This window comes from Medicago truncatula, chromosome 7 (genome assembly GCF_003473485.1).
Source record: "Medicago truncatula cultivar Jemalong A17 chromosome 7, MtrunA17r5.0-ANR, whole genome shotgun sequence".
Lineage (NCBI taxonomy): Eukaryota > Viridiplantae > Streptophyta > Magnoliopsida > Fabales > Fabaceae > Medicago > Medicago truncatula.
Window position 1 is genome coordinate 26,396,214 of NC_053048.1, and position 71,209 is coordinate 26,467,422.

General features: G+C 34.4%; 7 protein-coding genes and 1 pseudogene across 12 annotated transcripts; 7 read left to right on the forward strand and 1 right to left on the reverse strand.

The window, feature by feature from the left end:
- The first annotated feature begins 4,380 nt into the window (after nucleotides 1-4,380).
- LOC120577041 (F-box/LRR-repeat protein At4g14103-like) lies at nucleotides 4,381-4,890 on the forward strand. Its single transcript, XM_039827941.1, has one exon. It carries the CDS (start codon nucleotides 4,381-4,383, stop codon nucleotides 4,888-4,890), a length of 510 nt encoding a protein of 169 aa, XP_039683875.1.
- LOC120577190 (putative F-box/FBD/LRR-repeat protein At5g62970) lies at nucleotides 4,891-6,028 on the forward strand. Its single transcript, XM_039828332.1, has 3 exons — nucleotides 4,891-5,116; nucleotides 5,306-5,452; nucleotides 5,540-6,028. Exons 2-3 carry the CDS (start codon nucleotides 5,351-5,353, stop codon nucleotides 5,825-5,827), a joined length of 390 nt encoding a protein of 129 aa, XP_039684266.1. The 5' UTR covers nucleotides 4,891-5,116; nucleotides 5,306-5,350; the 3' UTR covers nucleotides 5,828-6,028.
- A 512-nt stretch (nucleotides 6,029-6,540) lies between these two features.
- On the forward strand, nucleotides 6,541-9,848 carry LOC120576786 (G-type lectin S-receptor-like serine/threonine-protein kinase At1g11300; annotated as a pseudogene).
- On the forward strand, nucleotides 9,831-11,080 carry LOC120576787 (alpha carbonic anhydrase 8-like). The gene is made up of 2 exons (XM_039827250.1): nucleotides 9,831-9,986; nucleotides 10,280-11,080. Exons 1-2 carry the CDS (start codon nucleotides 9,899-9,901, stop codon nucleotides 10,801-10,803), a joined length of 612 nt encoding a protein of 203 aa, XP_039683184.1. The 5' UTR covers nucleotides 9,831-9,898; the 3' UTR covers nucleotides 10,804-11,080.
- Nucleotides 11,081-21,384: 10,304 nt separating this feature from the next.
- LOC112416383 (putative FBD-associated F-box protein At5g56430) lies at nucleotides 21,385-22,557 on the forward strand. The gene is made up of 3 exons (XM_024770050.2): nucleotides 21,385-21,645; nucleotides 21,835-21,981; nucleotides 22,069-22,557. Exons 2-3 carry the CDS (start codon nucleotides 21,880-21,882, stop codon nucleotides 22,354-22,356), a joined length of 390 nt encoding a protein of 129 aa, XP_024625818.2. The 5' UTR covers nucleotides 21,385-21,645; nucleotides 21,835-21,879; the 3' UTR covers nucleotides 22,357-22,557.
- A 520-nt stretch (nucleotides 22,558-23,077) lies between these two features.
- On the forward strand, nucleotides 23,078-26,619 carry LOC25498311 (G-type lectin S-receptor-like serine/threonine-protein kinase At1g11300). Its single transcript, XM_024770903.2, has 7 exons — nucleotides 23,078-24,424; nucleotides 24,513-24,623; nucleotides 24,852-25,003; nucleotides 25,079-25,289; nucleotides 25,535-25,772; nucleotides 25,870-26,017; nucleotides 26,102-26,619. The coding sequence occupies exons 1-7, from the start codon at nucleotides 23,125-23,127 to the stop codon at nucleotides 26,411-26,413; spliced, it is 2,472 nt and encodes an 823-aa protein (XP_024626671.1). The 5' UTR covers nucleotides 23,078-23,124; the 3' UTR covers nucleotides 26,414-26,619.
- A 2,199-nt stretch (nucleotides 26,620-28,818) lies between these two features.
- LOC25498312 (FBD-associated F-box protein At3g52670) lies at nucleotides 28,819-31,567 on the reverse strand. 6 transcript variants are annotated; one of them, XM_024770047.2, is made up of 7 exons: nucleotides 31,263-31,567; nucleotides 31,139-31,146; nucleotides 30,766-30,773; nucleotides 30,582-30,668; nucleotides 29,605-30,367; nucleotides 29,375-29,518; nucleotides 28,819-29,283 (listed from the first exon to the last, which is right to left on the reverse strand). In XM_024770047.2, exons 5-7 carry the CDS (start codon nucleotides 30,349-30,351, stop codon nucleotides 29,005-29,007), a joined length of 1,170 nt encoding a protein of 389 aa, XP_024625815.1. In that variant the 5' UTR covers nucleotides 30,352-30,367; nucleotides 30,582-30,668; nucleotides 30,766-30,773; nucleotides 31,139-31,146; nucleotides 31,263-31,567; the 3' UTR covers nucleotides 28,819-29,004. The 6 variants fall into 6 exon arrangements, with proteins under 6 accessions (XP_024625815.1, XP_039683182.1, XP_039683181.1 ...); XM_039827248.1 differs by having other exon boundaries at nucleotides 30,766-30,889; XM_039827247.1 differs by having other exon boundaries at nucleotides 30,766-31,012.
- A 729-nt stretch (nucleotides 31,568-32,296) lies between these two features.
- Nucleotides 32,297-33,520, forward strand: LOC120577042 (uncharacterized). The gene has a single exon (XM_039827942.1). The coding sequence runs from the start codon at nucleotides 32,297-32,299 to the stop codon at nucleotides 33,518-33,520; it is 1,224 nt and encodes a 407-aa protein (XP_039683876.1).
- Nucleotides 33,521-71,209: the final 37,689 nt, after the last annotated feature.

Here is a 71,209-nt window from a genome sequence, read left to right on the forward strand (position 1 = left end):
TGCTTGACTAAATGGTACAACAATTCTGATTGGTTTCTTTTCCATTAATTTGAATATCAGGTAACAATATAACCATTTAGGTTGCTAAGCTCTTTTATTAACACTATTCAAGAAAAGCAAATTGAGATGAAGAGACATGAACTAATCTTTGCTAAGATATTTTACTCTTATGATATATAACCTTCATTTATTGAGTTTTTGTTTGATTAATTCTAGGTGTAATTCAACTTAGTAATTGAATGCTGGTTTGGTATTTTTTCTGCGTTTATTATTTACTAAATTATGGCATTCTGTTTTGTACTAGTTTGCACTTTGCTATTGTCTATTGCTAGTATTTATAGCTTGTGTGACTAATAATAGTGCTTATAGTAGCCAGAGAAGACATATTCATATAAGACATTGTTACTTAACTGAAATTGGTATTATCTGGCTTGAGTATGTGAAAAATGAGAGAAATCATACAGATCCTTTAACAAAAGGATTGTCCTTGAGACGTCGAGGTCCGTGAATGGAGGAAAGTATGGTGGAGACATTATTAGTGGTCAAACAAAGCCCTGAGTACTTGTATGCACTTCATTTTTCATCTCTATGAAGTGTGGTAGTGCTTAATGTGAGGATTAGTTATTAGCTCTTAATAGGTACATAGTACTATAGAATTGAACATTTAGAATTAAAGGAGTTATTAAGCTATTTCATTGCAACACAAATGATCATGTAACTGACATCATAACAAAGCCTTTAAAGTTCACCTTTGAGCAAGTTCAAAGTAGAGTGAAAGTATGTAAAACAAAAGATTAAACTGATTGCAAAATTCAAATTCAGTTAAGGGATGATTTCCTTTTCTAAGTCTTAGTTGGGCCTCCCCTTGTGTCAATAGGCATGGCCTTAGTTTTGGAGACTAGTTTTGTTCTATGATACACAATTACTCCTAGGAGTAGGCTTGTCCTGGTTTCGGATACGTATCTGACATTGACACGATATCGACACATATAATTACATTGAATTATGTCATTTTATCAAATTATTGAGTATTGGTGTCGACGTGTCCATGTCGTGTCCGGTGTCCGTGTTTGAGCATGTGCTTCATAGGTTGTGTCTGGTGTGCTTTTGTGATCATTAGTTTGCTTTGTGATGGATGTTCTGCTTTTACCATTTTTCAGGAAATGCGGGTTGGTTTTTGTTCTCTAAATACAATATTGGCCTTGGTCGTTTTTAAGGATCTTGCAATCTTGTGGGCATAGCTTATGCAGTTATGCTTATTTATTTTGTTTGAATATATCATTTTGCTATTTGCCAAAAATAAAATTGAAGTACAATTTTCTATTTTCCATTAGTATCACATAGGTGTGTATGTGTGAATCTACAAAAAAAAAAAATGCAATAAAAGATAGGTGTCCACGTGTCCGTGTCATGTCCGGTATCTGTATGTTTTGTTTGTGACTTTGTTTGGAAATTAGTTGGTTGTGTCATGTGTGTATAGTTGCATAAAGTGAATCAATAGAATCCAGTTGGGGCTTTGTATGAATTCTGCTCTTTATCTAAATGGTTTTGCTCGTTCTCAAAGTAAATGACTAAAATACACATACGCATATTAACTCACGCTAATGCAATTGTCAACGTAAGTTAACACACGCTGCGTGAGTTAACTCACACTGAAAAACACACACTGAACTCGAGCGTAAGTTAACTCACGCTAGTTTTCTTACTTTTATTTAGCTTCCTTCAAAGCTTTATTATGAGTGTCGGCAATATTCTTTCTCTTACACTTTGGTTGCACATTTTTTAATATATTTTGAAGCAATCCTATCATAATAAAATAACTCTAGCCATAATAAAATACCTCTAGCCATATATTATGAAGCTAAATAGAGCAAATACCAATAAAGAAATGTCACTTCATTTGAAAGTAAGCATCACATTATAAATGACAACACTAGTGAAGAAGCTAAATAAAAATAAGAAAACCAACGTGAGTTAACTCACGTTATGTGAGTTAAGTCATGCAAATTTAACACTAGCGTGACTTAACTCACGCATAAGCAATATAAACATTTATTTTGGGAACAAGCAAAACAGTTTTGGTAAAGAGCAGAAATCCTTTGTACAGCTTTCCCTAAGGCTAAAGTGGTGTGTTTTTGTGATCATTAAGTTAGTTTGCTTTGCGATATCCAATTTTCAGGAAATTTGATCTTTACCAGCTTTGAGGGATTAGCATCCGCATCTGTGCATGGAGGATAGCTGATTTATGCGAAAAAAAGATTTAATTTTCATAAATAATGCTTTATACAAGTATTATTTGCTTGATTTGTAAAAATAAAAAAGTTATTATATAGGTAGTTTGTCAACAAAAAGAAAAAAAAAATCTTTGCTTGAGAAAATACCTTCTAACTCTTGAGGTAGCTAATATATTGATGTATTTAGCAGAAAATTCAATTTATTTTGACTAGTTCTATAGACACTACAATTTTAAAAGAGATGATGTGGTTTTTTAGTTAGTATATATTTTTTGAAATTTACCTTGTATAGGACGATCCTCTGTGAGTGTAACAAGGTCATTTGCAAAGGGCCTCAAAATTAGAGGGAATTCAATTATTATTTTTTTAAAAAGTTTAGAGAAAAACAATTTTACCATCAATTATGCACTGTGCATTTGTAAATGTAACATGTAAATAAATCATATTTATACTCCTACTCATATATTTTACCACAACATAATTGTCTGTCATTATATGTGTTGGATTTTAATTTTTATTCTTCAATTCTTTACAAATGAAAATAGTATAGTAGTAAATTCTAAAATAATATAAGCTCTAAATAAATATAAATTCAAAAAACGCAAAACTAATATAAATTCTACAATTTTTTATTGTTTTTTTTTACAAATTCTGAATATTTTGATAAGCTCAACATATTAAGCAAACGTTCAACTACTATCGAATATGTTTATAATGCTTGTCACATGTAAAAAGATACTAGAGGGAACAAGACAACGTTTATAAGTTACTCTCTCCGTCCTAATTTATAAGCAAAAAACACTAATTCACACTTATTAAGAAAACTAACACTTAGTGATTTGAGGTATGATTTTTTGTGTTCTCCTTGGAATAAGTTTCATGGAAAGATGTAAAAATAATTTTCATTGGTTAAAAATTATGGAGAAAATAAAAAGGAGAACAAATTAAATGCAACTTGCATTTAATTTTACATTGGAAAAGATGATTTGTTTGAAAAAACATAAAAATAGCATAAAAGTTTATCTTTTTTGCTTATATTTTGAGATAAAGAAAATGAAATTTTTTTGCTTATATTTTAGAACGGAGGGAGTACTAAGTGATGATTTAAGCTTTTTTAAAAAATAAAAAACAAAATTACATTAAAACCCTTTTTTAAAGGTTGTTTTAAAAAGAGATGGTGTGGTTTTTTAGTTAATATATATTTTTCTTTTTTGAAATTTACCTTTGTATACGTGGATCCTATGCAAATGTATCAATGTTCTTTGGAGAAGATCTGAAACTTAAAGTTAATGGTGTGTTTGGTTTAAAAGAGAAGTTCTAAAGAGAGAAATACGTGAAAGAGAAGTTAGTAAAAGAGTAAAAAATAAGAAATAGAATAAATTTGATGTATAATTTAGTATAAGAGAAAGAGAGAAGAAATAGAGAAAAGAGAATTGTTTATTATTTTTAAAAGTACTAAAATACCTCTGATTTTTTAAATCACAAATAATACAAGAAATTCATCAATACACTATTTCATCAATAAGTGCTATGTATCAGAGAAAAGGAAATAGATCCATTTCCTTACCGATGAAAACGTTAGTAAATTCTAAATTCTAAAATTATATAAATCCAAAAAAAAAATTATAATTTCAAAAATTGTAAAAATAATATAAATTCTCTAAGAGAAATGATATTTATACATTTTTGTATAACTTTTATACAATCTTCTCTCTCATACTCACATTATATTCTTATTTTCTTTTTTCATTTTTCTTTCTTTTTTGACCAACAAAAAGAGAGCACAACAAGATTGTTCTAAAAGTTGGTTCTTCAATTATATGTTTTCTTTACAAATTCCGAATATTTTTGTGAGCTCAACATCCCACACACCACCGACAGTATGTCCCATCCATCTTCTTTTTAAAGTCTCAAAAACACCAACAACACCATGAAACCCTCATATTCATATTCATTCTCAACTCTCATCTTGAATGATCTACAAAATGATTCAGCTCATCCATTTCATTTCTTCTAACCCTTTGCTCAATCGCTTTCTGGGTCCCTCCAAAAAGTGAGTCATGTTTCTCAATTTCTAAACACAGATCGGTTTTCTTTAGAACTCTGCTTTTGGATTAGGATTAGGGTTAGGGTTTTGAGTTTTGAAATGTCACGATCAATTTCAACTGAAGATAGGATTAGTGCTCTACCAGATCCAATTATATGGCACATCCTATCTTTTGTTCCAACCAAAACTGCTGCAATCACAAGCATTCTATCAAAGAGATGGAACCCATTATGGCTATCAGTTCTTATTCTTCACTTCGAAGACGAAACCTTTCAAAACATGGAATCCTTTAGCCATTTTATGTCCTCTGTTTTTCTCTTACGAGATATTACTTTACCCATTAGATCGTTCCACCTCAACCGTTCAAAACGTTATGGCATTGAGACACAGAATATCAATCGATTTGTTCACGCTATTGCACAACGTGGAATCGAGAACCTCAATCTTGAACTGTCCGGCAGTATAACATTACCTCGTAGCGTTTTCAGCTGTAGGACCCTCGTTGTTCTTCATTTGCAATGGATTACAGTGAAAGACCTTTCTCAACTGGTTGTGGATTTTCCTCTCCTAAAAACTTCACTTGTTTGGTGTACTTTTGGAACGTGCTGAATATATCATCCAGCTTCTATCTGGATGTCCCATTCTAGAGGAATTGCATGCTGAAAGTTTAATTGTCAGAAACAAGGAATGGCTTGTTTCACTGAATTTTGTACGACAAAAGTTTCCAAGCTTACCGAAGTTAATCACAGCAAACATTACTAAATCGTCCCATTCTTTGGCGCTTTTTCTCGCATTACTTTGCAGGGCAAAGTCTCAACTTCTGCGTGCAGAATTGGTAAGAATATTATGGTTAATTTTTTTTTTAATAAACTTTGTTAATTATAGTTTTGCCCTTCGATTATGATCTGTGTTACGAATTTGAGTTATGATATTGCACCTTAACCCTTTCTGATCCTAGGTAGGATCTAGTGTTTGAGTGATTAAAAGAAATAGGATTTGATTTCTAACTTTTGTAAATCGCCAGGACACAAGTCACCTCATACATCTTAAGTTTCGCAATCTAACTAACATGGAGCTTATCCTTAAGCATAATCATTGTGAGAAGTGGAACTGGTGGTTGCTAAAAGCGCTGAAACATTGTCCCAAACTTCAAAATCTTACCATTCATCAGGTTTTGTTGATGCCTAGCTTTTTCTTTTCTTTTTACCTCAGCACCTTTTCTCCAATTTTATATATAAAAAAATTGAATTGTTGACAGGATTTTGAGAATGAAGAGGAATTTGAGGAAGTTGTGGATAATTGGGTGTATCCAACAATTATTCCAGATTGCCTTTCAACACAACTCAAAACATGCTTGCTTAAAGGCTATGAATGCACAGATCGTGAGCTTCAATTTGCAAAATATATTATGCAGAATTCAGAAGTATTGAAGACCATGTCAATCAAGAGCGCCTCTTCCATAGATACAAATACCAAGCACCAAATTTGGATGAAACTTGCTTCGTGTACAAGGGCCTCATCAACATGTAAACTCTTGTTTGATTGATGAAAGTTAGGTCATAGTTGCTATAGTTCTTATATGTCTACTTTTTATATTAGAATCTTTGTATTCAATGGTAACATCTGATGGTTTCAAAGGCATGGCCTCTGTTTCAATTTGACCTCTTATGTCATTTCAATTTTCAAATATGTATTGACTTTCACGTAACTAATTGATGCTAGATCCTCTCAACTTTTTCTTTTCTTACTGATGATTGTTTTTTTACTTGGGTTATATCAATGTCTGTAATTATTTGGTAGTCTTGTTGTGGACTTGTGGGAAGAAGTAATGGATGTCAAATTTTCCAACTACATAGACTGGTGTAGTAGAATGCCAACGTGCTTTTAATTGAAAACAGATATGTGTGCAAATTTTTTTTTTTTGAGGGAAATTCTTTCCTATTTTTCATTTTAAATAAATAAATAAATTATTTCTTTACCAATATACCTTTGATTATATTACATTTTTTCTTCAAGCTATAATAAATACAGTTATATGTTAGAAACATAAGTCAATTTTCTATCATGAGTATAGCAATGAAAGTCAACTCGAAAGAACATAAATTCATGCAAAATATAAAGAAATACAACATTGAATAAGTGGTCCATCTCCATGATAATGTGAACCATACATTACATAGCATGAAAATTTCAATACGCAGCTGCAAAGTCACATCAAAACGTGTTGTTGACTATTAGCATGCCAGGAAAATTAGTCACTTATGAAAAATAAAATTCATAATTTATCATAACTAGAAGCAATCATCTCAGTAATGAATTTCAACAATTACAAAAATATGTTCATGTTCTTCATTTTGACCATGCTGTGTTTTAATTTTCTAGATGTTAGTGATGCCATAGACACCATTACATCAACTCAGTTTATCAAGGACCCTGAAACTCTAAGCTCCAAGAGTGGTAACTTCACCTTAGGCTTTTTTAGTCCTGAAAATTCTACGAATCGTTATGTTGGAATTTGGTGGCAGCCTCATTTCACAATCCTATGGGTGCTTAACAGAGACCAACCTCTCAAAGATTCTTCTGGTGTTGTTAAAATATCTGATAATGGTAATGATCTCGTGGTATTGAACGGAAAGAAAGAGGTGATTTGGACATCCAACGCACCGAATGTTGCAACCAATTCAAGTTCGAAGCTTTTAGATTCAGGGAACCTTGTACTACTTGAAGGCACAACAGAAAGAACCATGTGGGAGAGTTTCCAGCATCCTTCAAATGTAATGCTGCCAAACATGAAACTTACTAGCAACAAAATAACAGGTGAGAAAGTAAAACAAACATCATGGAAAACACCTTATGATCCATCCATTGGAAGCTTCTCTTTGAGTGTTGAAAGGCTTACTATACCTGAAGTGTTCATATGGAATGAAAATCAACCATATTGGCGAACTGGTCCGTGGAATGGTAAGATTTTTACAGGGCTTCCATATATGACAACTCATTATCTCGGTGGTTTACATGTTGGAGATGATGGAGAAGGAAATGTTTCATTCTTTCAAATAACATCAGATACAGTTGGTCTTATAATCTATAATTTGAGTTCAGAAGGAAATTGTGAAGAGAAATGGTGGGATGAAAAGAAGAAAGAATGGAAAGTAACATGGAATAGTCATGAAATGGAATGTGATGTTTATGGTGTATGTGGACATTTTGCAAGCTGTAATTCACAAAGCTCACCAATATGTAGCTGTTTGAAAGGGTTTGAGCCAAGGAACAAAGAGGAATGGAATAAACAAAATTGGACCGAAGGATGTGTTAGGAGGACACCTCTTCAACAGTGCGAAAGATACAGAAATCAAAACACAAGTGAAGACAGTAACGCTGATGGTTTTTTGAAACTGCCGATGGTCAAAGTTCCCGATTTTGCAGACGGATCATCTCTCACACTGTCATCAGAAACATGCAAAAGTCAATGTCTGGAGAATTGCTCTTGTGTTGCATATTCTTATGATGCTGACATTGGTTGTATGTCTTGGACTGGGAACCTAGTTGACATACAAAAATTCTCAAATGGAGGACTTGACTTGTATATTCGTGTAGCACACACAGAACTTGGTAAACATTGTATGCTAGTTGTTATTTGATCTACTAATTGAATTCACCTGTTAGGGTTTTTAAAAATTTCAACTTTCCTCGGCTACAGATAAAGAGAAAAACATGAAAGTCATCATCATTACTATAACAGTGCTAACAGGAACTGTCATAGTTCTTGCTTGTGCGTATATCATGTGGAGAAGGAGAACTAACCACCATGGTAATATATCATCTTATTGGATTCAAATTATACTATAAACGAGTTTTCTACATATTAGTAAAGTTAATTCAAATCATATACAATCTGAATTTTGATAAAATCAATCTCATTACAGTAGCTAGTTTCTGTTTTCTTTAATTTAACAATTTCAAATCACAATCACCGTCAATTTTTTAATTGTTTCATGCTTCTTTCCAACCACTAATTCATGATTTTCAAATAAATCAGCAACCATCCGAAGTGACAATGCGATTGGAGAACTGTCACAAGTTAAACTCCAAGAGCTATTACTATTTAATTTTGGCAAGCTTGCAACTGCAACCAACAACTTTCACTCATCCAACAAACTTGGGCAGGGAGGTTTCGGACCGGTATACAAGGTAAACTAAATTCAGCAAGTTTAATGATATTTAAGCTCATTATCAATATTAGCTATATCTTTATTTCTCTTCTAGGGGACAATGCATGATGGTCAGGAAATAGCAGTTAAAAGACTTTCTAAAGCATCTGGACAAGGTCTAAAAGAATTCATGAATGAAGTGGCGGTCATTTCTAAGCTTCAACACCGCAATCTTGTAAAACTTCTTGGCTGCTGTGTTGACGGAGAGGAAAAGATGTTGATATATGAGTACATGCCAAATAAAAGTTTGGATGCTTTTCTCTTTGGTTAGTCTTTGACACTCCTTTTCCTATTTCTCCATACCCAATTCAAGCTGAGGTTAAACTTTATTCGTCATATATGAAAATGTTTCGTAGCAATGAACAATTGCTAAACAGCTATGATGTCTTGGAACGTGCTAATTATATTTTCAATGCGTGGAGTCCAATCTTGAGTTTTAGATGACACAATTTACCTTGTAATAATGCTACATTTAAATTAAAGTAACAAAGCTTTACCTTTGATTTATTAGATGCCTCGAAAAGTAAAATCCTTGATTGGAGGAAACGCTTTAGCATAATAGAAGGAATAGCTCGAGGATTGTTGTATCTGCACAGAGATTCCAGACTAAAAATTATACATAGAGATTTGAAGCCAAGTAATATCTTGCTAGATAATGAGCTTAATCCAAAAATATCAGACTTTGGTATGGCCAGAATCTTTGGAGGGAGTGAAGATCAAGAAAATACAAGAAGAGTTGTTGGTACTTAGTAAGTACACCAATACACCTTTTCCTTTGTTCAAAACTATGGTAGCATACTTGGATTGGATATTCAATTTCAATTATCTAATTGCACTTCAATGCAGTGGTTATATGTCTCCAGAATATGCAATGCAAGGACTGTTTTCTGATAAATCTGATGTCTTTAGCTTTGGAGTTTACTTCTTGAGATTATTAGTGGAAGAAGAAATTCAAGCTTTTATGACTGCGACTCTCTTACCCTTTTAGGATTTGTAAGTCTCTTAAATTCTCATCTAACTCAATTTTGGATGTTCTAAAGTTTTCTCAAATGTTTGACATTTGTTTTGTCAATTTAGGTATGGATTCAATGGCAAGAAGGCAATATTCTACCACTGATAGATCCAGAAATATATGATCATATCCATCATAAATATATTACGAGGTCCATACACATAGGGCTTCTATGTGTACAGGAATTTTCCATAGACAGACCTACCATGGCGGCTGTAATTTCTATGCTGAACAGTGACATTGTAGATCTTCCTCCTCCAAAGAAACCTGCATTCATCCTGAAGCAGAATATGCTGAGCTCGGTGTCGCCTGAAGAAAACAACGATGACTTCTAGTAATTACCATTAAATTAAATGCTTGAATTTTGATTAAGCAACTTTCTTTTCTTGAACTTATGCAGGTTGCTATAATGAGACTCAAGGTTGACCTTCAATGTAGAAAATGCTGTAAGAAAGTCAAGAAGATCCTTTGCAAATACCCTCGTGAGTCTTTCAATAATAATTCTTTTACTCTCATATTTTATTATTTTTCCTTATACATATTTTTGTATGGTGGTGTTAATATATTATTAGGCTATAGTTCCCATTAAATATAGACTTTGTATTGAAAATTGACAAAATTATATCAACAAGTATTTTTTTTCCTATTCAATTTCACCTAATTTTAGTTTCTTGATTTTTTTTTTAAACCTTCTTAATTTGTTTATTTTTACAATACCTTCTTAATTTTTTAGTATTTGCGTTGTTTATGTTGTTGCAATTTTCATGAATGAAAGAAATTCGAGATCAAATATATGATGAGAAGAATGGTATAGTGACCATAAGAGTGGTGTGCTGCAGCCCAGAGAAGGTAAGAGACAATATTTGTTGTCAAGGGGGTGGTACCATCAAAAGCATAGAAATAGTTGAACCACCAAAACCCAAGCCAGCACCTGAGAAGCCCAAAGAGCCAGAAAAAAAGCCCGTGCCCGAGGCAAAGCCGATTGCACAACCTGGCCCGCCTAAACAAAATCCAAGTCCAGCTCCAGCTCCGGCACCAGCTCCGGCTCAGGCACCGGCTCCACTTCCTTCCGCGGCTGCACCAGCTGTAATGTTTCCTCAGACAGCGCCAATGTCCATTCTTGCATATCCTTCGCCAGTTGTTCCTTACGGGCATGTTTATGGTCCTGGACAAGGTGGCCCCCCACAGTTTTATGGGAGGCCCGTGTATGATAGTTATGGATGGAGTGGGCCTTGCTATGTAGGTCATCACCACGATTGCTTGCGCGAAGAAGAGGCGTCGACATGTACAATAAGTTGAAGGGTACTCGTGGAGGAGAATGGTTATGTAGGTGAAGAGATTTTATATAATAATAACTTTCTTTGATAAATAAAAAGTGTAATATATGAGGTGCGTTTCAAAATTCACCAAAACTAAGGAAGCATCAAAGTTTAGAGAGCGTTTATCGATTATTTGTCAACATGGTCTTGTCAAAATTCACCATATCCCATGTTTATAGTACAATTTTATATCTTGAACTAAATGTTGTGTAAATGAGATCAATATCTTGAACTAAATGTTGTGTAAATGAGATAAATAAAGTTTCTTCTCTAAGTTTTATTTTTTGCTTTACAAGTCTTTTAAGCATTTCCATACACACAAAAAAAAGGTCTTTTCAGCATTGTTTGGTTCAGTGCTAAAGGGAAGGAAAAAAAAAGGTATGGAAATTGGAAGGAAAATAAAGATATTTTATTATTTGGCAACGAGGAGATTGGTTGAAGATATATAATAAAAGAAGAATAACGAGTACCTCAATGTGGAGCAATTAAATATATTACATTTCGTTCCAAATAGCTCAGTTGGCAGGGACATGCATTATTATATGCAGAAGTGAGAGTTCGAATCCCATATACCCCACTTATTCACCTTAAAAAAAGTGAATTCTAGCCACTGCCATGTATATATATATATATATATATATATATATATATATATATATATATATATATATATATATATATATATATATATATATATATAAAGTAAGGTTTTATATGTCATGTGTCACTTCCACGTTTATTCTCAATATTTTATTATTTTTCTATTTTTTAAAACTAATATTTAATTTGGCATAATATCTCAACAAATTTTTGATCTTATCTATTATATATTTTAGGCCAAATACTATTTTTGGTCTTTTTAGTTTGACAGAATTTCCAAGTTACTCCTTCAAGTTTCGAAAGTTTCAATTAGATCCTTTTAGTTTGACACAATTTCCAATTAGTCCTTTAAGTTTCAAAAATATCAAATAGGACCTTTTAGTTTAACAGAATTTCCAAGTTAGTCCTTTAAGTTTAAACTAAAAAGACCTATTTGAAACTTTTGAAACAGTGATGGTGAAATAGTTTATCAACTGAAAGGACCTATTTGAAACTTTTGAAACTTAAAGGACTAACTTGGGAATTCTGTCAAACTAAAAGGATCTAATTAAAACTTTCGCAACTTAAAGGACTAAGTTGGGAATTTTGTCAAACTAAAAGAACCAAAAGTGGTATTTAACATATAACTTTTTATTGAATTTCGAATATTTTATGTTTAATTTTTATTTTATTTTAGACTTTTAGGAAAAACGGGAGTAAAACACACCCAGTAATAATTCAAAACTAATAATTAACGTTGTTATTCATAAAGTTCAACAACTTCAAATCAGGTATTCACAAATTACTAATTAGACAAAATTATTAATTAGAAAATTGAGTAACATTATGTTTCATGAAGAGAAGATAATTTTTCAAGTAACACAACAACAATTGTATAATTTTATTAATTTAATAACGGGTACGGATTTATGCGAGTCCTGAAAACTTAAAAAAAGATAATTTTATTCTGTGTTAATATTTTTAGTAAATTTAGTTAATTTTATTTGTCTGCGCATCTATAAATTTACGAGTATTTATAATATGGTATATTTTGTTCTATTCGCGTGTACCTATTAAGATATTCGTCCCATAACGATCCTTTAAAATTTTTATTTGCGGATACTTTACATAATTCTTTTTTTTCTTCTTAAATATGTGTAACCCAAGCAACGCCGGGTAAATACTAGTTTTATAAAAAAGAAAAAAATATCATTAATAATATGTTTAAAACAATTATAAACGGAAGACGTGCGCGGCTTTTCGCTAATACTTTATAAAAATAAAAAACATATTTAAAACAATTGTAACTTGTAAGAAAAAAAAATAACAATATACTGAGTGAGAGTAAGTCGACTTAAACACCAACTCCTCACGTTATACGAAACCGTTTTCCCCCACTCCTATCTTCTTCTCAAACCATTCTCCACTCTCAGCACCAACAAAACCCTAAATTCATATTCCACTCTCAACCCACTGCACCTACCATGATTTCAACCCATCCAGAGGGTTCTAAATAGCGAATCGTTCTTCTCAATTTCTAAACACAGTTCGATTTTGTTTAAAACTCTGCTTTTGGATTAGTGTTTTGAAATTGAAATGTCGCGCTCAAATCCAAAAGAAGATAGGATCAGTGCTCTACCAAATCCAATTATATGGCACATCCTTTCTTTTCTTCCAACCAAAACTGCTGCGATCACAAGCATTCTCTCAAAGAGATGGAACCCATTATGGCTATCAGTTCTTATTCTTCACTTCGAAGACGAAACCTTTCAAAACATGGAATCCTTTAGCCATTTTATGTCCTCTGTCTTTCTTTTACGAGACATTACTTTACCCCTCCGATCATTCCACCTCAAATGTTCAAAAGCCTCTGGCATCCAGCCACAAGATATCAATCGATTTGTTCACGCCTATGAACAGTGGCGGAGCCACGTTCATTCCAGGGTGTGCACTTGCTACCCCTCAATATGTACAATCCCCACCTATTATTTTGTAATTTTTACTTATGAACCTCCTGAAAATATATGTTTGCACCAAATTGCACCAACAATTCCCTCTTGTTTACATTGTTATTATTGCTGTCCAAATCTCTTTGCTTGGGTAGATTAGTTGTTTTACCATTGGATTAGAATGCTAACACGTGAACAAAACATGTGCAGTGCAATTTATATTACAACCCGTAACATATATTTACAACTTTTTTTTTTGAGGGAATATATTTACAACATTTAATTCATATTTTAAATGTGTAAACTATGTCATTAGTTATATATGACTTAAAAAAAACTTTATACATTCCTATGAGCTTAACTTACTTGATAGAGACATTACATGATAAATGTAGGGATTTGAACCTCAAACTCCTCGTTTCTTCACATTTAAAATGTATAAGTTCAAGTCATTAGACTATCTAATTGACACCAAAAAAAACTCAATACTAATCTACGTGATTTAATTAATTTAACCGATGACGGTTATTGTAGAATCACTTGGTTAAAAATATATTCTTCAAATTTGATAATCTTTAATTTGTTTGATACTCTAGTATTCCGGAAAAAAATTAATCGATAGTTCAATGAACCGCCATGCTAGTTGATTCGATGAGTTGATTATTCGCCGATTTTAGGATATAAAACCGCGTAGAGGACAATCATGTGTAAGTTTGTACGTAAATTGTTTAGTATAATATACTTTTCTTTTTGAATATTTATTATATATATGCACACACACATATATATTTTAATTATTACTTGAAGTTGAAAAATTTGAACCTCGTGATCCGAGGTCCTAGCAACGCCACTGCCTATGAAGCCTCGATACCTGACACGATACCGATACCGCAATACGGGAAAATTTTCAAAACTCCCGATACGATACGGACTCGATACGTTTTTAAAAAATTAAATTTAAAATTAATAGTATAAGTGTACAATGTATAAACATAACTAAAAATGATGATAAACAAACATTCACATTAATGAAATGATCAAAACAAGTGACAATTACATATTTTTTCCGCACAAATTAGATAGAATATAGCTAAACATCATTAGTATCATCCAAAGAGAACATCATAAGTACTATAAAAAAAGAACATCTTTATCTAATGTTGACTACTTAACAGTTATCACTAATTTATATCGAAAACAAACAGCAGAAGAAACATAACATTAGAGAGAAGAGAAACAGAGTAGAATTCAATCAGTGGTAATGGTTAGAAGAGAGAATAGCTATTGCTATGTGGTGACGAGAAACCATATTTTTTTAGGTTAGAAGAGACTATGATTTTGATAGCGCTGCCAGACTTGATAAGTGTCAAGGTATAAGTAAGCTGTGTCGGAGTACAAGTTAGTCGTATTCAACACGTATCGGTCATTTTTTTCCTTCAAAAAATAAATATTAACTGTCTGATACTTCTCCGATACGCGTATCGGGACGTATCCGACACGTATCGGTCATTGTTTTTCAAAAAAATAAATATTAATTGCCCGATACCCGTATCGGGATGTATCGGAGCGTATCGGTATCGGATACGTGTCGGATACGATACTTCACCATTTTTGGAGTATCGGGGCTTTAGAGGTTCACGCTGCTGTACAACGTGGAATCGAGGACCTCAATCTTGAAATGCCTGGCAGGGTAACATTACCTCGTAGCATTTTCAGTTGTAGGACCCTTGTTTCTCTTCATTTGAAAGGGCTTAAAGTGAATGACATTTCTCACGGGGTTGTAGATTTCCCTCTGCTCAAAACTCTCCATTTGTCTAGTGTACTTTTCGAACGTTTTGAATATTTAGTAGAGATTCTATCAGGTTGTCCCATTCTCGAGGAATTGCAAGCAGAAGATTTAAGTGTAGACAATGTGGAGTGGGTTTTTATACAGGAAAATTCTGTTATAGTGAAAAAGTTTATAAGCTTACTACCAAATTTGATCAGAGTTAGCATTACAAAATCACCTTCTTATTTGATGAATCTGGTCACTCTCCTTTGCACAGAGGCTCAGATTCTGCGTGCAGAACTTGTAAGAATAATATTATGGTTATGAATTTTAATTAACTAACTTTATTTACTGTTGTGATTTGGAGATTTTTTTTCTTCCTCTATGAGTTTTCACTCTAGGTTTATAGGGTTTGACTAACTTTTCTAAATTGCAACAGGATAGGATTATCGGAAATAATAATCAGTTTCACAATCTAACCAACATAGAGCTTATCATTAAGCATAATCATCGTGATAAGTAGAAGTGGTTGATAGGAATGCTGAAACACTGTCCCAAACTTCAACATTTTACCATTCATGAGGTTCGGTTCGGTTCGGTTTGTGTCTTGGATTTTGTTTTATTTTACCTCACCACTTTTTGACCTATTTTTATAAAAAAAAAAAATGTGAATTGTTGATAGGATGTTGAGAATGAAGAGGAAGTTGTGGATAATTGGGTGGATCCAACGACTATTCCAAAATGCCTTTCAACACAACTCAAGACATGCTTGCTTAAAGGTTATAAATACACAGATTGTGAGCTTCAATTTGCAAAATATATTATGCAGAATTCAAAAGTATTGAAGACCATGTCAATCAAGAGTACCTCTTCCGTAGATACAAATGCCAAGCACCAAATTTTGAAGAAACTAGCTTCGTGCACAAGGGCCTCATCAACATGTAAACTCTTATTTGATTGATGAAAGTTATGTCATAGTTTACAATAGTTCTTATGTCTACTTTTTAAATTAGATTCTTCGTATGCAATGGTAAGATCTGATGCTTTCAAAGGCATGACCTCTGTTTCATTTTGACCTCTATAACATTTAAATTTTCAAATATGTATTGACTTTCACGTAATTAATTGATACTAGATCCTCTCAACTTTTTCATTTATTTTCTTATTGATGGTTCTTTTTTACTTGGGTTATATCGATGTCTGTCATTTTTTGGTAGTCTTGTTGTGGACTTGTGGGAAAGAGTAATGGATATCAAAATTTGCAACTGCATTGACTAGTGTTGTAGAACGACAACCTGCTTTTATTTGAAAACAGAGTGTGATATTAGTTTGTGCTCCACTCGTAAGTGTGATAAACAAGTATAATATCATTCTCATCTTGGTAGCCAGTTTCTAAATTATGACATCCACTTGCTTGACTAAATGGTACAACAATTCTGATTGGTTTCTTTTCCATTAATTTGAATATCAGGTAACAATATAACCATTTAGGTTGCTAAGCTCTTTTATTAACACTATTCAAGAAAAGCAAATTGAGATGAAGAGACATGAACTAATCTTTGCTAAGATATTTTACTCTTATGATATATAACCTTCATTTATTGAGTTTTTGTTTGATTAATTCTAGGTGTAATTCAACTTAGTAATTGAATGCTGGTTTGGTATTTTTTCTGCGTTTATTATTTACTAAATTATGGCATTCTGTTTTGTACTAGTTTGCACTTTGCTATTGTCTATTGCTAGTATTTATAGCTTGTGTGACTAATAATAGTGCTTATAGTAGCCAGAGAAGACATATTCATATAAGACATTGTTACTTAACTGAAATTGGTATTATCTGGCTTGAGTATGTGAAAAATGAGAGAAATCATACAGATCCTTTAACAAAAGGATTGTCCTTGAGACGTCGAGGTCCGTGAATGGAGGAAAGTATGGTGGAGACATTATTAGTGGTCAAACAAAGCCCTGAGTACTTGTATGCACTTCATTTTTCATCTCTATGAAGTGTGGTAGTGCTTAATGTGAGGATTAGTTATTAGCTCTTAATAGGTACATAGTACTATAGAATTGAACATTTAGAATTAAAGGAGTTATTAAGCTATTTCATTGCAACACAAATGATCATGTAACTGACATCATAACAAAGCCTTTAAAGTTCACCTTTGAGCAAGTTCAAAGTAGAGTGAAAGTATGTAAAACAAAAGATTAAACTGATTGCAAAATTCAAATTCAGTTAAGGGATGATTTCCTTTTCTAAGTCTTAGTTGGGCCTCCCCTTGTGTCAATAGGCATGGCCTTAGTTTTGGAGACTAGTTTTGTTCTATGATACACAATTACTCCTAGGAGTAGGCTTGTCCTGGTTTCGGATACGTATCTGACATTGACACGATATCGACACATATAATTACATTGAATTATGTCATTTTATCAAATTATTGAGTATTGGTGTCGACGTGTCCATGTCGTGTCCGGTGTCCGTGTTTGAGCATGTGCTTCATAGGTTGTGTCTGGTGTGCTTTTGTGATCATTAGTTTGCTTTGTGATGGATGTTCTGCTTTTACCATTTTTCAGGAAATGCGGGTTGGTTTTTGTTCTCTAAATACAATATTGGCCTTGGTCGTTTTTAAGGATCTTGCAATCTTGTGGGCATAGCTTATGCAGTTATGCTTATTTATTTTGTTTGAATATATCATTTTGCTATTTGCCAAAAATAAAATTGAAGTACAATTTTCTATTTTCCATTAGTATCACATAGGTGTGTATGTGTGAATCTACAAAAAAAAAAAATGCAATAAAAGATAGGTGTCCACGTGTCCGTGTCATGTCCGGTATCTGTATGTTTTGTTTGTGACTTTGTTTGGAAATTAGTTGGTTGTGTCATGTGTGTATAGTTGCATAAAGTGAATCAATAGAATCCAGTTGGGGCTTTGTATGAATTCTGCTCTTTATCTAAATGGTTTTGCTCGTTCTCAAAGTAAATGACTAAAATACACATACGCATATTAACTCACGCTAATGCAATTGTCAACGTAAGTTAACACACGCTGCGTGAGTTAACTCACACTGAAAAACACACACTGAACTCGAGCGTAAGTTAACTCACGCTAGTTTTCTTACTTTTATTTAGCTTCCTTCAAAGCTTTATTATGAGTGTCGGCAATATTCTTTCTCTTACACTTTGGTTGCACATTTTTTAATATATTTTGAAGCAATCCTATCATAATAAAATAACTCTAGCCATAATAAAATACCTCTAGCCATATATTATGAAGCTAAATAGAGCAAATACCAATAAAGAAATGTCACTTCATTTGAAAGTAAGCATCACATTATAAATGACAACACTAGTGAAGAAGCTAAATAAAAATAAGAAAACCAACGTGAGTTAACTCACGTTATGTGAGTTAAGTCATGCAAATTTAACACTAGCGTGACTTAACTCACGCATAAGCAATATAAACATTTATTTTGGGAACAAGCAAAACAGTTTTGGTAAAGAGCAGAAATCCTTTGTACAGCTTTCCCTAAGGCTAAAGTGGTGTGTTTTTGTGATCATTAAGTTAGTTTGCTTTGCGATATCCAATTTTCAGGAAATTTGATCTTTACCAGCTTTGAGGGATTAGCATCCGCATCTGTGCATGGAGGATAGCTGATTTATGCGAAAAAAAGATTTAATTTTCATAAATAATGCTTTATACAAGTATTATTTGCTTGATTTGTAAAAATAAAAAAGTTATTATATAGGTAGTTTGTCAACAAAAAGAAAAAAAAAATCTTTGCTTGAGAAAATACCTTCTAACTCTTGAGGTAGCTAATATATTGATGTATTTAGCAGAAAATTCAATTTATTTTGACTAGTTCTATAGACACTACAATTTTAAAAGAGATGATGTGGTTTTTTAGTTAGTATATATTTTTTGAAATTTACCTTGTATAGGACGATCCTCTGTGAGTGTAACAAGGTCATTTGCAAAGGGCCTCAAAATTAGAGGGAATTCAATTATTATTTTTTTAAAAAGTTTAGAGAAAAACAATTTTACCATCAATTATGCACTGTGCATTTGTAAATGTAACATGTAAATAAATCATATTTATACTCCTACTCATATATTTTACCACAACATAATTGTCTGTCATTATATGTGTTGGATTTTAATTTTTATTCTTCAATTCTTTACAAATGAAAATAGTATAGTAGTAAATTCTAAAATAATATAAGCTCTAAATAAATATAAATTCAAAAAACGCAAAACTAATATAAATTCTACAATTTTTTATTGTTTTTTTTTACAAATTCTGAATATTTTGATAAGCTCAACATATTAAGCAAACGTTCAACTACTATCGAATATGTTTATAATGCTTGTCACATGTAAAAAGATACTAGAGGGAACAAGACAACGTTTATAAGTTACTCTCTCCGTCCTAATTTATAAGCAAAAAACACTAATTCACACTTATTAAGAAAACTAACACTTAGTGATTTGAGGTATGATTTTTTGTGTTCTCCTTGGAATAAGTTTCATGGAAAGATGTAAAAATAATTTTCATTGGTTAAAAATTATGGAGAAAATAAAAAGGAGAACAAATTAAATGCAACTTGCATTTAATTTTACATTGGAAAAGATGATTTGTTTGAAAAAACATAAAAATAGCATAAAAGTTTATCTTTTTTGCTTATATTTTGAGATAAAGAAAATGAAATTTTTTTGCTTATATTTTAGAACGGAGGGAGTACTAAGTGATGATTTAAGCTTTTTTAAAAAATAAAAAACAAAATTACATTAAAACCCTTTTTTAAAGGTTGTTTTAAAAAGAGATGGTGTGGTTTTTTAGTTAATATATATTTTTCTTTTTTGAAATTTACCTTTGTATACGTGGATCCTATGCAAATGTATCAATGTTCTTTGGAGAAGATCTGAAACTTAAAGTTAATGGTGTGTTTGGTTTAAAAGAGAAGTTCTAAAGAGAGAAATACGTGAAAGAGAAGTTAGTAAAAGAGTAAAAAATAAGAAATAGAATAAATTTGATGTATAATTTAGTATAAGAGAAAGAGAGAAGAAATAGAGAAAAGAGAATTGTTTATTATTTTTAAAAGTACTAAAATACCTCTGATTTTTTAAATCACAAATAATACAAGAAATTCATCAATACACTATTTCATCAATAAGTGCTATGTATCAGAGAAAAGGAAATAGATCCATTTCCTTACCGATGAAAACGTTAGTAAATTCTAAATTCTAAAATTATATAAATCCAAAAAAAAATTATAATTTCAAAAATTGTAAAAATAATATAAATTCTCTAAGAGAAATGATATTTATACATTTTTGTATAACTTTTATACAATCTTCTCTCTCATACTCACATTATATTCTTATTTTCTTTTTTCATTTTTCTTTCTTTTTTGACCAACAAAAAGAGAGCACAACAAGATTGTTCTAAAAGTTGGTTCTTCAATTATATGTTTTCTTTACAAATTCCGAATATTTTTGTGAGCTCAACATCCCACACACCACCGACAGTATGTCCCATCCATCTTCTTTTTAAAGTCTCAAAAACACCAACAACACCATGAAACCCTCATATTCATATTCATTCTCAACTCTCATCTTGAATGATCTACAAAATGATTCAGCTCATCCATTTCATTTCTTCTAACCCTTTGCTCAATCGCTTTCTGGGTCCCTCCAAAAAGTGAGTCATGTTTCTCAATTTCTAAACACAGATCGGTTTTCTTTAGAACTCTGCTTTTGGATTAGGATTAGGGTTAGGGTTTTGAGTTTTGAAATGTCACGATCAATTTCAACTGAAGATAGGATTAGTGCTCTACCAGATCCAATTATATGGCACATCCTATCTTTTGTTCCAACCAAAACTGCTGCAATCACAAGCATTCTATCAAAGAGATGGAACCCATTATGGCTATCAGTTCTTATTCTTCACTTCGAAGACGAAACCTTTCAAAACATGGAATCCTTTAGCCATTTTATGTCCTCTGTTTTTCTCTTACGAGATATTACTTTACCCATTAGATCGTTCCACCTCAACCGTTCAAAACGTTATGGCATTGAGACACAGAATATCAATCGATTTGTTCACGCTATTGCACAACGTGGAATCGAGAACCTCAATCTTGAACTGTCCGGCAGTATAACATTACCTCGTAGCGTTTTCAGCTGTAGGACCCTCGTTGTTCTTCATTTGCAATGGATTACAGTGAAAGACCTTTCTCAACTGGTTGTGGATTTTCCTCTCCTAAAAACTTCACTTGTTTGGTGTACTTTTGGAACGTGCTGAATATATCATCCAGCTTCTATCTGGATGTCCCATTCTAGAGGAATTGCATGCTGAAAGTTTAATTGTCAGAAACAAGGAATGGCTTGTTTCACTGAATTTTGTACGACAAAAGTTTCCAAGCTTACCGAAGTTAATCACAGCAAACATTACTAAATCGTCCCATTCTTTGGCGCTTTTTCTCGCATTACTTTGCAGGGCAAAGTCTCAACTTCTGCGTGCAGAATTGGTAAGAATATTATGGTTAATTTTTTTTTTAATAAACTTTGTTAATTATAGTTTTGCCCTTCGATTATGATCTGTGTTACGAATTTGAGTTATGATATTGCACCTTAACCCTTTCTGATCCTAGGTAGGATCTAGTGTTTGAGTGATTAAAAGAAATAGGATTTGATTTCTAACTTTTGTAAATCGCCAGGACACAAGTCACCTCATACATCTTAAGTTTCGCAATCTAACTAACATGGAGCTTATCCTTAAGCATAATCATTGTGAGAAGTGGAACTGGTGGTTGCTAAAAGTGCTGAAACATTGTCCCAAACTTCAAAATCTTACCATTCATCAGGTTTTGTTGATGCCTAGCTTTTTCTTTTCTTTTTACCTCAGCACCTTTTCTCCAATTTTATATATAAAAAAATTGAATTGTTGACAGGATTTTGAGAATGAAGAGGAATTTGAGGAAGTTGTGGATAATTGGGTGTATCCAACAATTATTCCAGATTGCCTTTCAACACAACTCAAAACATGCTTGCTTAAAGGCTATGAATGCACAGATCGTGAGCTTCAATTTGCAAAATATATTATGCAGAATTCAGAAGTATTGAAGACCATGTCAATCAAGAGCGCCTCTTCCATAGATACAAATACCAAGCACCAAATTTGGATGAAACTTGCTTCGTGTACAAGGGCCTCATCAACATGTAAACTCTTGTTTGATTGATGAAAGTTAGGTCATAGTTGCTATAGTTCTTATATGTCTACTTTTTATATTAGAATCTTTGTATTCAATGGTAACATCTGATGGTTTCAAAGGCATGGCCTCTGTTTCAATTTGACCTCTTATGTCATTTCAATTTTCAAATATGTATTGACTTTCACGTAACTAATTGATGCTAGATCCTCTCAACTTTTTCTTTTCTTACTGATGATTGTTTTTTTACTTGGGTTATATCAATGTCTGTAATTATTTGGTAGTCTTGTTGTGGACTTGTGGGAAGAAGTAATGGATGTCAAATTTTCCAACTACATAGACTGGTGTAGTAGAATGCCAACGTGCTTTTAATTGAAAACAGATATGTGTGCAAATTTTTTTTTTTTTGAGGGAAATTCTTTCCTATTTTTCATTTTAAATAAATAAATAAATTATTTCTTTACCAATATACCTTTGATTATATTACATTTTTTTCTTCAAGCTATAATAAATACAGTTATATGTTAGAAACATAAGTCAATTTTCTATCATGAGTATAGCAATGAAAGTCAACTCGAAAGAACATAAATTCATGCAAAATATAAAGAAATACAACATTGAATAAGTGGTCCATCTCCATGATAATGTGAACCATACATTACATAGCATGAAAATTTCAATACGCAGCTGCAAAGTCACATCAAAACGTGTTGTTGACTATTAGCATGCCAGGAAAATTAGTCACTTATGAAAAATAAAATTCATAATTTATCATAACTAGAAGCAATCATCTCAGTAATGAATTTCAACAATTACAAAAATATGTTCATGTTCTTCATTTTGACCATGCTGTGTTTTAATTTTCTAGATGTTAGTGATGCCATAGACACCATTACATCAACTCAGTTTATCAAGGACCCTGAAACTCTAAGCTCCAAGAGTGGTAACTTCACCTTAGGCTTTTTTAGTCCTGAAAATTCTACGAATCGTTATGTTGGAATTTGGTGGCAGCCTCATTTCACAATCCTATGGGTGCTTAACAGAGACCAACCTCTCAAAGATTCTTCTGGTGTTGTTAAAATATCTGATAATGGTAATGATCTCGTGGTATTGAACGGAAAGAAAGAGGTGATTTGGACATCCAACGCACCGAATGTTGCAACCAATTCAAGTTCGAAGCTTTTAGATTCAGGGAACCTTGTACTACTTGAAGGCACAACAGAAAGAACCATGTGGGAGAGTTTCCAGCATCCTTCAAATGTAATGCTGCCAAACATGAAACTTACTAGCAACAAAATAACAGGTGAGAAAGTAAAACAAACATCATGGAAAACACCTTATGATCCATCCATTGGAAGCTTCTCTTTGAGTGTTGAAAGGCTTACTATACCTGAAGTGTTCATATGGAATGAAAATCAACCATATTGGCGAACTGGTCCGTGGAATGGTAAGATTTTTACAGGGCTTCCATATATGACAACTCATTATCTCGGTGGTTTACATGTTGGAGATGATGGAGAAGGAAATGTTTCATTCTTTCAAATAACATCAGATACAGTTGGTCTTATAATCTATAATTTGAGTTCAGAAGGAAATTGTGAAGAGAAATGGTGGGATGAAAAGAAGAAAGAATGGAAAGTAACATGGAATAGTCATGAAATGGAATGTGATGTTTATGGTGTATGTGGACATTTTGCAAGCTGTAATTCACAAAGCTCACCAATATGTAGCTGTTTGAAAGGGTTTGAGCCAAGGAACAAAGAGGAATGGAATAAACAAAATTGGACCGAAGGATGTGTTAGGAGGACACCTCTTCAACAGTGCGAAAGATACAGAAATCAAAACACAAGTGAAGACAGTAACGCTGATGGTTTTTTGAAACTGCCGATGGTCAAAGTTCCCGATTTTGCAGACGGATCATCTCTCACACTGTCATCAGAAACATGCAAAAGTCAATGTCTGGAGAATTGCTCTTGTGTTGCATATTCTTATGATGCTGACATTGGTTGTATGTCTTGGACTGGGAACCTAGTTGACATACAAAAATTCTCAAATGGAGGACTTGACTTGTATATTCGTGTAGCACACACAGAACTTGGTAAACATTGTATGCTAGTTGTTATTTGATCTACTAATTGAATTCACCTGTTAGGGTTTTTAAAAATTTCAACTTTCCTCGGCTACAGATAAAGAGAAAAACATGAAAGTCATCATCATTACTATAACAGTGCTAACAGGAACTGTCATAGTTCTTGCTTGTGCGTATATCATGTGGAGAAGGAGAACTAACCACCATGGTAATATATCATCTTATTGGATTCAAATTATACTATAAACGAGTTTTCTACATATTAGTAAAGTTAATTCAAATCATATACAATCTGAATTTTGATAAAATCAATCTCATTACAGTAGCTAGTTTCTGTTTTCTTTAATTTAACAATTTCAAATCACAATCACCGTCAATTTTTTAATTGTTTCATGCTTCTTTCCAACCACTAATTCATGATTTTCAAATAAATCAGCAACCATCCGAAGTGACAATGCGATTGGAGAACTGTCACAAGTTAAACTCCAAGAGCTATTACTATTTAATTTTGGCAAGCTTGCAACTGCAACCAACAACTTTCACTCATCCAACAAACTTGGGCAGGGAGGTTTCGGACCGGTATACAAGGTAAACTAAATTCAGCAAGTTTAATGATATTTAAGCTCATTATCAATATTAGCTATATCTTTATTTCTCTTCTAGGGGACAATGCATGATGGTCAGGAAATAGCAGTTAAAAGACTTTCTAAAGCATCTGGACAAGGTCTAAAAGAATTCATGAATGAAGTGGCGGTCATTTCTAAGCTTCAACACCGCAATCTTGTAAAACTTCTTGGCTGCTGTGTTGACGGAGAGGAAAAGATGTTGATATATGAGTACATGCCAAATAAAAGTTTGGATGCTTTTCTCTTTGGTTAGTCTTTGACACTCCTTTTCCTATTTCTCCATACCCAATTCAAGCTGAGGTTAAACTTTATTCGTCATATATGAAAATGTTTCGTAGCAATGAACAATTGCTAAACAGCTATGATGTCTTGGAACGTGCTAATTATATTTTCAATGCGTGGAGTCCAATCTTGAGTTTTAGATGACACAATTTACCTTGTAATAATGCTACATTTAAATTAAAGTAACAAAGCTTTACCTTTGATTTATTAGATGCCTCGAAAAGTAAAATCCTTGATTGGAGGAAACGCTTTAGCATAATAGAAGGAATAGCTCGAGGATTGTTGTATCTGCACAGAGATTCCAGACTAAAAATTATACATAGAGATTTGAAGCCAAGTAATATCTTGCTAGATAATGAGCTTAATCCAAAAATATCAGACTTTGGTATGGCCAGAATCTTTGGAGGGAGTGAAGATCAAGAAAATACAAGAAGAGTTGTTGGTACTTAGTAAGTACACCAATACACCTTTTCCTTTGTTCAAAACTATGGTAGCATACTTGGATTGGATATTCAATTTCAATTATCTAATTGCACTTCAATGCAGTGGTTATATGTCTCCAGAATATGCAATGCAAGGACTGTTTTCTGATAAATCTGATGTCTTTAGCTTTGGAGTTTTACTTCTTGAGATTATTAGTGGAAGAAGAAATTCAAGCTTTTATGACTGCGACTCTCTTACCCTTTTAGGATTTGTAAGTCTCTTAAATTCTCATCTAACTCAATTTTGGATGTTCTAAAGTTTTCTCAAATGTTTGACATTTGTTTTGTCAATTTAGGTATGGATTCAATGGCAAGAAGGCAATATTCTACCACTGATAGATCCAGAAATATATGATCATATCCATCATAAATATATTACGAGGTCCATACACATAGGGCTTCTATGTGTACAGGAATTTTCCATAGACAGACCTACCATGGCGGCTGTAATTTCTATGCTGAACAGTGACATTGTAGATCTTCCTCCTCCAAAGAAACCTGCATTCATCCTGAAGCAGAATATGCTGAGCTCGGTGTCGCCTGAAGAAAACAACGATGACTTTTACTCTGTCAACTTGGTCAGTATTTCAGACATCCATGGTAGATAGCAACTAAGAATAGTATATTTTCTCTAAGAGGCAATGCTGGCTGGTAATTTTTTTTTTTAAATCGTAATCTTATGGTAATTCTTTTATAAATTGTAATCTTATGGTAGTTTAAAACATTTTTTTTTATCGTAGTTTACAGCCAAATTGCAAACCCATTCATTCATTTACTCCACTTCGTTTGAATATTATAGTTTACGTTTCTCATATTTTCTACCAATTTCGTGTGATAGATAAATGGTACTTAAATCGTGGGTCTTAAAATCAGTATTGTTAACAGAGTCTAATAACAGCTTTGCACAGTTGCCCCTGACCGGTATAGGACAAGTAAAAGCAGTGACGGAGCTGTTTAGTGTAGCGGTTACTATAGCATCGCGCCTCAAAATTGGCAAAATGTAATATTTTAGACAGGCAAATGTAATTTTGGCACTTTTTAAGTGAAATCAATCCCTTAGCACAAAACAGAACCTTAGCACAGAAGGAACACAAGTAAAACAAATCTTAACAGTAGAGCTTGTAGATATGTAAGCTAAAAATAGCAGTTTGCAAAAACTATGTTATGCTACAGTGCTGTAGTGTTTGTTAGTGCCATTATAGCCGTTATTTGACCAACACTGGTCAACTCAGTTTCGTTCAGCATTGGTTTCTCAATTATGAGAAGCCACCTTCAGAGATTTCAGTGGTCTGTTCAAATTTTCACCAGGTATGACAGCCCCTTATTCTACTAGTTTGATATAGGTCTCATGTGCCAGCTGCCAGAGTACTAAATCCCAATCCAAAATCGATTAGATAATTATACTTTCCTGATTGACTATCATTCTGTTCATTCCGTCCCTCATCACATTTTTGCAAGCAAAGACACAAGTTACAATCACTCACCATGTTATATTGAAGATCAAATGAGACAAAAGGTTGCAGGATTGGGAGAAGAGACTTACAAATAAAAGATTAACATTATGAAGGAAATCTACTCACCTAATTAGAGTGTTACAAGAACAATGTTCATACAATTCTGGGAAAGAGGTTTCAAAGCATAAAATTTAGCTTAATAAACAGCAACATTTATCTAAGATCACCCTGTTTGAACATGATAACAAACTTATTATTCCACCCGAAAGCAAACGGAGTTCTACATAATGACACTGAGGTTCTTATTAAATATTGTATTATTTGTTCAATATGATAATGTTTCTTTTTATGCTTGGGAATGAAGTGATGCTATCAATATTAGAGCTAGTATTCCTTCAAAAAAAAAAAATATATTAGAGCTAGTAAATGCGTTTTCTCAAAACATGGTTGATCAAAGCATGAAGAAATTATAATAAGCTTCAGTTACCAACATTAAAGCAGACATATCCAATCACAAAATAACTATCAGAGTAACGGATTTAATCATCAGAGCAAATATTTAAAAACCAATATATTCATTAGACGATAGAGCCCTAAGATGACATATTTCAAATCATCAAAGATTGAGTGAGATATCAGAGCAAAAGCACTGTCAATATCAGAGAAAAAATAGGCAAACAAGAACGAACTCTGACAAGCATGATGAAAGTGATCGAGAGACCAATTGCATCTCCTCCCTTATTATTATTATTAACCACACAAAACCAGTATGCAATAAATACTAGCAAATCAAGATCCAGACCAAATGCAAACCAGTATGTATAGAAAACAGTATGAAATCAGTAACAGGAATAGAATATGCGAACCAAAATGCAATAAATCCACAAGTATACAAAACAGTATGCAGTTAGCAAACAGGAAGTCAGGAATATCAAATGCAAATCAAATAGCAATAGCAAAATGCAAAATTTTGAGGATAGCCAGCCTCCCAAGGCCCAAAGGGACAAAACCTTCGACACAATCTTTTTGCATAGCTCCTACAGTCCTACTCACCCTTGTCTAAACATTTTCTAGCTCCCCAAAATTAAATTTTCTGTTTCGTCTGCCGTTTTTCACTGCCGTATAGGCATTCTATTATCATGCAACTGAATATTCCTCTTTCTATCAACCCTAACAATATGCGTTGATTCTCTATTTCCCATGCCCTGCCTCATTTCATATCATAAGCCATGGTAGTTGTACAATGTGATTGATAAGAAAGACTATATAATTTGGTTAATTACGAAAACAAATAGAATTCATTTTAGGCATTCTATTAAAGTGCTTTTGTACCAAAGAATTCATTTTATAGAATTTTATTAAATAAACTAATTTCTATTTTAAAAATGAATCACAAAAACTAGTGGAAAAAAAAAAAGAGTCTCAATTGCCTTAGGCCTCGATTCCAATTACTATAGCAAGTTGATGACAGAATTCAAAAGAAGCAAATAGTGATTAAATTCTAAGAGCTAATGATGATGGTGTAGATGTAAACAACCATCAATGAGATAAGATAGGACTCGGTTGAAAGGATCTGACATACCTTTAATACATGAAAGCCAATACATATTTGAAAATCTAAATGACAGAGTCAAAATGAAACAGATCTCATGCCTTTGAAAACCATTAAATCTTAGCATTGCATATGTTAGAATCTAATACAAAAAGCACACATAAGAACTAATGCAGCGATGCCCTAGCTGTCATCAATCAAATAAGAGTTTACATGTTGTTGAGGCCCTTGTCGATGAAGCAAATTTTGTTTTCATTTGGTGCTTGGTATTTGTATCTATGTAAGATGCACTCTTAATTGTCATGGTGTTCAATACTTTCGCATTCTGCATAATATAGTATGCAAATTGAACCTCACATTTCATGCTGTTACAACCTTTAAGCATGCACGTTCTGAGTTGTGTTGAAAGGCATTCTGGAGCAACTGTTGGATCCATCCAATTATCCCCAACTTCATTTCCATTCGGAGAATCCTGTCCATGATTGAAATAGTTTTGTTATAAAATAAAATATGTAAAAATTTGTTAAGGTAAAATAAAAGAAAATCTTAGACAAGAACAAAACCTGACGAATGGTAAGATTTTGAAGTTTGGGACAACGTCTCAACACTTCTATCACCCAATTCCACTTCCCACGGCAGTCACGGTTAAGGATAAGTTCCATGTGGATTAGATTTAGAAATACAGGGAAATGGTTGTTACAATTGCCCTGCAGTGAAATACAAAAGTTAGAAATGAAATAAACCCTAATTTATTATTTTAAACATTTATTGGATAGTCATATAATATTCTTACCAGGTCTAAATACAGAATCTTTGCCTTGCAAATCAAAGTAAACACAGCATCCGCGGTAGACCACAAGTCAGAAATGTTTGCTCTAATAAAATTCGGTAAGCATTGAAAATTCTCCGGTAAAGCAGGTGACTGGTTGTAATTCACCACAGATGTCCATTCTAATTGCAATTCCTCTAGAATGGGACATCCTGATAGAAGCTTTATGATATAATCATGACATTCGAATCCCACATAACATAGGCGAAGAGTTTTTAGGAGAGGGAAATCTACAACCAAGTGAGAAAGGACATTCACTTTTAACTTAGACAACCGAAGAACGACAAGGGTCCTACAACCGAAAATACTAGGAGGTATATCGACTCTAACGAAATTCATGGTAGGTAATTCGAGATTGAGGTTCTCGATTCCTCCTCGTTGCGCTGCGGCGTAGACAAATCGATTGACATCGTGGAAGTGATGGATAGAAGCATGTGAAGATTTGAGGTGGAATGATCGGATGGATAACTTGATGTCTAGTGAGAGAAAGACGGAGGACACAAATCTGTAAAAGGAGTCGTAGTTTGGGAAGGATCTGTCGTCGAATTGGAGATTGGGAACTGAGAGCCATAGTGGTTTCCATCTCTTTGAAAGGATGCTTGTGGCGGCAGATTTTTTGGTTGGTAGAAATGAAAGTATGTCATGTATAATGGGATCTGGTAATGCGCTAATCCTATCTTCAGTATCTTCAGTTGGGATTGATTGTGACATTTTCAAAATCAGAGTTCTAAACAAAATCGAAAACGATTCAGAAAAGGGTTAGAAGGAAGGTAGGTCAGCAAACATGAGCATAAACGACTCAGCAGCCATAGGCATTAAAAATCATGCATAAATTTAACAAAGTGTGCATCAAAGCCATGAATAAACTCAACAAGCATGAGCATCAACATTTCGGCAGCCATACAATATACACAAATGACAAGGCAACATAATATACTTACAATGCTCTCCTTGCTCATTAACTCCTCCACTTGCTAGAGTCCTTGCACCTGGGCTTTGAATGCTATTAACCTCTTGATTCATCTTTCCTAGACATAATATCAAAAGATAAGTTAGCGGTGAAATAGAAGATACATAGAGAAATCTTTATTATCGGGTTAAAACATGGGACAAAACTATATGTACCTTCAAATCTTCAGCAGATGCATAAGCAGCAGAGATGATATTGAAACAAAAAAATAAATAAATGTTCGAAGCATTAAGTGAAAAAATCAAAGCTCAAAATATGAAAAATGTAACAAAAACCAACCTTCAGATTTGAAGCATGTGCGGGGCAGAGATTATGTGAATCATGACAAAAACAAAAGCAAATAGTCAGAAACACTAAATCAAAGGTTATAAAAATACAAACATAAAAAACAGCAGATCTTACCTTTAAATTTGAAGCATATGCAGAGCATGGATGTGAATCATGAAACAAAAACAAAAGCACGTGGTCGAAAATCATAAACCCTAAATAAAAATAAAAATTACGAAAATTAAAAACAAAATATCTAACCTTTGAATCTGAAGCATATGTAGAGCAGAGACGTGATTCATGAAACAAAAAATAAAAAAAGTCACACCCCTAAATCGAACAAAAATAAGAAAAAATGACAAACATTAAAAAGAGAAAATCTAACCTTTGATTTGAGCGTAGTAACACAGAGAAAGTCAACAAGATCAAGATCTGGGTTCGTGGATGATTCAAGTTTGATTGTCACTTAAATCCTTTGTTTTAAATGACAGCGAAAGGCGTAAAACAAAGTGAATCAAGTTGGAAAGTGGTGATTCATGTTGGTAGGAGGATTTGATGGTGAGGTTGTTGGGGTTAGAAGCGGCGGCGGCGGCGGCGACGGCGGCACTAGGGTTTGAAGAGGAAGGTGAAAGAGTGTGTGTGTGAGGCGAGAGAAGAAATGAAATGAAGAATGAGTCTTCTAGGGTTAGTCTCCCCACTCTTCAATATTAAAACGACGTGGTTTTAATAATTAAATACGGGCGGGTTCGGGTACCCGCGGGTGAAGGTCTGTTACCCGCCTACACCCATGTATACCCTTGTGAATCCGGGTTTATGACCCGTCTGACCCGCGGACCCGCTTTAACCCACTCAGCTCGGGTTTTTTTTTCGGTTTTTTTCGGGTTGGGCCGGGTCGCGGGTCCTTGTCCAGCCCTAGGTAGGTGTTTTGTTTTGAGAGTTGAGAGTGGCGAATGAAAGAAGGAGGGTTCTCGAAGAGAGCAATAATCAGTGGCGGAGGCTTGTATGGGCTGAGGTGGGCCATGGTCCACCCCCAAATATTGGGAAATTACGAAAATACCCTTAGCTTATTTTGTTTTTCCAAGTGACCCACATCATTCTCACTTCAGACTTTTCCCCTTCCACTTCCTCTGTTACAGCACACACTTCTTCTCATTCTTTGAAGCGCGACCGCCACACTTCTTCCCCTTCCGACCGCGTGACCGCCGGCACTTCTTCCTCTTCCGACCGCCGGCACTCCCTTCTCTCTCATTCAAAAAAGATCAAACAAAAACCCTTTTTCTTTTCACTCTGTTTTTCCTATCCAAATGGAAAGGTAATTTTTTGACTATTGTTGATTTTCTTTTTGATTTTAGAATTTAAAGGTGTTTGTTTGTTGTTGTTTGCTACTAAGATTGGTTGTTGTTTGATAATTTTTGATTGATGATTGTTATTATTACTAAGTTTGCATCAAGAGAAGTCAAACCAATTCATAAATTCTTTGAGAAACTGACTTTTATTGTCAATGCTGTTTGTTCTTCTCCTAAGAGACATGATGAGTTACAAGCTGCCCAACTAAAAGAAAATGAATATTTGTTGGAAATTGAAGAGATTGTACCTAGTAAAGGTGCAAACCAAATTGGTACTGTGAAACGGGCAACAGATACTCGATGGGGATCACATTTCAGTTCTATTTGTAGCTTGATCCGCATGTATGAAGCAACTTGTTTTGTTTTAAAAAAAATTGCAAAGGAAGCAACAAATTATTCTACAAGTGGGAATGCTGACAGTGCTTACAATTACTTGAAGTCATTTGATTTTATATTTATCTTGCATTTGATGAAAGAAATTATGGGGATAACAGATGTGCTTTGTCAAGCCTTGCAACTACAAGCTCAAGATGTAGTTAATGCTATGTTTCTGGTTCGTAACACAAAAACTCTTATTCAACAATTGAGAGAAGATGGTTGGGATAAATTACTTGCTAATGTGAGATATTTTTGTGTAAGACATGCTATTGAGATTCCTGATCTCGATGATTTGCATTCAACAACAAGATTTGGACGCTCTCGTCTCGAAGAGAACCAGGTAACAATAGAGCACTATTTTAGAGTTGAAATATTTTTTACTACCATTGATAAACAATTACAAGAGTTGAATAGTAGATTTAGTGAGGAGGCAATGGATTTGTTAACTCTAAGTTGTGCTTTGACTCCTAAGGATAGTTATAAAGCTTTTGATGTTGATACTATTTGCACTCTTGTTGATAAATACTATCCCATGGATTTCAATGATCAAGAGAAGATTCACTTGTGTTATCAACTCGAGCAATTCATTGTTAATGCCCGCAAAGAACCATGTTTGAAGAATTTATCAACTATTCAAGAATTATGCTCGTGTTTGGTTGCAACTGAGAGGAATAAAATTTACTTCTTGATTGATAGACTACTCCGCCTTATCATGACTCTTCCAGTTTCTACAGCCACAACTGAGAGATCTTTTTCAGCAATGAAGATTATCAAGACTAGGTTGAGAAACAAGATGGGAAGTGGGTTTCTAAATGATACCATGACAGTTTATATCGAAAGGGAAATTAGTGCAAGTATTAGTTCTGAGTCAGTTATTGATGATTTCAAGTTAGTTGGATCGCGTAACGACTTATTTTAATTTCCTAAGGTATGTAGTTTACTTTTTTGATTAAACTTTGTGTTTAGCGTTTATTTCAACTGAAAAATTTATATTTTATATATTAGAGTATATTTTGTTGGCCCACCCCCGATATTTTTTCTAGCTCCGCCACTGGCAATAATGATATTTGAACATTACAACCATAGTTTTAAAACTCGGCTCGGTCATCGACTCGGCAGGGGTACTGGGTCACTGGTCGAAGCACTGAGTCACTGGTTGAACCGCATGATTGAATCAGATTAAGCCGGATAACTCGGTTAGGTGACTCGGTCTTAAAGATTAAATTTTTTATAAATATTTAACTAAATTAAAAATATATATCAAACTAAATTTATACTTTATTTGTTATTTGTTGAAGTTGTAGAACATAAAGATAGAAGAAATTATCTTATATCTATCAAAAAAGTTATTTTATAAAAATTTAATGTTAATTTCCAATTTTTAAAAACATAACATTGCCCTTTAAAATAATATAATTATCCAAAAAAAAAAAAGGTAAATAAATAACATTGCTTTGTAATTGCCGTGCAGGGTTGTTGAAACATTAAAATTGGGCTTATTTGACAAGCCCATCATATATATACCACCAAGTGAAAACCCTAAATAGCTATAGCACATCTCCATAAGCATTAGCCGCCGCACAGTGTGCAATTTTCTTTCTCATTCTCTGCTCATTTTTCTTTGTAAGTATTAAATGGATCTTCTACAAGGAATTCTGATACGGTTTCAGGCTTTAAGTTCTTTCTCTCCTTACATTGACAGAACGTCCCACAACCTTTATTCTTCTTCTTCTTCTTGTTTTTTTTTTTTTTTTTTTTTTTTTTTTTTTTTTTTTTTTTTTTTTTTTTTTTTAAGAATGCAAGCATTGAACCGGACGGTTCTATAAACCGGCCGAGTCGTCGGTTTTGACCAGTTTTAAACGAGCCATGCTGGTTTACACCGGTCTAACTGCATGATCGATCCAATGAGAAGCTCGAACCGGCCGGTCCGGTCCGGTTTTTTAAAACTATGATTACAACACCTTTGGTGTTACAACTTTGTTTTCCTCTTTTGATTGGTCAAAAACATTGGAGAGAGAAAAAAATGAAGAGAGATGTAATAAGATTATGAATATGAGAGAGAAAGTTGTAGCAAAATGTTGTACAAATATCATTTCTTTTTCGAAGAAGATGTAGGTAGGGGAAAACGGTGTCGTATGATGTCAATACCTGTACTCTCATTTGATAGAAACTCGTTCTAACGGGCCAAACGATGTCGTATAATTTGAGGAAAATTTCTTCATTGATTTTTTTTTTTTCTTTTTCCGGTCATTCCTGGTATATTTTGAGTTACATTTATACTCCCTCTAGTTATATTTATAAGAGAAAGTTAACTTTTTTAGATACATTGAATAATGTATGTATTTAGTCAAGAACCTAAACCAAATACATAAATTATTTAATGTATCTAAAAAGTAAATTGTTTATTGTAAATGGAACCGGAGGGAGTATTTATTTGGGTTAATAGGTCTTTACCCCCTGTAATATAAGTCATTTCTGGTTTTTCCTCGTGTAAAATTTTTATTTTGATTCACCCCTGTAAAATATTTTTGTTTTGATTTACCCCTTAATAGGCCAAACAAAAACGAATTTTTTTTGAAAAAAAAAATTGGTTTTTGTTTGGCCTATTAAGGGCGTAAATCAAAACAAAAACATATTTACAGGGGGCGAATCAAAATAAAATTTTTACAGGGGAAAAATAAAAAATGACATATATTATAGGGGGTAAAGACCTATTAACCCTATTTATTTTAAGCCTTAAATAGTCTTCCGTCCCTGCAAATATATATAGGTCATTTGAATTTTCATCCTGAAGTTACTAATCATTCCATTTTGCCGTTGCAAATATTAATCATTTGAAAAATGGTCATAATTACATCTGATTAGTAACTTCAAGGACGAAAATTCAAATGATCTATATTTGGAAGGACGAAAGACCTATTTAAGCGAACCACCTCGCCCAATCATCACTTGCCACATGGGCACCACATCGCTAATTGCAGTGGCAGATTGAAATGATTAGTAACTTCAAGGACAAAAATTCAAATGACTTATATTTGCAGTGATGAAAGACCTATTTAAACCTTTATTTTACAATAAAGTCAAAATTACTATTTCATATAAATTTTCTCAAATCCCCCGTTCATTGTTACTATAAACTTTCATCATTTTTTACCTACAAACTCAATCAATCTCAATGAAAGATTAAAGAGTAAATCAAAACTTCATTCATTCATAATCTATTTGCATATAAGTAAATGAATTTATTTTTTCAATGAAGTTGTGTTTATACTTTTTTCTTGTTGTTAAACGTGCTGATATGTTATGCACTCTAAAAGCTATGAGTATTTGTATGGTGCACCACACGTTAACGTTAATTAAATTTAAGTAAACATTTCAATTTAAGTAGATACATACAAACTTAGTTTACATTATTTACTTAAACATACATGTATCTACTTAAAATAAGATTACATATAATTGTTAAACAAGGTTGAGGAGGATATCACAAATTTCAGGTTAAGTATGTACTCATAAGGTTGAGGAGGTAACCACTCAGTGTCCTTCATAAACTAAGTTGATGTAATAGTGTATATGGCAACACTAACTTCTAGAAAATTAAAACATAGCAGGATCAAAATGAAGAACAGAAACATATTTGTGTAATTGCTGAAATCCATTACTAAGATGATTGCTTCTTGTTATGATAAATGGCCAAGTTTAGTTTTCATAGCAGGATGAATGCAAAACAAACCACTTTGGACTTTACAAAGAGAAAGCTATAAAAAGACAAAACTGTCACAACTAAATAAACTCCAAGATATACAATAAATCAATAAGTATACAAAACAATATGCAATTAGTAACAGGAATATCAAATGCAAACCAGTATCCAATCATTAATAGCAATAGCAAAATTCAAACCAATCCTTAACCTCACTACAAAATAGACACTTTTGAATATCGTTGAGGTTTGTTTCCCGAATCCCAACCTCCCCAGTCTAAAGGGACAAAATTTTCAACACAATTTTTTTTTAATAACACCCCTCTTTTCTGTTTGTCAAAACCGTGTAGGCATTTTATTATGGTGCAACTGAACATTCCTCATTCCATTAACAATATCTGCTGATTCTCTATTTCCCATACACTACGTTGCGGCATTGGCTTTTATAATTGTGAGGTGGAATGATCGGAGGGATAGTGTGATATCTCGTGAGAGAAAGACGGAGAAAGGAGAAGAAGTTTGGGATGGATTTGTCGTCGAAGTGGAGAATGGGAACTGAGAGCCATAATGGTTTCCATCTCTTTGAGAGGACGCTTGGGATCGCAGCGAGTTTGGTTGGGAGAAATGAAAGTATGTGATATATAATGGGATCCGGTAATGCGCTGATCCTATCTTCGGTTGGGATTGATCGTTTAGAAATTGAGGTTGGAAACAATTTTATAGCTAAATCATGAAATCATGGAAAGCGATTGTCAAAAAGGGTCAGAAGAACTTAGAAGGAATGTGAGTGTTTTGTTTTGTAAGTTGAGATGGTGAATGAACGAGGGTTTCTGAAGAAGATTGAGGGGAAAACGTAGTATGTTGTGATGGAGGCCAAAACCCTAATGTTACAATCAAAAAACCTCATCAATTACTATGCCAAATAATTACTGAATATAGTAAGATATTTTTTATTCTTGGATTATTATTTTCTAAAACTAATATTTTATTTTCTTTAAAAAAATAAATATTTTATTTGGCATAAATATTTCAACAAACTTTATATATTATTTTGATTTTTTTTTTGAAAGAATATATTATTTTGATCTTATCAACTAAATATTTTATTTAGAACTATATTTTATTTTCATTACTTTGGTTTTTTTTCTTTTCTTTTTTCTGTTATGTCCGGGGTTCAAACCCCGCACTTTGCATATATTATTCATTGTCCTTAACAACTGAGCTAAGACATTACTTTGGTTAATATATTTCATTTTAGCTTCTTCAAAAAAAAAAAACCTTACTTTTAATATTTTTGTAGCATAAATATCTCAACAAACTACTCATTAGAGGTATATTTTAAACTTTTCTTTTTTGGTTATTGGTTACAATGCAAAAGGGAAGGAAAACGAGCAAAAGAAAAACAGAAAACAAACACAAAAAGAACTAATCTCTAAAAAAGAAAGTCCCAGCCGCGTTCATCCTAAGGAGATTCAAAAAGTCATTCGGAGGGGAGGAATGGTAGAACAACTCAGCATCCGAAGAGGCTCCAAGCTTGGCCATGAATCCCACACATTGATTACCTTTCCTAAGAGTGTGGTAAACAATGACATTATTTTGCTCCATCAAATCTTTCACATCTTGAATAAAAACCGCATAGACATGAAAATTCAAAATAGGACCCTTAAGGATGTTGATACAATGCAAAGAGTCGTTGTAGCAGACGAGATCATCAATGTTTAAGTTTCTTGCCAAAATTAGGCTTTGATAGATAGCATAAAACTCAACATATAAGATCCATCATCATTTCGAATGACACCACCAAAACCAGCTCTCAAGGGGGTGCCCAGACAACTACCATCAACATTAAGGATGACGCCATAATGGTTACCATTGTTCCACTTTATGAAAATATCATCAGACACGATTCTAGGATTAGTAGCAAAACAAGACATTATAGTATCAATCAATAGTATATCTTTTATTCTCTATTTTTTTTACCACCAAAAACATAATTTTGTGTCATCCTAATCATTTGACATTTGAGCATATTTTTACCTTTTTGTGCCTTTTGTAGCAAACTATCATATCTAGAGGAGAAAAAAAAAATTTGTCAAAAGATTAAAGTGCTTTTGTACCAAAGAATTCATTTTATAGAATTTTATTAAATAGACTAATTTCTATTTTAAAAATGAATCACAAAATATATTCTGATTGTTTATAAAATGTAAAAGAAAAAGCTTTAAATTATTGAGTGTCAGAAAATTAAGCTAGAAATAAAGGAACATGAGAAATTCAATTACATGCTATGATTGTTGGAAGTCAGAAATGCATGAGAAATTATTGTACAAACCTCTCAAAGAAGAAGAGTAAACGTGCAAGGATACTTGATTTTATTGTAGGTATGTTTGGGAGCATCAAGAAATAAATAATACACTAGTGAAAATTGGTCCAAGTATGTTTAATATGTCTAATCGAAATTGAAGAATCAAGTGTTCTAATTGAAGGTTTGGTCACCAATGAAATTATAAAAATACAACAAGGATAAGATGTCAATTAGAAATTTTTTTGTTAATTAGCTTAGTAAATTTACACAAAGGTATATCAATTAATCATCCAACCCACACACACTTCTCACGTCACTCTATTGTATTTCAGAATTTAGGTTTCCCAAACGTAAAAAACTTCAAAACCGCATATTTTTACCGAATTTTCGGGTCCGAAAGGAAGAGCGAGTGGTTAAGGGTAGTCTTAATCCATAGGATTTGGTACTACATTAGATTTTCCAAGACGATTAAAATTACTAAGCTAAAGTTTGAAAGGGACGATTTTGATGAGTGACATTAGATTTTTATATTATTGGGCCTAAGTAGTTTAGTGCGTGTATATAAATGATGCGACCCTATGGCTTTCTCATGCGTAATATTTTTTCCGAAATTACCATTTGTTCGGATTATATAATTCAAACATTGTTTCTTATTATATAATCAGAATTGGAGAAAAACTTAAGGAAGACAAAGCACTTTGTTGATGTTTCAACATATCTCAATATAACATACTGTTCGGAATAAATAATCTGAAACCTCTTAAAATAATTTGAATGATATAATCTGAAATGTGTCAAACACAATAGAAGACTAAGTTAGAGGCAACTTGTGATGTAGAAATATACATATTTCGGATTATATAATCCTAATAGTAAATAAACTGTTTACATTATATAATCTGAATTGTCTCAGCAAAGAAACAAAACAATGATTTTTTTCTTTTTGTTGAAACACATATTTTCATAAAATGGCAAATCTGATTGATTTAAACATGTTTTTAATCAAATTATAAGAAAATAGTTTAATGAAAACGGTACGAAATAACATAAGTTATGAGTGTGCAAAACATGAACATGTAGGTTAATAAACAAGCAATCAATTATTATTTATACATGTAACAAAGTCAAGTATCTTGCAAGATGTTTAGTCTTATAATAGGATCTATTATTTAGATGCTTGTACAAATGAGTTAGGGCAGCCGCTCTACATGAATAATTTCATGATACCGCTCCAAGTCTCTGAAGTAAAGCAGGTATAACACATCCATATATGTGGCACTCTTGTTAGTTAACATCATGATACCTACCAAATAAAGCAAATAGATGTGGAACGTCTGGTCTTGCTTCTCCTTCATCTCTGCATCATCACAATACTCCTAAAGACACTCCTTCAAAATCTCTCTCAACCGGCTAAAACGTGCATGAGCATCATTCGTCTTTCACCCCTGTTTATCAGCCTTGTCCACATCAGCCTCCAACAACTACACCATCATATCAACTCCATCAGGCCTGGACATCCCATTGTGGTCTATGAGTGTTCCTTGGATGGGGAGATGCAGCATACATGACACATTATCAAGTGTCATTATCATTTCCCTCATTGAAAGATGGAAGCTAGAGCTCTTCTCAGGAAGCAGTACTATCTAAATCAATTTTAGTCTTAAATTGTAAAAACGCTGTACTATTTAGTTCATTTGCAAGAGTTGATAGTACTGCTTTGTTGTATGTAGATTCATCAAAATAACAAAACGTAGTAATTGCATAACTTATTTGAACAAAAGAGAGAATTATGGATTTGGGGATTTCTAACTTAGCTTCATCTTTCACTTTAGTCCATGTCCTGCAATTTGGTTTGTTTTCTTTCACTTTAGTCCTTGCGACACATCATGCACCTTATCACACAAAACATTTGCCACCTCATCAGTTAACAAAAGTTTTTAACATCAGGGATTAAACTGGTAACGGAAATGCACATCTAAGGACTACTTTGTATTTAATCTCGAGTCATGGACCTTTGTGACAACTGTTGCAAATTCGGGGACCAAAGTGACTATTTACCCATAAATAATTGTACTCGCAATTATCCCCTAATAAAGATTTCCCTAGTTATAGAGTGGGTAACTTGTTGGAACAAAATGTGTTTCACAATGAACCTTAATGAGTTTTGATGATAACAAGGTATTAAAAATTGTCAATTGGTTATTACTAATTATTGTTCAAGTGTACAGGACCAAAGGCTAGTCAAGTAATTTCAACAGGTCTTGATAGAACAATGAAAGGCAAAAGAATTCCAAGCATCTGAAGAAAACTGCTCCTGAAGCTGAAGTGCTTCTGAAGAGATGACGTGATCAGAAGCAGAAGGTCATCAGAAGCAAGGTTTTCATCAGAAGCAATATCTTCACCCGAAGCTACATTTAATCAAGTTATTCAAAACTTAAGATCCAAAGTAGTTGTTTCTTAATTCAATCTTATCTAAGAGGAACGAAGAAATGAAAGGGAGGTATCAACGGTCATTTGGATAGCACTGAACATTTGTCCTTCGTTAACAGAGTTGACAAAGTACAAGTGTACAACCACTACCTCCACTACTCTGTTTTTGTCCACGCTACAAGACAAGACAACAACTATGCCTGCAGAATTTGTGCCTTCAAGATGGGAATGAATTTGAAGTTAATTCTTCAAAGGACTACACCCAAATCAGGCAAAGGATTACTGGTGGATGATCAAACGATTTCAAACGACTCTTTAGACGTGCTGATTATCTCAACGTCTCTTTCACGCCTCTATATAAAGGAGCGCCAAAACTCTGTCAAATTGATTCTACAAAGCACACTGAATTTCTGCACTGATTTGATACATCTTAGAAATTCAAAGTCCAGAGTCTTTACTGTATTGTATTGAGAACACCACTGATTGTATATCAAGTGTTCAAGTCAAACTCAATTCTCTGTATTTTTGTTTGATCAGAAGTCTCTTGCCTGCGTGCTTGAGCATTAGAAGTCTCTTGCTTAGTACTTGAGCATTGGAAGACTCTTGCGTGTGTGCTTGAGCATTTTTGTGAAGTCTCATACTTAGAAAGTATTGAGCATTTGTAATCTTTGTGATTATAGTGAAATCTCCTTGGAAGTGCAAGGGGGACTGGACTACTTCCGTGTTGTGGAAGGAACCAGGATAACTGCTTGTGTCTTTGTCTTTCTTTTCTCTGCTCTGTTCTTTTCCGTTGCATATCTAATTCTGATCATTTCATCAGAAGCACTTACATACTGCTTCTGAAGGTTTATCAGAAGAAGAATTTTTAAAAGAGAAAAAGAAAACACAATTCAACCCCCCTGTGCTCGTGATTTTCGGATATCAAACCATTAATTGATTTTGAATCGTCAATCTTTGAACTCTCAATTTTATTCGTGGGAGGGAAAAAATGAGTAAAAACCCTTAAGACTTTGGATTCGGGGGTTGGTTACGCGAAGGGAAGGTGTTAGCGCCCTAAGCGTCTACGGTACTCCGTAGGAACCTTTTACTTAATTTATCTTGTGCTAAATTGCTTTGCTTATTTGAAGAGATGAAAATAAAATTGGATGATGAGTTAAAACGAAAAAGAAAATTGATTTTTAGTTGAAAAGAAAGAAGATAATTGTTTTTAATTGATAAGAAAAAAGAAATTTGTTTTTTTAATTGAAAATTGAAAAGAAAGAAAAGAAAATTGTTTTTTAATTGATTTGGAAGGACAAGGTCCTCTGCCTACGTACCCGTGAGGGATCAAAACCTCGTAGTTCGGGGTAGAAATTGACGTTTGATTGGTTGAGTGTTTTTTATTAGATTTTGAAAAAAGGTTTTGAAAATAAAAAGCCAAGTGGCAAATGAGAATTGATTTGTGTTTTTTTTTTTATATTGAAAGAAATAGACTTGAAGTAAAATTAGAATTGATTTGAAATTTGATTAAGAAAGAAAATAAAAATAACGATCACTTGATTTGAGAATCAAGGTTTGTTATGAAAATGTTTTTTTGTAATTTTTTGATATTTGAATGCTTTTTGCTGTTTTTTTTAATAATGAGATTAAACTAAAAAAGCAATGAAATAAAAGTGCGTTAGTTCAATAATATGAATAGCATTTAATATATATATATATATATATATATATATATATATATATATATATATATATATATATATATATATATATATATATATGTATATATAGGACCAGAACACTCTGGAGAAATATAATGTTAACAATTAGTTTAGGACCAGAGCACTCTGGATTAATTTAATTAACAAGGACCAGAGCACTCTGGATTAATAGAGAGAAAATTAAAATGCATGAAAAAGAAATTAAAAATGCAGAGGACCAGAGCACTCTGGATTAATTTAAATTAAAAGAAATAATATTAACAGTTAATATAGGACCAGAGCACTCTGGATTAATAGAGAGAAAATTAAAATGCATGAAAAAGAAATAAAAAATGCAGGGGACCAGAGCACTCTGGATTAATAGAGAGAAAATTAAAATGCATGAAAAAGAAATTAAAAAAAAATGAGATGCTGGGGGTAAGCAAGGAATAAAAGGGGGTGCAGGAATTAGAAAAAAGACAGATTGGGCTTTGGATGAGATCAGGCGCGTGTGGGCCTCGTGGGCCGGTTTATGACGGTTCAGACCGATTCAAAGACTGAACCGGTTCGGCCTGATGTTATAAATAGGAATGGTGCCGGTTTATTTTCATTTTTAATCCTCTTCCTCTCTCTAACTTATTTTAGAGAGAGAAGCTCTCTTCTCTCTCCTTCCTTTCTTCATCTTCTCCGATGAGAAGAGTGGTGGCCGGAGGTGATTCCGGCGCGGTGGCCAGCGAGTTTTCGCGGCGGCGCCACCGCGCCGGAGTTAAAAATGTCTCCTTTTTTTTATTTTTTTTCGTCCTCTCTCCTTCTTTTCTCTCTCTCTTTCCGATTTTGCATACAAAAATTCTAAACAAAAGTTAAAACGTCCTAGATCTAAAAGGAAAGAAAATACTACTTTCTTTTCTTTTTGAACGGATTTGTTTGTGACGGTTCGTTGTTTATTGTTGTGAGAACAGTTTGTGTTCTTGTGACGTGTATATGGTGCGGTTTGGTTACTAGATCTGTGAGTTAGGGTTATGATTTATGTTCTTTTGGTGTATTTTCGGCTGCTTGGGTTGGCTGGAAAACTGTTTTCTCTTTGTGTTTCTGCAAGTTGGAAGATTGTTCTTTCTTTTCGTGTGTGTGGGGCCTCGTCTCTTTCTTTTGGCTGGTTGCAGATGGCTGTATTTATAGGGCTGGAATGAGACAACCGGTTTTGTTAAAGGACAGACAAAGTTTGCCTTGGCTTGGGAACAAGGGGACAGGACATGATGTATTAAGCTGGCGTGAGCTGTTTTTTTTGGATATTATCGGACAAAACTTTTAATTTTATGGATATAATAATAAAAGGAAATAGAAGAAGAGAAAAAAAATGAAATGAGATAAAATAATAATAATAAAAAAGATTAGAAAAACAAATTTAAAGTTAAATAAATAACAAATGGAAATTGAGAGAAGAGGGCCCGATTCGGAACCAAATATGAGGTATTTTAAAATACCTCCCTGTCGGAATTTCGTCTGAAATAACGAAAATTCTGGTTTTTTTTAAAAATACGAATAAAATTTGGTAAAAATAGAAAAAGTGGTCAAAATTTGGGGTATGACAGATGCCCCTATTTAAGTTTCTTCGTCACAGAGATTTAAAAAGAAATCTTTAAATCAACAGGTCGAAGAGACTTAAATATTAAGTACACCAATTTTGACCGGTTGGAATGCTAAGAATGCAACACCGACAAAAATAGAATGACTGAGGACCAAAATGACAAGTATCACTGGGGAGAAAGAAAAACTGCATATTACCTTTAAATTGGTAAAGACGACATTTCAAGAAAGTAAACACGTGTCTATTACCTCTAGAATTGATAAAGATGACATCACAAGAAAGATAAACATATGTCTGTTACCTTTAGAATTGGTAAAGACGACCCTGGAGGAAATAATCATGCCTATTACCGTGAATTAGGTAAAGACGAATACGCAAAAGAAATCATGCCTATTACCGTGAATTAGGTAAAGACGAATATGCAAAGAAATCATGTCTAATACCGTGAATTAGGTAAAGACGAATATGCAAAAGAAAGTAAATCATGCCTATTACCGTGAATTAGGTAAAGACGAATATACAAAAGAAAGTAAATCATGCCTATTACCGTGAATTAGGTAAAGACGAATATACAAGGAAAAGATCATGTCTATTACCGTGAATTAGGTAAAGACGAATATGCAAAAGAAATCATGTCTATTACCGTGAATTAGGTAAAGACAAATATGCAAGAAAGTAAATCATGCCTATTACCGTGAATTAGGTAAAGGCGAATATGCAAAAGAGTTCATGTCTATTACCTTTAGAATTAGTAAAGACGAACATACCAAAGAAATACCGTCAGTTACCTTCACAGGGGTAACGACCAAACATACGAAAAGGAAATACTGTCAGTTACCTCAACATGGGTAACGACCAACGTACGAAAAGGAAACATTGTCAGTTACCTCAACATGGGTCACGACCAACAAGATAAAAGTCATCTGCTACCGGTACAAGGATAGCGTACATAAAGTACTGGGGAACTGAAAATGAATTGGTACAAAGGTAGATTTGGTGGGACCTGCCCCTTGGTAGCATTTCTGAATCAGACACATTGGGGATAACATCTTTACGAGATACACTGAAATAAGACACTGAGTAATGATGCAATCATGCATTTGTATGCATGCTATGTATGCATGATTGAATGAACATGTACGAGACACTCATGAGAGTAGAACGGAAGACTGTTGAGACAAGATTTGGACAGGTCCTAAAAGGAAGTAGCCCATCATCGCAGCACAAACACTCAAGAATCTTCAACGGGGATACCAATATAGGAGGTGAGCCAAACACTGACAGACCACTGATGGGGTGAAGCCCAAAATCAAACTACTGATGGAAGAACAACCCAATAATTAAACCAATGATAGGGATACGATCCAATAATCAAACCACTGATGGGGTGCAACCCGATATAATGTCTCAGTTGATGATTAAGTAATCATTCCTTGGGGATAAAGCCCACCGATCAGAAACCTGGCAGGAGTTACCATTTCTTATGATAAAATCCATCAATCAAACACTTTGGCAGAAGTCGCCGTTTCATCAAACTACTGGAAGAAATCGTCATTTCTCGGGATGAAACCCATCAATCAACCATTTGGCAAAAGTCTCCATCAATCAAAGTACATGCAAAACTCGCCATTTAAACAAATCACTGGCAGGAGTTGCCCTCAATCAAAGCATAGGCAGAATTCGCCATTTCATCAAACTACTGGAAGAAATCGTCATTTCTCGAGATGAAACCCATCAATCAACCATTTGGCAGAAGTCGCCATTTATTCAAACCACTGGTATAAGTCACCATTTGTATACCAGCATCAGATGCATTCTTCGAGTTAGCCCACTTGAACTATGATGCCTCTGTCTTTTCATTCATTTTTTATATTTTTTTTCTTGAATCCCTAATTTTTGCCTGGACCGCCCTTTCGGGTTTTCAGTCCACCGGGAATAAAAAATTTGTATGCCCCTAATTTTTGCTTGGCCTGCCCTTTCGGATTTTCAGTCCACCAGGACGCTCATTTTTGCCTAAGCCGCCCTTTCGGGTTTTTGACTTAGCGAGCTCTTTTTCATTCTCTTTTTTTTTTTACAGAGGCCATCTCACAGCTTTTGGTCATGCTTACCTTGCAGAGTTTAACTGTCCTTGAGACGGACGTTGATGTATCCTTCATCTACTCATGTGTTCAAAGAAGATGTACTTGTTGTTTATGTTTTTCAAAAGACATTTAGAAAAAGGTTAAAAAAAAAAATTTGCTTTCAGTATTAACATGAAAAAAATAGAAGAAAAATTTGCAAACAGAATCAAATGAGAATTTCAAATAAATGGGCACAAGCTCAAATTAATGTAAATGGAGTGGTGGCCCGCCAAAGGCGTGGCTCCGCAAATTTTAAAAAGTTTGGAAAATGGTAATTATATGGGAAAGGTACATTGAACACAATAACCACTGTTTTCCCTACCAACTTTGAATTCCCCTGTTTAGAGCCTTTGATTTGCATACGCTTCAGATCGGAAGCTCTTTAACAGCTAAGATGCCCCAGATGAATCATATCTGATTTGATGCAATTACCCTGCCATGAGTCGGAGGTCTTTTGATGGCTGAAATGCCCCAAGTGAGTTATGTCCGACCAGATGCAGTTACTTTGTCATAATCCTTAACTTTTGCATAGGTCACCCTTGCGGGTTCCAACCTATCAGGATAAACACATTTTTTATATCTCTAACTTTTGCATGGACCGCCCTTTCGGATTTTCAGTCCACCGAGACACTCCTTTTTGCCTAAGCCGCTTTTTTCAGGTTTGCGACTTATCGAGCTTTTTCATTTTAACAAAGTATTTCTTGACTGCATCGGTATTCACAGAACATACAAGTTTATAACCATCTTTTGTAATCAGGCATCCATTGCCCCTGGAATCTGGTTAAATCAGATAATATAACTTTGAGCACAAGACCATTCTCTTGACATTCATGGAGGTGAGCCTTTATATTGTATACTGAGGGATGGTGGGGGGGCTGCCCCTGCTGAATTGTGCATGAAGTACAATATCCCTGCAAGGCAGATGGTAGCATCTCGTGTCAATCTTTGTACATGAACGTCCTCTTCTGGACAATCTTTCTTGATATTTGCAGCTTCGACGACCAAGATGCCTAGTAGGCGAGAAATCTCTTTGGAACCTTCTTTATCATCCTCTTATTCAGCCTCAGATACAAGGAACTCAAGGTCGAGAGAGAGTACAAGGTTAAAGTGTTCAATGGGTTTATTAATGCATGATTTGATTGATATAAACATTATGATTATGCAGATATGTGAAAATGATTAAAGGGAAAGATTTTTTTGGTTTTTTTTTTTTTTTTTGTATTACCATTTTTCCATAAAAAAGCACAAAGTAAAAGCAAAGTCGGGATCGAGACGACCTTTAATTAATGATGAAAATACATAAAGCAAAAAAAAAAGCCCTAAACAAATTCACTTTCACCTCGGGTGGGACGAAAGGATTTTTTTTTATTTTTTATTTTTAAAAAAAACATAAAGCAACAAACAAACATATTAATTGACAAATGAGTAGTAGAAATAAACATCAGCAAAGACCCAATTACAACTAAACATTCCATGTGACCATAATATATACCAAGATCCGATAGCGGATTAACTTGCCTGTCAGAGTTCAATGCATATTGGCTGACATAGTGGCTGAGGCCTTTGCTGAACAAGTGGTGAATCCTTTGTAACCATCAATGAGGATACTAGGCCAGTTAACTTTTTCTACCTTAGCCCGAAGTGTTGTTACTTCTCCCCGAAGCTCGTGGACCTCTTGCTCAAGCCGATCCATTTTCCTGTATGCACGAGTGTCTGCATATGCGAACCGAACTAGGATGAAGATATCGAACCACTTTACCAGCGAACGGATTGACCTTTTACGAGTAGAAACAAAATATGAGACACGGACTAGAAACTATGAATGCAAAATGATGCATGATATGCTTATGCAAAAATAGATAATAATAATAATTTTTTTTGAAAGACTTATCAAAGTGAATTGTAAACATTGTAGAGGAACATGGTTTCATTTTGAACATTGTAAAGACGTCACAAACGGTTCCTTTTTCAAAAGGTAAGAACGAAACCAAGGAAAGAGTTCTTAACCTAAAGCTTAGTTAAGATTTTTGAATTTGCATCTCTTGGTGTTAATTCTTAAAAGGTCCATATTCGTAATGTTTACAAAAAACTTGTCTAAGTCCTTCAATTTTTTTATGGAAAAAGTTTTTTATGAATGAATGATGTATGCATGATTATGCTAAAAAACATAGAAAACATGGTGAGAGGTTAAGTCCATAATGTTGGAGTCAAGGGTAACAACGCCATTTGGTAAGGACTATGGTTTCCAATGTGCATGTATCACGGGTTCTACCAAGTTCCCAAAGTCTTTAACCACTTCCGAATATTTATCGGGTGACGGGAGTACTCCCATTCCAATTATATTCGTCGGAAAATCTCGTTTGGGTGTAGTATCGTGTATCAACTAATTCAAGAGTACTCTCGATTAGCCATCGCACTACGTCCTAAAAGGCCAAGATGGGTTAAAGGTGACTAAAGGTCCTCAACTTCAAGGGTCACTTGAAAGTAGCATGCCAAACATGAGTACTCACGTTGACAACATATACTTCCAAGATCCCTCCGTTGAGTGGGGTTATCACATGTGCCAATACCGAAGAGTACTCTTGGCATGGAACTATGATTATACCACCGTCCTATCTTAAGTTTCCCTCAAGCTCGGGTGTAGAGCTTATCTTACTACTCACGTAGTAAAGTAAACATGTAAGAAAATATTTACAAAGCGTAAACAAATAATAAAGCACAAAATAAGGAAAGTAAGGTGGGTTTAACCCGCGTAGAATTTAACTCCCCAGTGAAGTCGCCATTTCTGTGCTCGTGATTTTCGGATATCAAACCATTAATTGATTTTGAATCGTCAATCTTTGAACTCTCAATTTTATTCGTGGGAGGGAAAAAATGAGTAAAAACCCTTAAGACTTTGGATTCGGGGGTTGGTTACGCGAAGGGAAGGTGTTAGCGCCCTAAGCGTCTACGGTACTCCGTAGGAACCTTTTACTTAATTTATCTTGTGCTAAATTGCTTTGCTTATTTGAAGAGATGAAAATAAATTGGATGATGAGTTAAAACGAAAAAGAAAATTGATTTTAGTTGAAAAGAAAGAAGATAATTGTTTTTAATTGATAAGAAAAAAGAAATTTGTTTTTTAATTGAAAATTGAAAAGAAAGAAAAGAAAATTGTTTTTTAATTGATTTGGAAGGACAAGGTCCTCTGCCTACGTACCCGTGAGGGATCAAAACCTCGTAGTTCGGGGTAGAAATTGACGTTTGATTGGTTGAGTGTTTTTTATTAGATTTTGAAAAAGGTTTTGAAAATAAAAAGCCAAGTGGCAAATGAGAATTGATTTGTGTTTTTTTTTTTATATTGAAAGAAATAGACTTGAAGTAAAATTAGAATTGATTTGAAATTTGATTAAGAAAGAAAATAAAAATAACGATCACTTGATTTGAGAATCAAGGTTTGTTATGAAAATGTTTTTTTGTAATTTTTTGATATTTGAATGCTTTTTGCTGTTTTTTTTAATAATGAGATTAAACTAAAAAAGCAATGAAATAAAAGTGCGTTAGTTCAATAATATGAATAGCATTTAATATATATATATATATATATATATATATATATATATATATATATGTATATATAGGACCAGAACACTCTGGAGAAATATAATGTTAACAATTAGTTTAGGACCAGAGCACTCTGGATTAATTTAATTAACAAGGACCAGAGCACTCTGGATTAATAGAGAGAAAATTAAAATGCATGAAAAAGAAATTAAAAATGCAGAGGACCAGAGCACTCTGGATTAATTTAAATTAAAAGAAATAATATTAACAGTTAATATAGGACCAGAGCACTCTGGATTAATAGAGAGAAAATTAAAATGCATGAAAAAGAAATAAAAAATGCAGGGGACCAGAGCACTCTGGATTAATAGAGAGAAAATTAAAATGCATGAAAAAGAAATTAAAAAAAAATGAGATGCTGGGGGTAAGCAAGGAATAAAAGGGGGTGCAGGAATTAGAAAAAGACAGATTGGGCTTTGGATGAGATCAGGCGCGTGTGGGCTCGTGGGCCGGTTTATGACGGTTCAGACCGGTTCAAAGACTGAACCGGTTCGGCCTGATGTTATAAATAGGAATGGTGCCGGTTTATTTTCATTTTTAATCCTCTTCCTCTCTCTAACTTATTTTAGAGAGAGAAGCTCTCTTCTCTCTCCTTCCTTTCTTCATCTTCTCCGATGAGAAGAGTGGTGGCCGGAGGTGATTCCGGCGCGGTGGCCGGCGAGTTTTCGCGGCGGCGCCACCGCGCCGGAGTTAAAAATGTCTCCTTTTTTTATTTTTTTTCGTCCTCTCTCCTTCTTTTCTCTCTCTCTTTCCGATTTTGCATACAAAAATTCTAAACAAAAGTTAAAACGTCCTAGATCTAAAAGGAAAGAAAATACTACTTTCTTTTCTTTTTGAACGGATTTGTTTGTGACGGTTCGTTGTTTATTGTTGTGAGAACAGTTTGTGTTCTTGTGACGTGTATATGGTGCGGTTTGGTTACTAGATCTGTGAGTTAGGGTTATGATTTATGTTCTTTTGGTGTATTTTCGGCCTGCTTGGGTTGGCTGGAAAACTGTTTTCTCTTTGTGTTTCTGCAAGTTGGAAGATTGTTCTTTCTTTTCGTGTGTGTGGGGCCTCGTCTCTTTCTTTTGGCTGGTTGCAGATGGCTGTATTTATAGGGCTGGAATGAGACAACCGGTTTTGTTAAAGGACAGACAAAGTTTGCCTTGGCTTGGGAACAAGGGGACAGGACATGATGTATTAAGCTGGCGTGAGCTGTTTTTTTTTGGATATTATCGGACAAAACTTTTAATTTTATGGATATAATAATAAAAGGAAATAGAAGAAGAGAAAAAAAATGAAATGAGATAAAATAATAATAATAAAAAAGATTAGAAAAACAAATTTAAAGTTAAATAAATAACAAATGGAAATTGAGAGAAGAGGGCCCGATTCGGAACCAAATATGAGGTATTTTAAAATACCTCCCTGTCGGAATTTCGTCTGAAATAACGAAAATTCTGGTTTTTTTTAAAAATACGAATAAAATTTGGTAAAAATAGAAAAAGTGGTCAAAATTTGGGGTATGACACCCCCCTTCTTGTGTTTTTCTCACCTTCAATTGGTATCAGAGCTTGCTCTGTTATCATAGCACTTAACCGTGTTACAGTTCAAGATCCATTAGAAAAACATGTCTGAAGGAGAAGAATCAACTACTTCTTCAAAATACACAAGTGTCAAATATGACTATGATAATTCTGACAAGAAAACTGACTCTGGAAAAGCTCCAAAATTCAATGGAGATCCAGAAGAGTTCTCATGGTGGAAAACAAATATGTATAGCTTTATCATGGGTTTGGATGAAGAGCTATGGGACATATTGGAAGATGGAGTTGATGAATTGGATTTAGATGAAGAAGGAGCTGCTATAGACAGAAGAATACATACTCCTGGTCAGAAGAAGCTTTATAAGAAACACCACAAGATAAGAGGAATCATTGTGGCTTCTATACCTCGCACCGAATACATGAAGATGAGTGACAAATCCACTGCGAATGCTATGTTTGCGTCACTATGTGCTAACTTTGAAGGTAGCAAGAAGGTGAAAGAGGCTAAAGCTTTGATGCTAGTTCATCAGTATGAACTTTTCAGAATGAAGGATGATGAGAGTATTGAAGAAATGTACTCAAGATTTCAAACTTTGGTTTCTGGATTGCAAATACTGAAGAAAAGCTATGTTGCTTCTGATCATGTTAGTAAGATTTTGAGAAGCTTACCCTCAAGATGGAGACCCAAAGTAACTGCTATTTTGGAAGCTAAGGATCTAAACATTTTAAGTGTTGAAGATCTTGTCAGTTCACTCAAAGTGCATGAAATGAGTTTAAATGAGCATGAATCCTCTAAGAAGAGTAAATCCATTGCTTTACCATCAAAAGGGAAGTCTTCAAAATCTTCTAAAGCTTACAAAGCCAGTGAATCTGAAGAAGAATCACCTGATGGAGATTCTGATGAAGATCAATCTGTGAAGATGGCTATGTTGTCCAACAAGCTTGAGTATCTGGCAAGGAAGCAAAAGAAATTTCTGAGCAAGAGAGGTGGCTACAAGAACTCAAAGAAAGAAGATCAGAAGGGGTGCTTCAACTGCAAGAAGCCTGGTCATTTTATTGCTGATTGCCCTGATCTTCAGAAGGAGAAATCTAAAAGCAAATCCAAGAAATCAAGCTTCAGCTCCAGTAAATTTAGAAAGCAGATCAAAAGGAGCTTGATGGCAACCTGGGAAGATTTGGACAGTGAATCTGGTTCTGATAAAGAAGAAGCAGATGATGATGCAAAGACAGCCATGGGGTTAGTGGCAACAGTATCATCAGAAGCAGTATCAGAAGCTGAATCAGATTCAGAAGATGAAAACGAGGTATACTCCAAAATTCCTAGACAAGAACTTGTGGATTCTCTAAAAGAACTTTTATCACTGTTTGAGCACAGAACCAATGAGTTGACAGATTTAAAAGAAAAATATGTTGATTTAATGAAACAACAAAAGTCAACTCTATTGGAACTGAAAGCTTCTGAAGAAGAACTAAAAGGGTTTAACCTCATATCAACAACATATGAAGATAGACTCAAAATTCTTTGTCAGAAGTTACAAGAAAAATGTGATAAAGGTTCAGGCAATAAACATGAGGTTGCCTTGGATGATTTTATTATGGCTGGAATAGACAGAAGCAAAGTTGCTTCTATGATCTACAACACATACAAGAACAATGGCAAAGGGATTGGATATTCTGAGGAGAAATCCAAAGAATACAGTCTCAAGAGCTACTGTGATTGTATCAAGGATGGATTGAAATCCACCTTTGTGCCTGAAGGTACAAATGTTGTAACTGCTGTTCAGTCAGAACCTGAAGCTTCTGGTTCAAAGGCTAAGATCACATCAAAGCCAGAAAACCTTAAGATCAAGGTTATGACAAAATCTGATTCTAAGACTCAAAAGATTAAAATTCTGAAAAAATTAGAACCTGTTCCTCAGAGTCTGATTAAACCAGAATCTAAAATCCTAAAGCCAAAGAATCAGAAGAACAAAGCAGTTACTGCTTCTGAGAAAACAATACCTAAAGGTGTTAAACCTAAAGTATTGAGTGATCAGAAGCTACCCAGCATTCACCCCAAGGCACAAGGGAGGAAGAGTAAAACCTCCAGAACTAACCCAAAAGGACCCATGAAGATATGTGTACCTAAATCTGAATTGGCTAAAAATGCATGTGTGCCTAAGGGCAAGGGAGAAGCAAAGATCATGGTACCTAGACAGCGGGTGCTCAAGACACATGACTGGAGAGAAAGCTTTGTTCCTTACCCTTACAATGAAAGATGGAGGAGAAGTGAAGTTTGGTGGCAACCAAACTGGGAAAATCATTGGTACAGGTACTATTGGTAATTCCTCCATCTCAATTAATAATGTGTGGCTTGTAGATGGTCTGAAGCATAACCTATTGAGCATTAGTCAATTTTGTGACAATGGGTATGATGTAATGTTCAGTAAGACCAACTGCACACTAGTCAACAAGGATGACAAGTCCATTACATTCAAAGGAAAGAGAGTTGAGAATGTCTATAAAATAAATTTCTCTGATCTGGCTGATCAGAAGGTAGTTTGACTTCTGTCAATGAATGATAAAAAATGGGTATGGCATAGAAGGTTGGGACATGCTAATTGGAGATTAATTTCTAAAATTAGCAAGTTACAACTTGTCAAAGGATTTCCTAGCATTGATTATCATTCAGATGCACTTTGTGGTGCATGTCAGAAAGGAAAGATTGTGAAAAGTTCTTTCAAATCTAAAGACATTGTATCAACCTCCAGACCCTTAGAATTACTCCATATTGATCTTTTTGGACCAGTTAACACTGCATCTCTATATGGAAGTAAATATGGATTAGTCATTGTTGATGATTACAGCAGATGGATTTGGGTAAAATTCATTAAAAGTAAAGATTATGCTTGTGAAGTGTTTAGCAGCTTCTGCACTCAAATACAATTTGAAAAAGAATTGAAAATTTTGAAAGTCAGAAGTGATCATGGTGGAGAACTTGAAAATGAGCCATTTGAATCTTTTTGTGAAAAACATGGGATTCTCCATGAATTTTCTTCTCCTAGAACTCCACAACAAAATGAGGTTGTAGAGAGAAAGAACAAAACCTTACAAGAAATGGTCAGAACCATGATTCATGAAAACAATTTAGCTAAACATTTCTGGGCAGAAGCAGTTAATACTTCATGTTATATTCAAAATAGGATCTATATCAGACTTATGTTGGAGAAAACTGAATATGAACTCTTTAAAGGAAGAAGACCCAATATCTCTTACTTTCATCAGTTTGGATGTACATGTTACATTATAAACACTAAAGACTATCTGAAGAAATTTGATGCCAAGGCTCAAAGAGGAATCTTTTTAGGTTACTCTGAAAGGTCAAAGGCATACAGAGTGTATAATTTAGAAACACATTGTGTTGAAGAATCTATGCACGTTAAATTTGATGATAGAGAGCCTGGAAGTAAAACTCCAGAGCAAAGTGAAAGTATTGCAGGTACATCTGATTATGAAGATGCATCAGAATCTGATCAACCTTCTGATTCTGAAAAGCATTTAGAAGCTGAACATACTCCAGAAGCTAAGTCTATTTCAGAAGCAGAACCTAGTCCAGTAGTACAGAATGAAAATGCTTCTGAGGATATTCAAGAGAACACTCAACAGGTTATTCAACCTAAATTCAAGCACAAATCTTCACATCCTGAGGAGCTAATCATTGGGAGCAAAGATAGTCCTAGAAGAACAAGATTATACTTCAGACAAGAAGAATCTTTGATAGGATTGCTTTCAATAATTGAGCCTAAAACTGTTGAAGAAGCTCTCTCAGATGATGGTTGGATATTAGCTATGCAAGAAGAGCTAAATCAGTTTCAGAGGAATGATGTGTGGGATCTGGTACCCAAACCTTTTCAAAAGAACATTATTGGAACAAAATGGGTATTCAGAAACAAGCTGAATGAACAAGGAGAGGTAACCAGAAACAAAGCCAGACTTGTTGCTCAAGGTTACAGTCAACAAGAAGGCATTGATTACACTGAAACATTTGCTCCAGTTGCAAGATTGGAAGCAATCAGGTTACTTCTATCCTACGCTATTAATCATGGCATAATATTATATCAAATGGATGTCAAAAGTGCTTTTCTTAATGGTGTCATTGAAGAAGAAGTGTATGTCAAACAACCTCCTGGGTTTGAGGATCTTAAGCATCCTGACCATGTCTTTAAACTTAAGAAATCACTATATGGCTTGAAACAAGCTCCCAGAGCTTGGTATGATAGACTAAGCAATTTCTTAATTAAAAATGATTTTGAAAGAGGACAAGTTGACACAACACTCTTCAGAAAGACTCTTAAGAAAGACATTCTGATTGTGCAAATATATGTTGATGATATAATATTTGGTTCTACTAATGCATCTCTTTGCAAAGAATTTTCTAAGTTAATGCAGGATGAATTTGAAATGAGTATGATGGGAGAATTGAAATTCTTTCTTGGAATTCAAATCAACCAGAGTAAAGAAGGAGTATATGTTCATCAAACAAAATATACAAAGGAGCTTCTGAAGAAGTTCAAGCTAGAAGATTGTAAAGTGATGAACACTCCAATGCATCCAACCTGCACCTTAAGCAAAGAAGATACTGGAACAGTAGTAGATCAGAAGCTTTACAGAGGTATGATTGGTTCTCTGTTATACCTCACTGCATCTAGACCTGATATTTTATTCAGTGTATGCTTGTGTGCAAGATTTCAATCAGATCCTAGAGAATCTCATTTAACTGCAGTTAAGAGAATCTTCAGGTATCTGAAAGGAAAAACTAATCTTGGACTCCTGTATAGGAAATCCCTAGATTATAAGTTGATTGGATTCTGTGATGCTGATTATGCTAGTGACAGGATTGAAAGAAAATCAACCAGTGGAAATTGTCAATTCCTGGGAGAGAATCTGATATCCTGGGCAAGCAAAAGACAAGCAACTATTGCTATGTCTACAGCAGAAGCAGAATACATTTCAGCTGCAAGTTGTTGTACACAACTACTTTGGATGAAACATCAGTTGGAAGACAATCAGATTAATGCTAACAGTATTCCCATTTTTTGTGATAATACTGCTGCTATTTGTTTGTCAAAGAATCCAATTCTACATTCTAGAGCCAAGCATATTGAGATCAAACACCATTTTATCAGAGACTATGTTCAAAAAGGAGTTTTAGATATACAATTCATTGATACTGACCATCAATGGGCTGATATATTTACAAAACCTTTATCTGTTGAAAGATTTGATTTTATTAAGAAAAATTTGAACATGCATTTTGTGTCTAATTGAAAATTTGCTTGTCTCTGAATAAGAAGTTTTTGGTTCTGAAGTCTATTCAGAAGCATCCAGTCCATCATAAGCTCTTAACTGAGGTTCTGAGGAAAATGTGCTTCTGAAGATGACGTCAGCACTAAGACTTCAAAAACGGTATTATTTGCTTCTGAATAGCAAGGCTAGTGGGAAAGTTGGCAGTTACTTTTTGTAACAGCTGTCCCATTACCCAAAGGTTAGTTTTCTGAAAAGTCTCTGACGTGGTCTATTTGTATTGGAGTATAACAAAAAGGGCAATGATGTTTTACTTGCTTTTAAATGTACTATCACGCGCCCCCAATTTGTCATTAATGTTATGTTTGTTTGTCTCTTCTGAATTGCAAACGTTTTAATAAAAACACTTAAAACAAACACACACTACTCACTTCACAACAAACACTTTCTATTTTCTTCTCAACCCTCTGCGAAGTAAGCGCATTCACTCTCCCTCTCAAAACACCTTAGAACCCTAAAACTCCTTCGAATCAATGGAAAGCTCAAGTTCTGCTGGTGGTTCATCTTCAAATATGGAAATAGATACTCCGACTTATGAGATTAAAGGAAGAACCATGTCTATTGAAGAATGGGAGTTAGTTATTCAAGCAGAAAATCCAGTGGATTTCGCCTCCTTAACTCGCCATGGATGCGACTTGGTAAAGTTCTACGAGAAACAGCAATTAATGGGCTATTTTGGTCTTCTCAATGGTCCAACATATGAAGTTCTGGTCAGACAATTCTGGGTAAGGGCTTCAATCTTTGACCTTAATGCTGCTAGACAAGAAGAAGCTCAAATGATTCTGGTTGATCCTACTCTGAAGGGAAAAACCAGAGAAGAAATGGGTCTACTCTCCTTCACTGGTACAGAGATTAGATCAAATGTCATGGGTATTCCTGTAACCATTAATGAGCAGATTATTGCTCAAGCCATGAGAAGGGATACCTCTGGCAAGTACTTTGGAGAAGAGATTCCTAATCCCAGAACCAGCCCCTGGAAGGAAATTGTAAATAACACCATTTATGGATCAAATGATGTTAAACCTTACAGCACTTTGAGCATGGAGAAGAAGTTGCTGCTGAAAATCCAAAATGAGAACATCTTTCCCAAAGGTGGAGGAAGTGATCAACCTTCACTTGGACACAAGGTTTTCCTGCATCACACCATCACTCAAGAGATCACAATGAACGTTCCTAAGTACATGTTCAAGTACATGATCAAGGAACTTAAGAAGAGTCAGATGGAAAACAAGAAGTTTGTTCCTTATGGAAGGCTGCTCTCTGTTATTTTTCAAGAAGGAGGAATTCTAAGTGCCTTGAAGGACGTTGGCATTTATGATAACCAGAAGCTGGGAGCAGTCACTGGAAAAATAATTAATGGTTCAACACTTGCAAAGATGAGGTTGATTCCAACAGATGCCTACAAGAAACTAGATACTGATATGCATGAATCTGATGCCATATCTGATCTGGTCACTCATCTCATCCCTATTTGCAAGAAAGATCCCCTAGATGTGCAAAGAAGAAGCAGATCACCAAGGAAGAATATCTTGCTGAGGATGCTACTGAGAAGGGTGCTCAAAAGCATCAAAAAGCTAAGAAGGAAAAATCAGCAATGACCACTATTCAAGAGGAAGTGGAGGACTTGGATGAAGTCCCACTTATCAGAAAAAGGACAAGGAGTGCTCAAGAAACAGCAGAACAGCCTGCTTCTGAACAAGCTGCTTCTGAACAAGCTGCTTCTGAAAAACCTCTAAGTCCTAAGAAGAAAAGAGAAGCTGCTCTTCAGACCATCAAAAGGAAGAGATCTTATATTACAAGAAATCTAAAGACAGTTGAAGGACGCAAGGCGCAGATGTTGGAAGAACTTGAAGAGAACTGGGATGAAGACTCAAGTCCTAAGAAAGCAAAGAGGACTACCAACACTGAGCCTGTAGTCATGCCCAGTTTTGAAGCGTCTGAAACTCAATTGAGAGAAGCTAATGAGTATGCAAGAGCTAGAATTCAAAAGGAGAAGCAGATGAAAGAGCAATATGTGAAGGAAAGAGATGAGCGTCTCAAGGCTGCAGGGTATGAGCCAGAAACGGATGTAATTGCTTTGCTTTCTGAGTTAGAGCAAGAAACTATTAAGGATGGAGCAGCTTTGCTATCTCAAGCGCTGAAGAATAAGCAAGCTTCTGGAGCCACTTCATCAGAACCTGCAAAAGCTCCAGAAGCACCTCATTCAGAAGCTCATTCTTCAGGTATTTCATCTCAAGCTCCATCTAATACTCAGATTCCTACCCTACCTACTCCACCCTCTTCACCCTCATCATCATCATCAACAGAGTCAGATGACATAACCTTGAACCAACACACAGAAAACCTTCTAAATATCAAACCCACCAAACTAACAGATACTGGAATTTTTGATTATGAGCAGACCCAAATTGAATTTTCTAAGAACAGGATTAAAATCTGTGAAAAATTCAATTTGCCTGCTGATCATCCACTTTATCCAAAAATACCAGAAGCTGTTAGTATACTTCACCCTGAAACCAACCCTGAACCCAACCAAGAACCTAACCAAACAAACCCACAAAATGACCAAACTCCACAAAGAGCCTCTGAAGTAGTTTCAGAAGAAACTACTTCAGAAACCCCCCAACAACAAGAGTCCTCAACCCTTCACAACCTAGAAAGACATCTAGGTGGTGAAATGCAACCTACACCTCAAAAGGCCTCTAAAACAGTCCCTGATAAGATTGTTTTGGAAACCCAAACCATCCCTGAGTAAACTGTTCAGGAACAAACTGTTTCTGAACAAGTTGCTTCTGAACAAGTTGCTTCTGACCAAGAGCTTGGTGCTTCTGAACAGTCTGTTCATGAACATCATGTCTCTGACCAACAAACAGCCTCTGACCAACAACCAACAGAACAACAACTGAAGTAGATAAAATAGTCACAAGAAAGGGAGGTTTGAATTGTGACCCTTTATAAATTAAACCTGTAACTTAAAATTGATTCTCAAGTTGAAACTTGGAATGGTTAAGTTAAAAGCAGACTTCAGAACGTTCTGATGTCTGAATGCAAAAACAGTTTAATAAGGTAAATGTGTTTGTGTGTGTTGTGTATGCAATAAGTAAAGAGTATAGGGAAGAGAGAATAAACACACAGAGAATTTATAGTGGTTCACCCAATGTGGGTTAGTCCACTCCTCACAATCTTGTGAGAGTTTCCACTATGATGCTTGAGATAACCTCTCAAATCCTGCACCTTACAATCTTTGTTCACCTGAACAATTACAATTCTGTATTCTCTAAGCCTCAGCAGGCTTGCATCTTGTTGCTAAGTTAACCACTTAGACTTTTACAACCTTTGCTCAAACTAACACTTTAGTACCCCTAAAGCTAGATGAGACTTTGTTACAATTTGTATGGAGGTTGAATGTTTGTGAATCAAACAAAAGAGAAGGAAGAAGTTATCATTCAGATAACAAGGAGTATTGATTTGCACTAAGTAAATGAAAGCCTTAGAGATTGATCAATTTCAGTTTTTCAAGAGCTTCAAACAATCTTTGTTGTTTTCTTGTATGCTTTGCAATGGTGCTTGTAATGCTGAGCCTTTGATCTCTATTTATAGAGTCTTTGGGCTCATATAGCCGTTGTAAGGTGACCAATGGTGTTATGCCACGTGTCTTGGGCCCCACAAGCTTTTACTTGAAAATCTAGGTGAACATTCTGAACATCAGAATGTTGTTGAGTTCCCAGGATGAACATTAGAATGTTGTTGTGTTCTTCATCAGAATGTTTGATATTCATGATGTTCTTCATCTGGGTTCATCAAGGATGAATGTCAGAGTTTCTGGGTCCATTTCATACGTGACATGAGATATGTTCAAGTTTTATCCTTCAAAAGTTACTTCTCCAAATGCATCAAAAGTTGCTTGAAAAAGTAGGATAAAGTTGAACCAAATCTGTCTTGGATTTGGTGCAGGAGAGATAGAGAGGATAGTGGATCTGCAATCTTCAGGCCCATGCTTCAAGGAGAGTTGCTTGATTCATCTCAGAGTACACGTTATCTCTGATGCAAGATCTCCTTTGCTAGCTTTTCCAACTTTCCACCAACTACACTGTTCATGGTTGGAAACATGTGCAGAAGTGAACATTCTGATCTCAGAATGTTCCATTTGTTCTTACTTTAGGTTGATTTATAAGACTTAACTTTTAATGTAATCAAGCCTAATAGTAAGATACAACTGAAGTGCAGTGAATGCATCATCTAGGACAATATTCTCTTTGGAATATTCCTAGTACTTTAATGTTCATAGTCTTGGATGAACATTAAAGATCTTTTTAACATAGATCCTTGTCCATGCCTTTATTTGTTGATAGATCCATGCAGATGTACTTTTCTGGACCTTTCATTCATGTCAAGTGTACTTGCATGCTCTTCACGTTCTTGATGAATCTGGGTAGCTTCTGATCAACCTTCTGAACTAGGTTGCTTCTGAGCAACCTTCTGAACTGGGTTGCTTCTGAACTCTCATCAGAACGTTCTGATCAACATTCTGAACTAACTTTCTGAACTTCAGAGATAGTTCATGGATTCAATGTCCTTTGATTTTATGCATCTTGGTATGATTCAAACCTTGTTCCTGTCTTAGTGAAAACACTCAAGAGCACAAGTTAAATACCAAGGAATTAATCAAAGTCCATTTAATCCTTAATCATTAAAGTTTATTATCTTTAAAATTAATTAGGGATTTTGCCTCAACAATCTCCCCTTTTTTTGAAGATGATAAACTTATGATTTAGGATTATGGATTTTGATTATAAATGAAGAATTTTAGAGCTTGAAAATTTTATTTTAATGCTCCCCCTCATTTTTATAATCCATTATGAGTTTTTAGAAGTTTTAAAAAGCTCCCCCTCATTTTTATAATCCATAGCATAAATAAGAATATGCAAATTTGAACCAACATCAAAATTCATTCATTAATATCATTCATGAAATACAATTTGTATGATGAACATGGTTTAAAAAACAAAAAAGCATTTTAACTAAGTTTGATCAAGCAAAAATGAAGTTTTTATAAGACTTCAATAACTATTGATCACTAGCCTACTTAGGGCCTAAACTTAGAGAACTTAAAGACATGAAATCCTAAAGCTTCTCCCCCTTTAGTCATCTGCAAAAAGGTTAGGGAGTAGGACCAGAAATGATTCAGGGAGTAGAATCCCCAGAATCTGAGGATGGTTCAGATTCAAAAACGGTTGGATCATCAAAGACAGGCTTGTCCATTGCTAAACTAGGAGCTTGAACATCCCTTGTCCAGTTAGCAAGTGCACACACAATTTTGTGAGTTTTAGTGGCAACTCTTAGAGCCCCTGCAGCCATTTTCTCAGCCTTAGAAGGCTTGGCAGGTGCAGCCTCACCAGAAGCATCAGCTTTTCCTTTGTTTGCTGTGACAAAAGTGTTTAAAGAGTCAAACAAGGAAGACATATTTGGGAGATTCTGAGTTGTTTTGGTTTGAGGTGGAGGTGGTGTGAATGAAGAAATGGTACTTGGTGTTGGTAGGGAAGACACCAGATACTTGCTTATTCCAGCAGTAGACCCCATTGTTGATGTTGACAAGTTCACAAACTGAGTTTGTTCCATGTTCTGAGCAGATGGAACACTCTGATCTCTCTGAACATTCTGACCAGTTTGAGCAAGAAGCTGAACTTCCTCAGAAGGCAAAGATCCTGAACCCAAAGGATTAGGATCTGCTGACAGCTGCTCAACAGGTGCAGTAGGAACATTCTGAGCTATAACCTCCAGAACATTCTGATCAGTGTTGTTTTGAACATTCTGATCATTCTGCTGAATGTTTTCTCCTTGAGCATCTTGAAAGAGCTCTTCATAGAGATCATTTGTAGTGTCTTCAATGTTGAGATCAAAATCAGGATGAACTTCAACATTTTCTTGTTCCAACACAACTTCTTCTTCAACATCCATTGGTTAATTTTTGCTTCCAAAAGATTCAGATACTAGAATTTCTGCAACTTCCCTAGTATCATCATCAACATTCTGAGCTTGAGGCTCAATATTTTCTTCAACTCTAATATCTTGAGAAGGTGCTTCAACATCTTGATTCAAAGAGTCTTCAACATTCTGATGGTCAGCATCAGATTCTTCAACATTCTCAGCAGCTTTCTTACCCAGCATAGCTTCAAACTGTTCTTGGCTTGCTTCAATCAGCTCTCTTGCATGTTCAGCATCATGAGCAAAGACTTCAAGAGCTGGAGTGGCCTTTCCTTTCTCAACCTTCTGAGAACTTGAACCAATTTCCTTCTTGGCAGGCTTGTCAGCTTTCTGCTTCTTCCTTACTTCCTGAACTTTCTGATCAGCAAGTCTCTTAACTGATCCAGTCTTTTGAGGAACAGGCATGTTTGAAGTTGTGATGTGAAGTTGACTAATGGTTTTGGCTGTGAATTTCATAAAGGTATCCTGACCTTTTTCTTTGTCCAGAGAAATTCCAGCAGCTTCAAATATGGGTGTCAAGTGCATCCCATATGGCAATCCAACAACTTTCTGTTTGAAGGAGTAGCATTGATCCATCATGTGTTGGAGCATGACAAAACATAGATTCAGCTTTGTTTTGGTTATCAAGTGATAAATGATGCAGAGATCAGTATCAGTGATAACCTCAAAGCTTCCACATCTAGGAAGGAGTGTATGCCTGATCATGTTGTGGAGAATCTTGGGTGTATCTTCAAGATTTGTGGAATTGATATCATGGTTTGGTTTGATATACTCTTCAAAGAGTTGTTCACGTGTTACTCATACACTAGAGAACCAAGAATTGTACAGTTCATTACCTTCATTTGGGATTTTCAGAATATCTGAAAGAAGGTTATGATAAACTTGTATTCTCACTCCTTTGACTGTGGATTCCAGGAACTTTTCTTCATTGTGTTCCTTTACAGTCATGTTGGCATAGAATTCTTTTACCAAGTCTGGAAAAATCTGACATTGAGTGGAAACAAAACTTGACCAGCCTTGAGGATCTGTGAACTTCTTCAGATTCCATCCTTTTGTCTTCAGACTTTCAAAGTCAAAATACTTAGCTCTGCTGATGGGTCTGTTGGCCATCTTTTCAGCATTTGAGCTTTTAGAGTAGAGGCAAGAATGGCAATGTCTTTGCCTTTTCCTTGTTTCCTAGGAACGATTTCCTCTTCCTCTGTTTCTGCTTCTTGTTCATCTTCAGAGGAGGTTTTCTCTTCAGGCAAATGATGTGCTTCTTTGGCAATCTGCTTCCTTCTTTGATAAAAAATCCTTGCAGATTTAGCCATCTGAAGGAGAGTTTCTTCAGTCTTCTCAGAGCTTGCTTCTTCTACAACTCCTTTACCTTTTCCTGAGACTTTTTCTTCACTTTTCTCAGATTTCTCTTCATCAGAGACTTCATTCTTCTCTTCATTATCAGATACTAAATCAACATGGGTAGTGGTTGGCTTAGACGATGATCCCTTTCTCATCCTTTGGGATCTTCTGATTGGTTTTTTAGAAGTTTTTGGTTTGGATGATTTTGAAGTGTCATGCGCAGGGATGATGACATCTTGCAAAATGGTGTGAAGAGGGGTCTCGTTTAGAGGAGAATGATCAGAGGATTGATCATTATCAGCGTTTGGTGGTGATTGGGAACGAACACGAGAAGAAGTTTTTGTTCGAGCCATGTTCGTGAAAAACAGAGTAGGAGAGAAGTGGTTGATGTTTGGTTTTGATTTAGAGAAAAAGGTGGTTTGGGAAAGATGAAGTGTGATAAAAAAAATCTGAACAAATGATAGAATTTATAGAGCCAAGCGTGCAGTTGGAGGAGTGAAGAAAGGTGTTGGCAGTTTTATTGGGAAAGATGAAAAACTAAAAAGTTGTGGGAGAGAGAAGGAACCAGCCGTTTGACAAGATGGAAGAAGAGTGGTTGAAATGATTTTTAAGCTTTGCCTAATGGATATAGCTTAAACATAACAAACCTTAATCAAACATTTAATGCTTGAGATTTTGAAGAGATTTCTGGATAATTAACACACTAAATCCTGCGTGTGTGATTTTCTGACCCAGAATCCAAAAGTTAAACATTTTGATCTATTAAGAGCAGGTTTAACCAGATGAATGTTTGAACATTCTAATCTTAAGAATGGACAGACCAGAAAGTTTTTTCAAAAGATTCTGACTTCATGAACATTCTGAAGTATAATCTGATGAACATTCTGAAGAACATTCTGATGGAATGAACATTCTGATTGATGTGAATAAATCTGATTTGAATCAGACAACATCAGGGGGTTTAGTCTAAGGCCCTTAATGATCAGTGATCAATCTTTATTGGGATTTTTTATGATTTGCAATTTTTCTTTAAGAAAATTAAATCTATCCTCAACAAGGGGTTTTGTGAAAATGTCAGCTAGTTGATTTTCAGTATCAACAAAACTTAATGCAATATTCTTTTTTTGAACATGGTCTCTAATGAAATGATGTTTTATTTCAATATGCTTAGACCTAGAATGCTGAATAGGATTCTTAGAAAGATTAATTGCACTTGTATTATCACAATAAATAGGAACACTTGTGTACCTTAGAGAGTAGTCTTCCAGCTGATTTCTTACCCACAAGATTTGAGAGCAACAACTAGCTGCAGATACATACTCAGCTTCAGTTGTGGAGAGTGCAATGGTGTTTTGCTTTCTGCAAGACCATCCAATCAATGCTTGTCCCAAGAATTGACATGAGCTACTTGTACTCTTTCTCTCAACTTTGTCTCCAGCATAATCAGCATCACAATAGGCTACAAGATCAAAACTATAACTTTTTCTATACCAAAGGCCAAGATCAGTAGTACCTACTAGATATCTAAAGATTCTTTTAACTGCAGTTAAGTGAGATTCTTTTGCACATGTTTGAAATCTAGCACATAAACCTACTGCAAACACTATATCAGGTCTGCTAGCAGTCAAATATAATAATGAACCTATCATGCCTCTATATTCTTTTTCAGAAATAGATTTTCCACTCTCATCCTTATCTAAACTTGAAGATGGATGCATAGGGGTGCTCATGATTTTTGCCTCATTCATTTTATATTTCTTAAGAATGTCTTTGACATACTTTTCTTGACTTATGAAAATTCCATTTGGATGTTGTTTGATTTGTAAACCAAGGAAAAAACCAAGTTCACCCATCATGCTCATCTCAAATTCACTTTGCATAAGGTTGGAAAATTCTTCACACATTTTTATTTTAGTAGCACCAAAAATGATGTCATCCACATATACTTGAACAATAAGTAGGTCAGAGTTATGTGTTTTTCTAAAAAGTGTGGTATCAATTTTTCCTCTTGAAAATCCATTTTCAATTAAAAATGTGCTAAGTCTGTCATACCAAGCTCTAGGAGCTTGTTTAAGACCATAAAGTGCTTTTGTTAATTTAAAAACATGATTTGGTTTTTCTTCATTTATGAATCCAGGTGGTTGGCTTACATAAACTTCTTCATTTAGAAAACCATTTAAAAATGCACTTTTCACATCCATTTGAAAAAGCTTAATGCTTTTATGTGCAGCATATGCAAGAAGAATTCTGATGGCTTCTAACCTTGCAACTGGTGCAAAGGTCTCATCATAGTCAATACCTTCTTGTTGGTTGTAGCCTTGAGCAACTAACCTTGCTTTGTTTCTGACAACCTTACCTTCTTCATCAAGCTTGTTTCTAAACACCCATCTTGTTCCAATGATGGTTTTGTCTTGATTATTTGGAACTAAGTTCCAAACTTTATTTCTTTCAAACTGAGAAAGTTCTTCCTTCATGGCCTCAATCCAAGTGTTATCAAGAATGGCTTCATTTATTGACTTGGGTTCCATTTGAGAAATCATTGCCATGTTGTTATCTTGAAAGGACAATCTGGTTCTTATACCATCAGTTGTGCTTCCAATGATTTGATCAGCAGGATGATCTCCTACCATTCTCCAGCTTCTAGGTGGACTTTGAAGAGATTAATCCTGAACATTCTGATCATCTTCTTTCTCTTTTGAACTTTCAGTATTTTGAGTGGAAACATTCTGAAGTCTTGATACCTCAGTGTCTTCACTTTCTTTAGTTTTAGAATGTTCATCATATTCATCAAATATGATATGCATACTAATTTCAACTGTCTGGGTTTTTAGATTGTACACTTTATAACCTTTAGAAGTTGTAGAGTATCCTAAAAAGATAGCTTTATCTGATTTAGGATCAAACTTACCCAATTTTTCTTTATTGTTCAGTATATAACAATAACATCCAAATATGTGAAAATAAGATATGCTAGGTTTAATGTTTTTCCAGAGTTCATATGGGGTTTTGTTAAGAACCTTTCTTATAGAAACTCTATTCAAAATGTAACAAGATGTGTTAATGGCTTCTGCCCAAAAGTAATCTTCAACATTTGATTCATTTAACATTGTTCTTGCCATTTCTTGCAAGGTTCTATTTTTTCTTTCAACAACTCCATTTTGTTGTGGAGTTCTTGCACAAGAAAAATTATGTTCAATACCATTTTCATCAAAGAATGTTTTGAAGGATGCATTTTCAAATTCTCCTCCATGATCACTCCTTACTGTAATGATATTAGAACCTTGTTCATTTTGAACTCTTTTGCAAAAGTTTTGAAATGCTTCAAAAGCTTCATCTTTATGTTTCAAAAAGAGAACCCATGTAAATCTGGAAAAGTCATCAACAATAACAAAACCATATCTTTTGCCATTTAGACTTGCAGTTTGAACTGGACCAAAAAGATCAATATGAAGGAGTTCTAAAGGTTTCTGAGTTGAAATAAACTCAATAGTTTTAAAACTACTTTTTACTTGTTTACCTTTAACACATGCTTCACAGATCTTGTCCTTTTCAAAGCTAATCTTAGGCAAACCTCTAACTAGATCAAGTTGAGAAAGTTTAGCAATGGTTTTCATGCTTATATGACCAGCCCTTTTATGCCAGATCCATTTGTCTTTTTCAATAGACATAAAACAGGATTCAGCAGGCATATCATTCAGTTCTAAAACATATAAGTTCTTTCTTCTTGACCTAGAGAAAAAGAGTTTGTTAGAGGAGGTTTGTCTTACTTCACATATGTTAGGTTTAAAGACAACTTCAAATCCACTATCACACAATTGACTTATGCTAAGTAGATTATGTTTTAAACCTTCTACATACTGAACATTTTCTATTTTAGCAGAGTTAAGATTACCTATAGTACCTTTACCTCTGATCTTACCTTTGTAATTATTTCCAAAGGTCACTAGTGCTCCATCCTTCTTTTCAAAGGTTAGAAAACAATTCCTGTCACCTGTCATGTGCCTAGAACAACCACTATCCAGGTACCATGGTTTTGTTCTTGCACCCTGAGGTATGACCTACATTTGACAAGATAAAAATTTTAGGTATCCATGTAATGTTGGGTCCTTGAGGGTTAGTTCTTCTAAGAGATCTTTTCTAAAAGCAACATTCTGTCTTTTATGATCAGATTTGTCACAGTAGAAACATATCTTCTTAGCCTTCTCAGCCTTTTGTGAACTTTCTGATCTATTGAGATGAGGACGTTCTGAACTAAGAGAAACATTCTTTTGTTTGATAAATTTTTTCTTAACATGGCATACTGATTCATCATGTCCATACTTATCACAAAAATAACATTTAATTCTCATTTTAGTCTTAGGTACAAAATTCTCAATGATTTTGCTTGGATCTCTAAAGCCTAAGCCAGATTTCTTGGCACTTTCATTTTGAAATCCTAAGATGTTTTGAAAAGTTTCTGTAAATTTTATAAAACCTGTAAGATCCTTTTTCAATGTTTCAACTTCCTTTTTCAAAAGTGTGTTTTCCTTTTGTATGTCAGAAGGTATGGAAATAATGTTTTTTTGTTTTCTGTTTAGTTCTCTTTGTTTTTCTGACATTTCAAAATGAGAATCTTGCAGAATTTTTATGGTCTTTCTAGACTCATCATATTTGTTTTGAAGTATTTCTTTTTCTTCTTTTAACTCAGAGAGTTCCTTGATTAAAGAATGACATCTATTAGTTAAGAAGTTTGAATCATATAAGAGACTATCTATTTTATTTTCAAGATCTTTATATAAAGAATCAGTTTTATAGATAATTACCTCTTCTTCATCATCTGACTGAGCCATCAGTCCCATGTCTGTATCTCCATCTTCTTGAAGATCTGATTCTTCCATGTCATCCCAAGTGATCATTGCCTTCTTCTTGAAAAGAGGTTTTCTTTGAACCTTCTTGATGTCAGGACATTCACTTTTGTAGTGTCCAGTTTTGTTGCATCCAAAACAAGTGACTTGACTCTTGTCAGCTTCAGTTTTGGTGCTCATGTTGCTATTTGGAAACTTCTTTCTGATCTGATTTCTTCTCAACATCATTCTTTGAATTCTTTTAGAGATTAATGCAAGTTCATCTTCAGCTTCTTCTTCATGAACTTCTTCTAACTCTTGTGGTTCTTGCACATCATCATCAGCTACTGATGAGCTTTGCTGAGATGCTTTCAAGGTAAGTGTTTTTACCTTCTTCATTGGTTTGTCTCCTTGAAGTACAACTTCATGAGCTCTCAGTGAACCAATGAGATCTTCCAGGTTCATAGATTTTAAATCTTTGGCCTGAGTAATTGCAGTGACCATAGGTCTCCACATACTTGGAAGACATCTCAATATTTTTCTAATTCTATCATGAGTAGAATATGCCTTTCCAAGAGATCTCATTTCATTTACTATTGTAGTAAATCTAGCATACATCTCATCAATAGTTTCATTTTCACTCATTTCAAAGACTTCAAATTTTCTGACTCCAATGTCAATTCTGGTTTCTTTGACATGAGATGTACCCTCATGATGTATTTTTAAAGTATCCCATACTTCTTTAGCATTCTTACATTCATCAACTCTTTCACTTTCTTCCATGGTTAGTGCACATGATAAAAAGAGTCTAGCTTTAGAATTTAACAATACCTGAGCTTTTTCATCTGTTGACCATGCACTTTTTTCTTTGACAGCTCCTTCTTTGGTTGTTGGAACAAAGTCTCCATCTGTGATGACAGTCTACATGTCATTGTCTTGAGATCTGAGAAAGAGTTCCATCTTGCCTTTCCAGAAGTAGTAGTTTGATCCATCAAAAAGTGGTGGTCTGTTTGATGATCCTCCTTCAGCTATGTACTTGACTTTAGACATACTTCCTGAATCTTTTCTCTAACACTTGTTTAAGTGTTCAAACCCTTAGAGCCTTGCTCTGATACCAATTGAAGTAGATAAAATAGTCACAAGAAAGGGGGGGTTTGAATTGTGACCCTTTATAAATTAAACCTGTAACTTAAAATTGATTCTCAAGTTGAAACTTGGAATGGTTAAGTTAAAAGCAGACTTCAGAACGTTCTGATGTCTGAATGCAAAAACAGTTTAATAAGGTAAATGTGTTTGTGTGTGTTGTGTATGCAATAAGTAAAGAGTATAGGGAAGAGAGAATAAACACACAGAGAATTTATAGTGGTTCACCCAATGTGGGTTAGTCCACTCCTCACAATCTTGTGAGAGTTTCCACTATGATGCTTGAGATAACCTCTCAAATCCTGCACCTTACAATCTTTGTTCACCTGAACAATTACAATTCTGTATTCTCTAAGCCTCAACTGGCTTGCACCTTGTTGCTAAGTTAACCACTTAGACTTTTACAACCTTTGCTCAAACTAACACTTTAGTACCCCTAAAGCTAGATGAGACTTTGTTACAATTTGTATGGAGGTTGAATGTTTGTGAATCAAACAAAAGAGAAGGAAGAAGTTATCATTCAGATAACAAGGAGTATTGATTTGCACTAAGTAAACGAAAGCCTTAGAGATTGATCAATTTCAGTTTTGCAAGAGCTTCAAACAATCTATGTTGTTTTCTTGTATGCTTTGCAATGGTGCTTGTAATGCTGAGCCTTTGATCTCTATTTATAGAGTCTTTGGGCTCATATAGCCGTTGTAAGGTGACCAATGGTGTTATGCCACGTGTCTTGGGCCCCATAAGCTTTTACTTGAAAATCTGGGTGAATGATGAGTCATTTATTATCTATTTTAATATGTTATTTAGTTTAGTTTTATTTAGATTTAAGTTTATTTTATATTAATATTATTTCCTTTCTTGAACTATTTTACTACAATTGCATATTGTTATATTTTAGGAACGAATATTTGATGGATTGAGTCTTGGAGCAAAAGAAAGGGATTTGGAGTTGATTCGGTACGAAAATACGAAGATTTGGAGACAAAATATATCTCCCCCAAAGTCAGAAGCTTGGCACGGCC

What these genes read in the sequence shown, in the direction of transcription:
- LOC120577042 (XM_039827942.1), top strand. Translation starts at nt 32,297, where the DNA reads ATGATTGTTATTATTACTAAGTTTGCATCAAGAGAAGTCAAACCAATT.
- LOC25498312 (XM_024770047.2), bottom strand. Translation starts at nt 30,351, where the DNA reads ATGTCACAATCAATCCCAACTGAAGATACTGAAGATAGGATTAGCGCA. An exon ending in AGATTCTGTATTTAGACCTG is followed by an intron (nt 29,519 to 29,604) that starts GTAAGAATATTA and finishes ATTTCACTGCAG; the next exon opens with GGCAATTGTAACAACCATTT. An exon ending in AAAATCTTACCATTCGTCAG is followed by an intron (nt 29,284 to 29,374) that starts GTTTTGTTCTTG and finishes AATCATGGACAG; the next exon opens with GATTCTCCGAATGGAAATGA.
- LOC120576787 (XM_039827250.1), top strand. Translation starts at nt 9,899, where the DNA reads ATGCAGGTTGCTATAATGAGACTCAAGGTTGACCTTCAATGTAGAAAA. An exon ending in GATCCTTTGCAAATACCCTC is followed by an intron (nt 9,987 to 10,279) that starts GTGAGTCTTTCA and finishes CATGAATGAAAG; the next exon opens with AAATTCGAGATCAAATATAT.
- LOC112416383 (XM_024770050.2), top strand. Translation starts at nt 21,880, where the DNA reads ATGGAGCTTATCCTTAAGCATAATCATTGTGAGAAGTGGAACTGGTGG. An exon ending in AAAATCTTACCATTCATCAG is followed by an intron (nt 21,982 to 22,068) that starts GTTTTGTTGATG and finishes AATTGTTGACAG; the next exon opens with GATTTTGAGAATGAAGAGGA.
- LOC25498311 (XM_024770903.2), top strand. Translation starts at nt 23,125, where the DNA reads ATGAATTTCAACAATTACAAAAATATGTTCATGTTCTTCATTTTGACC. An exon ending in TGTAGCACACACAGAACTTG is followed by an intron (nt 24,425 to 24,512) that starts GTAAACATTGTA and finishes CCTCGGCTACAG; the next exon opens with ATAAAGAGAAAAACATGAAA. An exon ending in GTTTCGGACCGGTATACAAG is followed by an intron (nt 25,004 to 25,078) that starts GTAAACTAAATT and finishes TTTCTCTTCTAG; the next exon opens with GGGACAATGCATGATGGTCA.
- LOC120577041 (XM_039827941.1), top strand. Translation starts at nt 4,381, where the DNA reads ATGTCACGATCAATTTCAACTGAAGATAGGATTAGTGCTCTACCAGAT.
- LOC120577190 (XM_039828332.1), top strand. Translation starts at nt 5,351, where the DNA reads ATGGAGCTTATCCTTAAGCATAATCATTGTGAGAAGTGGAACTGGTGG. An exon ending in AAAATCTTACCATTCATCAG is followed by an intron (nt 5,453 to 5,539) that starts GTTTTGTTGATG and finishes AATTGTTGACAG; the next exon opens with GATTTTGAGAATGAAGAGGA.